Source organism: Lemur catta, chromosome 15 (assembly GCF_020740605.2).
Source record: "Lemur catta isolate mLemCat1 chromosome 15, mLemCat1.pri, whole genome shotgun sequence".
Classification (NCBI taxonomy): Eukaryota; Metazoa; Chordata; class Mammalia; order Primates; family Lemuridae; genus Lemur; species Lemur catta.
In genome coordinates, this window is record NC_059142.1 from 39,626,095 (window position 1) to 39,681,235 (window position 55,141).

Sequence of the window (55,141 nt, forward strand, 5' to 3'; positions counted from 1 at the left end):
CCTCGAGGAGAAAAAGCTGTTAAATTAATTCTTTGGATAGGAAAATAAGCGGAGCAGGCAACCTTGGCCCGAGCATAGGGGGTAGGGAAAAGGGATCCAGAGGGGCTCAGAAACTGAAGGCCTCAAGCACCTGCACCGCCAGCCCCACCCACTCAGCACCCCCGCCCCCCCCGCCAGCCCCACCCTCGGCCCCCCGCCCCCCTCCGCCCTTCTCCGCCCCCCTCCGCCCCCCTCCGCCCCCCTCCGCGCCGGCCTGGGGCCTTAGCCTAGGGACCAAGATGGCGTCAGCACACTGGGTCTCGCGCGCGCGCGCCCCCGTGACTCCGCACTGCGGCAGCCCAGGCGAGACCGCTCCCCATTGGCCTACTGTGATGAGGTCATTTTTGGGGGCGGTGGTGCCGGCAGCGCAGGGGCGGGGCTTCGCGGGCAGACGCACGCGCGTCGGGGCGCTGCTGCCCGGAGCCGTGGAGGCTGCGGGCTTGGCTGCGGCGGCGGCGGCGGCGGCGGCGGCGGCGGCGGGAGGTGAGCTGGGGCTGTGGTTACAGCGCGACGGGCAGCGGCCTGCGAGGGACGCAGGAAACCCTTTTGATAGCCCCCTCGATTTTCAAAGGAATTAGCAGGGATCTTAAGTCTCCGAGAGAAAATGGGGGTCCACCCCCCTTTGGGCACCCCTCCTCCAGACAGGGGAACCGGAGGCTCACTGCCCCTTGGAGGCCCTGAATTCCTCTCCCCATTTAAGGGTAGGCAGAAGAACTGAAGGTTATTGGGTAGACAGAATTTGGGGACTTCTTGTAGGGTCTCCCAATTTGAGGATTCCCCCTCCCTTTTTTCCCCACCCGCGGAGGTAGATATGGCTGGGGACAGAAAATTCCTGCTTTCTCACTGGTTAGACAGGAAATGAACCTGGTGAATACCTTGTTAGGAGGCGAGGACTGGATGACAGTAGTGTGATTCCTTGAGGCTGGAAGCAGGGGACGCTGTATTTGGACTCATATTTTGCAGTCGTTGTTTCTTCGTATTTTGTTTTGTGACCCCTTGAACGACTTTGGCCTCATTAATTTTGTTTGACTCCAGTGCTATAGAGATATTCTAGGGAGACCTGTAATCATTATAGGACAGGAGGAGGGAGGCAGCTCGTTGGAGGCTATCATTATTGGCAGTCCCTGAACTGTGCTGATCAGGCATAATTATATGTGTTTAGAGGTTGTGGAATCTATCTTTGTTGAAGGGTGGTGTTGGTAACAGCTAAATTGGTTGATTTATATACACAGTCTTAAAGTCAACCTACGTAATCTTGAGAAATCCTTACTTATTTCTGAGCTCGTTGTTTTGCTGCCTTGAATGTGAGATGCACAAAGGTTTGTCCGTTCCAATTTCTCAAAATGTCTCCCAGCCTTCCAGAAGAGTAAATGTTCCTTTGATGGCAGACTCACCTACTAATACTGAATATGGATGCCCTTCTAACACTAAAAATACTGTACATTTTGCTGAATTTAGAAATTGTACAGTCTGTGTCTTGCATTAGCTGATTGAGAATAAATAATTGCAGTTTCAGGACCACTGATAGCGCCAATTGTCTCTTACACCCGGCAGCAGTAAGACAGCCCTAAAACGAAACCTTTATTGGCTCATGCTTGAGAAGATTTGACAGATGGAAGAATGTAATTAATCTTGAAGGTGGTGGGGGTGAGAAACAGAAAGCTGCAGAGGTGGAAAGCTTATTCTCTGCTGCTTGATAAAACTGCTTTGTCATTATCAATGTGTTCCTGTCATGCCTGATTTGAAATTGAGCTTAATATGCAAGCTGGTTACTTTTTTCAGATAATGGTTGTTTGTTTGGATTCCTTAGGGGAGCAATGGTGTTCTCTGAAGAGTTTGGAAGGTTAAACCTTTTAATGTAGCCATAGCTTTAGGATAATGTGAGCACTCAGGGCTGTTAGAAATGGGCATTGTCAGTAGAGGGGAGAAAACTAGTCACAAGGCAGACATCTTTTATGAGAGGGTAATTAAGGTCTCTTCTCTTCTGTTTGTTTTATGCACTAGCAAAAAAAGATTGGGCAGTGTGAATGTCATGGTGTTGTGTCCAGGGTATTTAAAGAGCTGTTTGGGGTTCCCAGTTCCTGTCTTTAATCTGCATACAGTCTTATGTATTGAGTTGCCCAAAATATTGTCATTTGATCCTGATGTTGACTGCAAAGGAAATGACTTTTCATCCGGCACTCTGTGGGACAGGATTCAGTTACTGCTTTTGCAGTTTCTCCTTTCCATCTTTCTAAGCAAAATGTCAAAACAATTGTTAAAGACCTGTCATCATGGGGTGGAAGAAATGAAATTGCAAAATGAAAGAGCCTTACTGGGATGTTATTTACTCTTAGCCCTCTTGGTAATTTCCAAAGTTATGTCATTTTCTCTTTTGCCTCAGGTTGGAGAGAAATCCAGGTACTCAGTTGACTGGTACCTTCTGCCACCATGGGAGAGCTTTTCCGGAGTGAGGAGATGACGCTGGCCCAGCTTTTTCTACAGTCAGAAGCTGCTTATTGTTGCGTTAGTGAATTAGGAGAACTCGGAAAGGTCCAGTTTCGTGATGTAAGTAGTCGTGGGGCTGCTTCTTGATTACTTCTGAACTGTTTTTCTTGTCGTGGCCAATTGCCTTATGATGAATGTTTTGGTTTTTATTTGTAAAAATAACATTATAGCACTGGCTTACTGTTGGTAGAGTGTACACTTCAAGTTGGCTTTCTAGAGGTAAGACTATTTTATGTCAATCCTTCCATGCTTTTGCTAACTCCACTTTTGAGAACCATCCTAAGCATTCTCAAGGTAATTGCTTGGGATATAGGAAGAGGATGCCAAACTAACCTGTTCAAGGCTTTAACTTTGCTTTTGGTCTCCTTAATAGCCATAGCAGGATTTTTTAAAACAATTATTGTAATTCTTTGATACAATAGGACATTTTTTAAAAAACAAAATCTGAGCTATCAAGCTATAGATAGGTAGTATATAAGTAAGCATGTGCTGAATATGCATTAGTTTGGAACATTATGCTGGATACTTGGAGAAGATCTTAAAAGAAAATGGACAGTTTAAGAGTGAAAAAATATGCCCTTTGGGTCTTATAATCTGGTCAGGAAGGCACAGTGTACACTGCTGAAAAGAGGGGGCAGTTAACAGTTCGGTGGTTCCTGACTTGGTCAGATCCTCCTGTTATGCAATCCTAGCGCTCCATATACCTCTCTTTCATAGCATTCATTGTGGTCATGATTTTACCTTTATCAGTGTGTATAGTTGATTAAAGATCTCTCTCCTTCACTATGATCAAAGCACCATGAAGAGAAGGACATTCTCTAGTTTTGCTTCTTACTGTATCCTTAGTGCCCACTCAATCAGTATTTGTTGGAATGAATGGATGAATGAAAGAGGAGGGAGGGGTGGGAATGATCAATACAGGCTTCCTGGAATTGGCAGGCTTTCAGGAAATTCTCAGTCTGAGCTGAAAGTGCACAAACGTAAACCGGTGACATGGTCTTATTCCTTATTCTCTTTGAACCATTTGGTACTGTCTCTCTCCAGTTGTCCTCCCTGACTGATTGATTGCTTTTCTTACCTTCCCACTGGCCTCTCTTTGATCTTCCCCACCCCCACTCTAGGTGTCAGTGTTCCCCCAGCTCTCTTCTTTGCTCTCTCTGAGTGAGCTTCTCCATACCCATGTCTTCTTTTATCCTCTATTTTGGTCATCTCATCTAGTCTCAAATCCTCCGTCTTTATTCAGTGAGTCCCCAAATCTTTATCTCTGGTCCTGACCTCCCAAACACCATTGCTGCATTTACATGTACAACTCTCTGAGATTATTGTCACCTGGAAATTTTCTGTTTTTCAAGCTCAGTATGTCTAAAGCCCAACACCTTACCGTTTAACAGACTACTGCTTTATCATGTCTTCCTAAACATGAGCTAATACATTGATATTCTTCCAGTTTTCTGGGCTTGGAGCCCAAGTTAAGCCTATCACCCTTAATTTGCAATTCTTCATTGGTCCTCTGGTGTCTCCCTTCTTAGTATCTATTGTCTCTATCCAGCCTTCTTTCCTTTTACTTATGCTATATTTCAGTAATGCCAAAAAAAGTATAGGGAATCATATAATGAACACCTATGTTTCCACTATTTAAGAGATAAACATTCCAAATGTAATCGAAACCTCCTGTGTATCCTTCCTCCATACCATTCCTCTCCCTTCCTCCCCAGAGGTTACCTGTACAGTGATTTTTGCTTTTATGATTCCCATGAGTTATTTTTTATTTTTGCTATGTATATATGTATCACTAAATAATATTTAGTACAATTTTGTATGTTTTAAAACTACATACATGGTATCATCCTATATGTACCCTTCAAGTGCTTTTTAAATTCAGCATTGTTTCTGAGATTTGATCATGTTGATATAGGTAGTTGTATCAACTTTAAATTGCTATGTAGTTATTATAAACATATACATAGTTTATCAGTTCTTCCTGCTCATGAATCTGTAATGCAGATTCTTGGATATGTCTCCTGGTAGACCTGTGTCATAGTTTCTAGGACAGTGGTTCTCAAACTTTTTGGTCTCAGGACCTCTTTACACTCCTAAAAATTAAGGACCCCAATGAAGTTTTGTTTCTGTGAGTTGTAGCTATCAATATTTACCATATTGGGAATTAAAACTGAGAAATGTTTAAAATACTTATTTATCAAATTATTTTAAAATTGTAATAGTAAACCCACTACATGTTATCGTAAATAACATTTTTAGGAAAAATAACCACATTTATCAGAACAAAACAAAAAAAATAGTGAGAAGAGTAGCATTAATTTTACATTTTTGAATACTTCTTTAATGTCTGAATTAATAGAAGACAGCGGGATTCTCACATCTGCTTCTGCCTTCAGTCTGTTGTGATATCCTGCATCATAAGCCTCTGGAAAATGTCACTGAGCACTCATGAGAGAATGGGAATGAGAAAGGCAAATGGTGTCTTTGTGTTATGAAAATAGTATTGATTCCACAGAACTGCTGCTGCTCTAGAGATTATAACTAGGAAAGGGAATTGCTTAGTATTGTGTATATCTATAACGTTGTTAGATGTCACAGTGTATTTCACAGTGAATGTACCTGCCTGTTCATGCTGCTGTCAGTGTTGAAAGCTCTAGAGGATCACTTGAGCCCAGGAGTTTGAGACCAACCTGGGCAATAGTGAGACCCCATCTCTACAAAAAATAAAAAAGTTAGCTGGGCATTGTGGCGAACCTGTAGTCCCAGCTACTCAGGAGGCTGAGGCAGGAGGATCAGTTGAGCCTAGGAGTTGGAGACTGCATTGAGCTGTGATGAGGTCGCTGCACTCTGCCTGGGCAACAGAGCAAGACTGTCTCAAAAAAAAAAAAAGATTCCAGTCATTCCACAATTGGGTCACCACTTCCGTGCTCAGACTCAGACATTTGCCAATCTGATGGATGTGAAATGGTATCTTATTGTTTTTTTAATTTGCATTTTCTCAATTAGTACAGTTGGTATCTTTTTATCTGCTTATTGGACATATGAATTTCCTCTTTGTGAAATGTCTGTCCATATCATCTGCCTATTTTTCTGTTGGGTTGCTTGTCTTTTGCTTTTGGCTTGTGGGATTTGTAAATTCTTCATGTATTCTGGACACTGAACTTTCTCTAATCCTTTACTGGTAACTTCTTCTAGGTTGTGGCTTGTTTTTTCTCTTTGTTTATGGTATATTTTGTCCCAAATAAATTTTCTTTTTATTTTTTACTTATCAATATTTTTTTCCTAAGTTTTTATTTTGAAAAATATCAGGCCTGAACACCCTTATGCGTTAATCTTTAGAGGCCAGGTGAGGTGGCTCATGCCTGTAATCCTAGCACTCTGGGAGGCTGAGGCGGGATGATTGCTTGAGCTCAGGAGTTTGAGACCAGCCTGACCAACAACAAGACCCCAGCTTTGTGTATGTGTGTGTGTACATGTATATTTTAGGTTAGTCAAGTGAAGTAGTGGGAGTGGAGCAGGAACAAAGGAATCTGTAACTGGTTGTGATCAATTAGTTGTAAACACCACTACACTCGGATCAGCCAAGACCCAGGCTGTACAGAAAAAACAGAAAAATTAGCCAGGCATGGTGGCATGTACCTGTAGTCCCAACTACTCAGGAGGCTGAGGCAGGAGGATTGTTTGAGCCTAGGAGTTTGAGGTTGCAGTGAGCTATGGTGATGCCATTGCATTCTGACCAGGGAGACAGAGCAAGACTCTGTCCCCCTCCCACAAAAAAATCTTTTGCCTGATTTGATATAATCTTTTTTACTGCACTATTAGAAAGTAAGCTGTGGCCATTGTGACGTTTTTATCTCTAAATATTTCACACTTCAGCATGTATCAACTAAGCACAGATATTTGCCTTTGTAGCCACAATCTAATGATCGCATTGAAGGAATTTCACATTGATACAATTATCTAATATACAGTCATATTCTGATTTCCCCAATTGTTCCATTAATACCCTTTACAGCTGAATTTGGGTTTTGTTGTTGTCCTTGTTTTCTACCTATATCAGTGGGATGGGAGAGGAGTGAGAAACACAGGGTGGATTAGCAACAAAGAACCTCTGAATGGGGTGGTCATCAGTAGCCAAGGAGAAATCCAGCCCATTCTCATGTTCTGTAGAAATGTACCTTGTTTGTTTGGTCTTTTATGACATTGATATTTTTGAGGAGTCCAGCCCATTTGTTTTGCAGAAGGTCCCTCAATTTGGAGTTGTCTAATTGTTTCCTCATAATTTGATTCAAGTAAACATTTTTTGGCAAGAAAACTATGCATATGATACTGTGTCTTCAATATATCATATCAGAAGGCACATGATGTCATTAGTTCTGTCATTGGTAAAGATAAATTTGATGACTTGATTAAGGCATATTTACTAGTGTACTCCATTATAAAGGTACTTTTTTTCCCTTTGTGATTAATAAGTAACCTGGAGTGATACTTTGAGACTGTGTGAATATCCTGTTCCCCAGTAGCTGTTTACCTAATAGTTTTCTTATCCCTTGACTGAACCTTTTCCTCCATCAATTATTATGTGGTACTTACAAAAATGATGATTTTGTAATTCTGTTATTCCTTCTACATTTATTAGTTACCATTCTTGTTTAATAAAGAGCTTTTCCCTCCTCCACCCTACTTTTTTCCTCTAAGAATTACTAGGAACTCATGATTTTTTTCCTTGTTGTTTGTTAAGTGTATTGTAATCCTCTACTGTCACTTTTTTTTTTGATGTTCACATTGTTCCAAACTTGGCCAGTGGGCATATGTAAATTTTAATGTAATGAAATATATCTATCTTTTCCTTTATGATTTGTACTTTTTTTTTTTTTTTTACAAGATAGGGTCTCATTGTGTCACCCAGGCTAGAGTGCAGGAGTGTGGTAATAGCTCACTGTAACCTCCAACTCCTGGGCTCAAATGGTCCTCCTGACTCAGCCTCCCCAGGAGCTAGAATACAGGTATGCACCACAAGGCCTGGGCTAGTTTTTAAAAATTTTTTGTAGAAACAGGGTCTCTCTATGTTGCCCAGGCTGGTCTTGAGCTCCTGGCCTCAAGCGATCCTCCTGCCTAGGCCTCTCAGAGTGCTGGGATTATAGGTGTGAGCTACTGTGCCTGGCTAGCTTGTGCTTTTTATGTCCTAACTAAGAAATCCTTCCCTAGCCCAAGATTATAAATATATTTTTCTACATTTTCTTATAAAATTAAAAAAATATATTTGTTACATTTAAGTTTTGATCTGATTGGGCTTTATTTTTGTATTAAGTGAAGTAAAGGTCAACTTTATTTTTTTCCCATATGAATAAGCAGTTGTCTCAGAACAACTTTTTTTTTTTTTTTTTTTGAGACAGAGTCTCGCTCTGTTGCTCGGGCTAGAGTGCCGTGGCATCAGCCCAGCTCACAGCAACCTCAAACTCCTGGGCTCAAGCAATCCTCCTACCTCAGCCTCCCAAGTAGCTGGGACTACAGGCATGTGCCACCATGCCAGGCTAATTTTTTTCTATATATATTTTTAGCTGTCCAGATCATTTCTTGCTATTTTTAGTAGAGACGGGGTCTCGCTCTTGCTCAGGCTGGTCTCGAACTCCTGACCTCAAGCGATCCTCTCGCCTCGGCCTCCCAGAGTGCTAGGATTACAGGCGTGAGCCACTGTGCTGGCCTAGAACAACTTTTTGAATAATATATTCTTATTTCATGATTTGTGATCTCATGTGTAACCTATCAAGCTTTCATGCATATGCAAGTCTGTTTCTGGATTCTCTCGTGGTCCATTGGCCTATTTGTTTACCCTTGTGCTTATAGAACAGTTAATTGCCATAACTGAATACTAAGTCTTGATGTCTTATGGGGTATGGGTTCCCCCCCTTTGTTTATCAAAACTGTCTTGGCTATTCTGGCCCCCATGCTCTTTCATATTAATTTTAGAATTTAGAATCAGCTTGTTAAATTCCATGAAATTCCCTGTTGATAGTTTTATTTCCTCCATAAGATTCTTGCACATCTTTATTTAGACTTATTCTGTATTGTTTTTTTATTGTTGTGATTGGGCATCATTTTAAAATTTTAGCTCTTCTGTTTGTGGCTGTTGTAAAAGAACACAATTGATTTTTACATATTGTTTTATATCCAGCAACCTCGATGAATACCTTTTTGTGAAATTCTAATAGTTTGCTGGTAGAAGTCTTTGGTTTTCCATATAATCAATTTATTATCCGTAATTTCGTTTCTTCTTTTTAAACCCTTACCCTTTTCTTTCTTTTACTTATTTTACCATATGCTTTAGAACCTTTAATAAATAGCATGTTAAGGAGAGTAACAGCAAGCTAATCTCAGTTAGGATTGTGATTGGCTGAACCTAACAGAAAACTCCAGTTACTTTACTTTTTTCATGTAACATGAAGCCTGGCTTCACACTGTCCTCAGTGTCCTAAGATCATTCTTTATTTCTGGTTGGCCATCCTTGAGCTTTTGGCTTTTGTCCTTAGAGACGATGCTGCAGCTCTTGGCCTTTCATCCATATTCTAAGCAGGAAGAAAGGAATGCAAGGAGGAAGGGAAAGTGTCTATACTGGGAAGGAAAACTTTCCTAGGAATCCTCAGCAGAACTTTTCTTAATTTATCATTGGCTAGAATTATGGCCTACTTTAGCTACAAGGGAGTCTGGGAAATGTGGGCTTTTTAGCTGAGCAGTTGTTGCCCTAAACAATATTGGGATTTTTTTTAAAAATAAGGAAATAGAGCAAAATACCATGTATCTGTCACATGGTATTCTTGTCTTGCTCGTGACTTTAAGGGGAACTTAAAACAATTTTTTTCTTTTAGAGATGAAGTCTTGCTTTGTTGCCCAGGCTGGAGTGCAGTGGCACGATCACAGCTTTCTGCAACCTCCAACTCCCAGGCTCAAACAATCCTCCTGGCTCAGCCTCCCAAGTAGCTTGGCTAATTTTTTTATTTTTGGAGAGATAGAGTCTTGCTGTGTTGCTCAGGCTGGTCTTGAACTCCTGGCCTCAAACAGTAATCCCACCTCAGCTTCCCAAAGTGCTGGGATTACAGGTGTGAGCCATTGCGCCCATCCAGATTGCTAGCTTCTTAATGAATAGGACCTTGTTTTATTTTTGTTTGTATATCTCAGAATGTCTGTTACATTGCTTTAAAAATTACTTGTAGTGTATGAATGAGTAAACCAGCCTATCACCCAGAAGGTGAAGACCCTGGGACAGAAGAACAAGAGAAATTTGCCTTCGATTTTTTCTGCTTGGGAAGAAAGAGAGAAGGCAAACCAGACAGAGCTCCTGGTTTGGAAATTTTAGGTGGTGGAAAGGCCCCTCACTGAGAATTTTGGCCGAGGAAAACATTTTGTACCCCTGTGCTTTGCCTCACTCGCCTCTATTCCAGTAATGTGTTGCAGCAGCAAGGGAGGAGGTTTTTATCCTTTGCTGGTGTGACTGGCTGCAGAGTAGTTTATATGGATCAGTAGACAATTTTGATTAGTGGCGTATCATACATAGACACCAATTTAAGTTTTCACTTTGTGAGATGTGTTGCTTGTGAAACAGATGAAAGAAAAATAGATGCAGTATTTGAATGTTTGGTATTGTGTTCTTCTTTTTCAGTTAAATCCAGATGTAAATGTTTTCCAGCGGAAATTTGTGAATGAAGTTAGAAGATGTGAAGAAATGGATCGAAAACTTCGTATGTGTATTTTGGTCTTGTATAATGTTCCTTTAATGAATCATTTGTCTTAGATTAGAAACACTAATTAATCCTCTTAATAAAGAAAGAAAATACTATAGGAGGAAAAGAAAAGAGGAAAAATCCTACAATGACGATGTTAAGATTAATTTCTTGTATACAAATAGATTTTATGGTATTTGGGCTGGATTGTGCTTAATGGAAACAATAGGTTGCAAGCTAAAAACACAGTAGTTACTTTTTTTTTTTTGGTGAGATTTTAATAGCAGAGCTACATTATAGAATTCTGAGAGAAAGGACCCAGCGCACCATCAGTTTTAGATGTCAGCAGAGCCACCTTTTAGTTTGATCTATTTATGAGAGAGGAAGCTGACATTTATTAAGGTCCTGTTGAGGGTTAGCTTACTCACGGACCTTATTTCATTCATTCCCCACAACATTCCTTCAGGATGAGTGTTACCTCCTTTCATGATTGAGGAAGCTAAAGACCAGAGAGGTTTAGTGACTTGCCCTAGAGTATAAGCAGCTGTGATGGAATCAGTATTTGAAGCTAGGTTGTTCTGTCTGGCTCCAAACCCATGACCTTGCCACCCTACTTAGCCAGCTTATGGTTAACTGATAGGTGAATTTGGTCCCCACTCTAAAAAGAAAGTTAGTATTGTCACTTGAAACACTTTTTTCTTCTGGTGTTTTGGGTCGTTATTACATGTTCACCTTTTTTATTTTTATTTTTTATATTTAAAATTGGCCTGATTGTGTCAAATTTAGTGAACCCTTTTCAACCTGGGATTGTCTCACTAGTGTGTTAAGTGTCAAGTATTCAACTGAGTTACACTCTTCATGTGTAGCTCTGCTTTGCCAACAGTATCTGCAACCAGAAACATCATACTGTGTGTGGGGTGGCAGTGGCAGAGGGTGGAGAGTTGAAGCAGATGAAGGCTAGTGTTATGGCCAGAGAGGGAAGGAAGGCACTGTGGGATGACCACCCTTTTTGGAGTAGCTTTAGAGAGTGTGAGGTTGGAGAAAGAGGGATGTGGAGAAAAAGGATGCTTCTTTTATATAAAAGTATCTTAGAGTGAAACTCTGTGCAGCCAGGTTTTGGATCTTATTTTTTGCCTCAAATAATGGCAATTCCAGGCATGTGCAGCTAGACATCAATGTTTTGACTCTATCATTTTAGGATTTGTTGAAAAAGAGATAAGAAAAGCTAACATTCCAATTATGGACACTGGCGAAAACCCAGAGGTGCCCTTCCCCCGGGACATGATTGATTTAGAGGTAAACAGTTCTTCTGAGAAAGCCAGATAAGTTTCTTTCTACTTAAATGCAGAAATTACTTTCCATGGTGGTTGGAGAGTAGGGTAATTCTTGTTAACTTTGTCAGCATCATCTATTGATTTTAAATTTCTTGTAGGTGTGATTGAAATGAATCCTCTTTCTTTTTTTTCTTTTATTTTCTTTTTTTATCTTTTTTTTTTTTATTTCTACTGTCCAATGAAGGTCTAAATCCTCTTTCTTAGGACATCAAATAGTAGTCAAACCGGTATCATATGTCCCTCAACAAATGTTTATTGGCTTATTGAAACTTTATTGGAGTAATGTTAATTTATCTAGCAGTTTATTAATCTTGTATACTGAGTGAACAGCTAGTGGACTTTTTGATAATTATTTTATCAACTAAAATCCTCTAAGAGATTTACCGAGTGTACAGTAAAATCTATAGACAAAGACTATTTTAAGCAAAAAATTCTCATAAAATTTCGGCTGAACGTGGTGACTCATGCCTATAATCCTAACACTCTGGGAGGCCGAGGCGGGAGGATCACTTGAGCCCAGGAGTTTGAGGTTGCAGTGAGCTATGATGATACCAATGCACTGTACCTGGGCGACTGAGTGAGACTGTCTCAAAAAAAAAGAAAACAGAAAAGGAAAGAAAATTGCTCTGGTAAAACTACAGTATTTGCTGAAGAGGGGTAAGATATTTTTGAACTGCCAATGTGGCAACAGTTCTGTGGGATGAATTCTTTTAATGTCCTTCAGAGCAAGCATATTGAGTTTAGCTTGAGTTTTCTTTTGTTCCTCTAGGCCAATTTTGAGAAGATTGAAAATGAACTGAAGGAAATCAACACAAACCAGGAAGCTCTGAAGAGAAACTTCCTGGAGCTGACTGAATTAAAATTTATACTGCGCAAAACTCAGCAGTTTTTTGACGAGGTCAGACTATTGTTTCTTTTAGTATTTGAGCAGCTGATATTACACTCGTATGAGTGGGCCATATTTTTATTCCAGTAATTATTTTAATTTGCTATTTTGGAAGCAATACCATTTTTGCACCCTTCTTTAGTTGAAGAAATGTCAGATTATGTTCCATTTTTCATGCAGTACACAGCCAGCCATGGTTTTGTATTTTTTTCACATTTTCTGCAATTTTTCATCTCAAGATGGGGAAAGGAACCCTGAAGTAGTTGTATAAACATAGTTGGTAGAAATTTTTACATTATATTTATACTGACATATTACCAGGTAAGTATATGCTTAAGGTTAAAGTTGAAGAAACAAACATTTGGTCATACACAAAATTATAAACAGGTTTAAACACCAAGCCTTTTGTCAGCAAACTTTTTATTTTATTGTCTGTTTTCTCATCAGCCTTTGAGCACAGTTTTTAGTACTTCAGATAGCACATGTTATACTAATTTTTCAAGAGTTTTTCATTGTGTTGTGTGGAAATATTGTAGGATGCTTGTTTAAAACTCCTGGATTTTCGCAGAAACTTAACTGCATTACCTTATGGGGAAAAATCTTATTAAGTTCCTGGGGTTAAAAATGTAGGTGACTAAGTTGACAACTTGCTGAGATGACCCCATGGAAAGGATTTGGAGCAAGGCTTATAGACGGCTTCCTTCTCCAAATTGAAGCTTTCAACCTGAATGTGGTTTTTCTAATGACTTAATGTATGAGTAAGTGTCTTTTTGACAGATGTCTTTGCCACCAGATTAATAATATTAGGCACTTCAGAGACCATTCTAGTGACTGTTTAGTGTGCCTTCCCATAAAGTTTTTTATTTCCTTTGCTCAACAAAAAAATTTGGCAAAGCTTTTAAATATAGAGGGCCTGTTTTAGTTAGGATCTGATATGTTCTCAGTTTTACTTTTAACTTTTGCCTTTTGAGGAGAGATCATTTCTCCATAATTCTCTGGGTTGGAGCAGGGGTTCTCCCACCAGCAGCGCCAGTAGCCTCACCTGAGATGTTCTTAGAAATATAAATTCTCAGTCCCCACCCCAGACCTGCTGAATCAGAAACTCTGGGGGTGAGGCCCAGCAGTCTCTTTTAACAAGGTGATTCTGAGGCATGCTAGTTTAAAAACTGCCAGGCTAGAGAAAGCCTGCTGAGGATGTGATACATTCCTCAATAACTAAGGATTTGAGTCAGAGAAGCCATGCTAATTAAAAGTATCTGCTGGGGCTGGGTAAAGGGAGAAAGCTCATATGAATTTAATTGCCTCGTCCTCCCAAGAATCAGAATCTGCTTATATATCAGTAGAGTTTTGTTGTGAATAGTCAGCTTGCTCACTGAGTTGAGAATTTTGAGACTGGTGGTGACTTCTTTCGCCAGTCCCTGATATCATATCATTGGAGGGTGTGGGGCACTGTGATTAATTCTTTCCAAGTGTTTAAGGTCTTTTGCAACAGGCATGGACACTTATGCCATATGGTTTTAATGAGTAAGTAATCTGGAACTCCAGCATGCTCACTGCCTCATTGTATTTCGATTCATTAATTCACCAAGCATATAATGAGCACCTACTCTTTGTGAGACATGGGATGAGTAAGACATGGTCCCTGTGTTCAGGGAATGTATCATTTAGTCACATCAGGAAACATCCCTGAACACAGCACCTCCATATGCTCGCAGATGTGTGCTTTTCCAAGTGCTGCCCGCAGATCCAGTGTAGACCTGGTCTCATGGTCAAAACTCAGATATTTTAGCATAATTTGAAGCTTAATTCTTTTATCCCCCATTTTTCTACCCTTTTCATATATAGCTTTAGTTTACTACAGGGATATTGCTGTGATACATGAAAATGTTTTTCAGGAACTCCTAAGTTTAAAGATTGTCATGAGCTCCCAACATTCTGGTTCATTTTAGGAGAAATTCTGAATAAAGACTGACAAATGGACTCTCTTAAAGGAAACAGTTATTTAAACTATTAATTTTCCAATTTAAAAAGATAGTACAAATAAAATAAAACACTTGGAAAGATGATAAAAGATTTTAAAATCATAAGTTCTGGATTTAGGAATTTTATCTTGTGATGAATAAGTCTAAACACTAAATGTCCATCCCGAGAAGGCAGACTGTAAGTCTTCATGACCTTCATGCCCTATGTGGATTGTGTTCCCCAATTATACAAAACATTCGTTTTTTTTTTTTTTTAAATCTCTGGAAGTACTTAGAGCATGAGGCCTTGGCTAGGAGAGGTTCTCATGCTGTGTTTGTCATCAGTTCCCCTTTCATTCCTAGAACCCTTAGCAGAGTCTTCTGGCAAGAACCCCTCTGCCTTGTGTGTTTTTGCCACTATTGAGTAGCTTTGGCCAGGTCCCTTCCCATAGACCTTGCCCAGCAGCAGTCTCAGGTGTCACTGCCATGACTGGAGTGACCACGTCTGTGCATGCGAGTGTGCACTTTAAATAATGCAAAAGATAAGGAAACTTGGGACCCTCAATTGTCAGAAACTCAGGGTTTTTCATGAGATTTTCTTCCATGCCTGAAATTGTAATGTTCGCAAATGGCCTAAAACACTACCAATTTTAAACTCTTCGTTTTTATGATTTGGTGAATACAATCAATAATTCACAGTTAGCAGAAAATGGCTAAATCAGAAAATGATTCTTTCCATATTTAGGCATAGGGGTTATGATTGGCAGGGTATATAGAAGGGGAAAAGTAAACATATATTGAATATTCTTAGGATTGAAGATGATTACAAGTTTGACTTAGCCATTTCTTACCCAGAGCGTTTAAAATGACTTGTTAATGATTATCCTTTTCTCAGTCTTCTTGCTTATGAAGAACTTTAAGAGCTGGAGAGATTTCTCTGCATCTTTTACCATAAACAGCATAACATATGAGAGCATAAAGAAGACTGGAAAAGTAATGGTTAATGGCATGCAGATCCTGCTTTCCTTTCCTTCTGAGTTTTCCATCCATCTGCTTTCTTTTTCTTTCCCATCTGCCATCTCCTTTGGGGCTTGGGTAAATGCCTTCAGTGATTAAATGAAATTTCTTTCTCAATGTAGATGGAAATAACAGTATTTGTTTTGGTAATTGACGTAGCTTGAATTGGATGTGCTTCTTGTGCTTAAATGCTATAGAAACAGAACTGAAGTGCTGCTGCTGCTTTTTCATAAGGCATGGTTTTCAGTATTCTGGATGGGTAAAGGGGTTAAACCAGAGGGCATAGTAAGTAACGTAGGGGAGCATTGGCTGTGTTGTTATTGTATTAGAGAAAAAGGATACTCTAAAATTGAGATACTCAGCAACATGGTTTTCGATATTGTTTTAAAGGCCCTCAGTAGTTCTGGTTAATCCTACTGTCCCATCAGGCACGATTGTATTTAAAATTTGTTAACTCTCCTCTCTAAGACTTAGGATTCTTATGCATTAAGTAGTGAAATGAGTAATTAGAATATTATTGCAAGTTTCTGTTTAATTTTAATTCTGCTGGTTTTTTATTCTCAAAGAGTCCCAGAATAGTCTTTGGAGTAGTCTAGTTGCTAAGTGCTGGTTGCTGTTCCCTCAGTTGTCTGCTTTAGAGCACACGTGTTTGTGCTGATGCTTAGGATTTACTTAAACCAAGTCTTGTGAACCACGCAGGCAAGCAGGAGGGGTCTTGTGAGTAGCAGTCAGTTCTACTGGTCGTTGCCAAGGGATAATCCAAGAACAAATTGCAATGTGTAGTCATTTGGATCCTGAAAACAAGTTGCTTGCAGTTAGCTGATTTGATTTCAAGTAGAAACAAAAGAACCCCCTCACTTCCATGTGACAGCAAGTGGTAACTGGTGTCCCAGTTATCTTATCTTAAACTTTTCCAACCTCATGACATTATTTCTCTGCCCTTCTAGTGTACATAGTGCCTGGCTTTCCTTTTTTTGTTTTTGTTTTGTTTTTTTTTTTTTGAGACAGAGTGTCGCTTGGTTGCCCTGGCTAGAGTGAGTGCCGTGGCATCAGCCTAGCTCACAGCCTAGCTCACAGCAACGTCACACTCCTGGGCTTAAGCAATCCTACTGCCTCAGCCTCCCGAGTAGCTGGGACTACAGGCATCCGCCACCATGCCCGGCTAATTTATTTTTTTCCATATATATTTTAGTTGGCCAGATAATTTCTTTCTATTTTTAGTAGAGACGGGGTCTTGCTCTTGCTCAGGCTGGTCTGGAACTCCTGACCTCGAGCGACCTCGAGCGATCCACCCGCCTCGGCCTCCCAGATTGCTAGGATTACAGGCATGAGCCACCGCGCCCAGCCTCATTTTTTGTTTTTGATTAGCGTTGATCCTCACTTTCCAAGACAATTGCTTTCACTCTTTTAGGCCTTTAGACTTATCATCTGGTTTATACTCAATTTTTTTCCCTTTTTTTGGTTACATTTATGGTCCTATGATTTTTATAAGGGAGGTTCCCTTGTGGCATTTTTTGATAGCGTGGTTGACAGGAGTAGAATCAAATTGAAATTTGCAATGAGAATGATAGAGAAAATTTCTCCTTTTTGTTTTTTTTGCTTTTGAGAAGGAAGATTGTTCTGGCATACTTCTAGTCTTTGGTCAAACAAATAGTCCATGGATTTTAAAGTTGGGGAGATGAGGCAGTGGAGCAGCTGATTGGACTTTATTTTTTAGGGCAGCTTCTCCTTTTGGATGGGGGTAAAGAGTGCTGGGATGAGTTGGTTAGAGAGAGGCTAAGAACTACAGACCTAGGTGTGGGAAGATCTTTCTCCTCTTTCATTTCATTGTATAAACTGCCCTGGTGGAAATCATTTTAAATCTAATCAATTAAGCCAGCCCAAGAGCTCTAGATTGGTTTACTGTCTGTTGCTTTTTCTTCACTTTACATGGTTCTTGAGCTGTGTTCTCGAGAATCCTTCAACTGTAAAGCCTATGTGAACTTTTTAATATTTCTAGATTCCTAGTCAGCAAATAGGACATTCAGAGATGTTTTCACTTTTACTTCCCTTTATGGATGAAATGGAGGCCTGGGCCTGCCCAGCTATTATACCTCTTATCCTTTTGAAGAAAGAAATACTTTTTAAATCTGATGGTTTGGAGCATTTTATACATGACCGTGCTGAAAGTTCTCATGTTCTGAATTCTTTTTTTTTTTTTTTTTTATAATTTGTTTTTTCCTGAAATTTTCCATTTAATATTTTTGGGGTTCTGAATTCTTAAGGGCCTGGAAAACCTAGATATCTGGAGATGCCCCTTCTGTTTTTCTATAGATCACACAATGTTCAAGACACTGACAGTGCCTTGCTTCTTCCTTAGGAAGAATCTCCATCTTTCGCATTCTCACACAGGGGAAATTCTAGTTTGTAGCTGCCTAGAATTAAATGTTGAGAGTATGTGCAGAGCTGCTTCATTTTTGCCTGAAAGGGAGAGACATTTCAGCTTCCTATCCATATGCAAAGATATTTCCTGGGACTTTCATGGTTCATTCAGGGAAATGTAGGAGAGAAAATGGCTTCCACCAAGTAACAGATTTATACATGTCACCATCATGTAATTATTTTTCTTTTATTCCTTATTTCTAAAACCATTTCCCCAGGTGCTTTACTGGGGCAATTATGCTTTCTTTACCTTGGATTATTTTCTTTGTTTTCTTCCCTTGTTCTTCCTGTCTTCTTTTTGTGGGTGTGTCTTATCTTTATTGGTGGTTTTTTTTCTTTTTCATCCTTATTTTCTGAACCTGTCTCCTGGTTCCTCGTTCCCTGCATGCCACTAACTATTTTCATTAGATATTAATTGATTTGTGAATTCAGGCTGAATTGCATCATCAGCAGATGGCGGATCCAGACCTGTTGGAAGAGTCCTCATCCCTCTTGGAGCCAAGTGAGATGGGAAGAGGCACGCCTTTAAGACTTGGGTAAGTCCCACTTTAGCCTTTCTGTACTCAGTGGGTCATGTTCATGTTTGCTGTTGAGAAGAGCAGTAAGGCTGGGGACTCACTTGCTACTGGGATGCGTCCTCTTCTGAGCCTGTTGAGAGGTGGTCCTAAGTCCCTGTGGGTTCAGTTCCTGACTTACTCTACTCTCTGCTTGGTGCAGAAGTGAGACCAGGAATAAGATTCTGGCAGCCCTTGTGACATAACAACACGGTCTCATGTGTGTAGTCTTTGCCCCTCTCCTCTCACCTCCCTTCTTTGTCTTAAAACAAAGACACATCCCATGATGTGGAATACAGTTCAGTCTGCCTTTTCTTCCCACAGCTTCGTGGCTGGTGTGATTAACCGGGAGCGCATCCCTACTTTTGAGCGCATGCTTTGGCGGGTGTGCCGGGGAAATGTGTTCCTGCGACAGGCTGAAATCGAGAACCCCCTGGAGGATCCTGTGACTGTAAGACAAGGAGATTGTGTCCTGGGGAGTAGGTCTTATAAAGGGATCCCAGAGCAGTAATGTAGCACGGGGCCACCTGAGTCCGCGCCTTCCACAGGGGAGCCCTGGTGTTTATCTCTGCTTTGATATGGGAGTTCGCAGGACTGCTCCATTCCTCTGACTTTACTCCCGTCGTATGTACACATATGATGTACAATGGCATATATGTATGAATATTTTCAAGCTTTACCATGTAGGTTTTATTTTGATTGGTAATTTTTTTCCACTTATTTTAAACTTTAGCTTTATGTATTTTCTGTTATTGATATGAGACTGAAAGAAAATTTGCCTTTTATGAAAATCGACTTAAAGCAAGACATCTGGTTCCAAATTTAGTAATATCCATGTATAAAAAGAGGAGGAGAGATTTCCTAAACTGTGATCTTTGTAAGTTGATGAAATTTTACTTGGTAAGGTTTTTTTTGTCTGCTTGTTTGTTGGGAGAATCAGAAACTTGTTTAAGAATATATATTGTGCAAGATAGGATGATCTTCCCCACTCAGTGCTTTGGAAAGTAGGAGCAGCCTAACATCTTGGCATTTGACATAATGGGACAGAATTTATGACCTAAGCCTGCATGGGCATGGTAAGTCCTGATTTCAGGGATTACAAGCAAAGATTAAATGTACTGCAGAAATTTTACTTTGCTTTTGTACTAGTATTATTTAGAAGCCTGGAGTTGGTTTTCTATTCTAAATTATCTTGTGAATTTCTTTTTTTTTTTTTTTTTGAGACAGAGTCTCACTCTGTTGCCCGGGCTAGAGTGCCGTGGCGTCAGCCTAGCTCACAGAAACCTCAAATTCCTGAGCTCAAGAGATCCTTCTGCCTCAGCCTCCCGAGTAGCTGGGACTACAGGCATACGCCACTGTGCCCGGCTGATTTTTTTTTTCTATATATATTTTTAGCTGTCCAGATAATTTCTTTCTATTTTTAATAGAGATGGGGTCTCGCTCTTGCTCAGGCTGGTCTCGAACTCCTGAGCTCAAACGATCCACCCACCTCGGCCTCCCAGAGTGCTAGGATTACAGGCGTGAGCCACTGCGCACGGCCGTGAATTTCTTCTTCTTTTTTTTTTTGTGAGACAGCGTCTCGCTCTGTTGCCCAGGCTAGAGTGAGTGCCGTGGCATCAGCCTAGCTCACAGCAACCTCAAACTCCTGGGCTTAAGCGATCCTACTGCCTTAGCCTCCCGAGTAGCTGGGACTACAGGCATGCGCCACCATGCCTGGCTAATTTTTTGTATATATATATTTTAGTTGGCCAGATAGTTTCTTTCTATTTTTAATAGAGACAGGGTCTCACTCTTGCTCAGGCTAGTCTCGAACTCCTGACCTCGAGCGATCCACCCGCCTTGGCCTCCCAGAATGCTAGGATTACAGGCGTGAGCCACCGCACCCGGCCTGTGAATTTCTTAAATTAGTGTTCTTTGCTCTGCCTAAGAAGAGAGATTGAATTGTGAGATTTCTCGGATTGGGTGGGTCATGTAGCCATATGCCTTTTATCCTCCATACTGAGTAGAAATGTGGTGACACTTATGGTAAATCCTTTTGCCTACGGAGGTAGTTTTACAATCTTACTGAAGGCTGTCTTGGGTTGTAAAAACATTGTAATCTGCAGTCACACCCAATATGGAGCTGTTCTCAGGAATATTCGGTCAAGTTTCCTCTTGGCAACAGAAAGATTATTTTATCAGCAAATCCAGGAAAAGGGGCCCTGGATGTCTATAACAGAGCAGCTGCCCAAAAAATGGGCCCTAGTTCAGCCTGGAGAATTTAGGGATTTAAGAGGCTGGAGCCTCATTTTCTTTAATTCTCATTCTCTTTTATCCTTCTAAAGTTTTGTTTGTTTTCTTATTATAAAAGCAGCACATGCTCTGTACATATATGAGAAAATACAGCCAACCAGAGATGATCCTGGTTAACATTCTGTATACCTTATTTATCAGGTCTTCCTTCTAGTTCCTTGCATTATACTCCAGGTGTAAACTTGGTATTAGGAATGGATTGCCTTCCTCCCTGCCTCATGCAGTCTACATTAGCGTGAATCACGAGATTCTACGTCAGCCTTCTTCCCAGCAACTCAGTTCCTTGTAGTTATTCAGCCCATTTTATCTATGAATTTCTAAGCCCTGAACAGAGAGAAATGGCTTCCTTCTCTTTTCTCTCCTCTATACTTATGTCATTCAAGCAATGTAAGATTTAAAGTTGAATTGGTAAATAAGGCTAAGTAGTGCTAGGAGGAACACCATCTTAGCTTCTCTGTCAAGCTCCTGGTTGAGTCATAAGACAAATAGAGAAAGATTTTTGTGGGTGGGGCAGATGTTCTCGTAGTGAAGTTTAAGAAATGGAGCGAGGGCCGGGCGCGGTGGCTCACGCCTGTAATCCTAGCACTCTGGGAGGCCGAGGCGGGCGGATCGTTTGAGCTCAGGAGTTCGAGACCAGCCTGAGCAAGAGTGAGATCCCGTCTCTACTAAAAATAGAAAGAAATTATATGGACAGCTAAAAATATATATAGAAAAAATTAGCTGGGCATGGTGGCGCATGCCCGTAGTCCCAGCTACTCGGGAGGCTGAGGCAGAAGGATTACTTGAGCCCAGGAGTTTGAGGTTGCTGTGAGCTAGGCTGATGCCACGGCACTCATTCTAGCCTGGGCAACAGAGGGAGACTCTGTCTCAAAAAAACAAACAAACAAACAAACAAAAAGAAATGGAGTGAGGGCGGTGGTTAAAGTACAGGACTGCCAGCTCCTTAAAAGATGCCTTTCGTTCCTGTATCACCACAAAAGTTAGTTATTGAAGAAGTTTTCATCCAGGTTTAGAAGCCTGAACTCTCGGTGTTTGATTCTGGGGCCTAGGGCGACCACGTGCACAAGTCTGTGTTTATCATTTTCTTCCAAGGCGATCAGCTGAAAAACAGAGTCAAGAAGATCTGCGAAGGGTAAGAGAAGAGATATGCCTCCACCAGGAGGGCAGGGCCGTGCTGCTTAACTGTTGAGCTTTAGAATTCAGAATAGTGAAACCCAAATCCTTTTTTTTTTTTAAAGTTACTCAACTAGCAACCTTTATTCTCTCTCTCTCTCTCTCTCTCTCTCTTATTTTTTTAAAGAGACGGGGTCTCACTCTATTGCCCAGGCTGGAGTGCAGTAGCACAATCATAGCTCACTGCAGCCTCGAATTCCTGGGCTCACAAATCTTCCTTAATTTACCTTGACATGGTGAATATGTCTTTTAATAATGTTAGAACTAACAATAAACAATTAGAAATAGCCTAAGTTCATTTTTAAAAGTACCGTCAAAACTATGATTTCCTTTCCTTGGGAACAAATAATTTTAAGGACTCTTGGTTTATAAATGCCAAGTTATTATGGAACAGTAGGTCTACATACCCAGCGTAGTGCCATAGGCATTGTGTCCCTAAATCTTTTGAAATTCTGCCTTAGTGACAGAATTTTTTTCCATGCCATTTTTCTCTAATAATTTATAATATAATTTGCTTTACTTTTTTTTTGTTTTGTTTTTTTCTTAAAATATGACATTTGAAGAATGTTTTGTTTTCAATCTCAAGAGAATTGCATAGCTACAGAGAATGTCAAGATAGTTCAAATGTTGTTGATCTATCTGCAGGTAACTTCACATAAATAATTAGCGTTGCTTTAACACATCCGTCTGACCTAATCCTGTTTTGGTTCTAGTAAATTAGGATTACTTTCAGAGATTATTTAAATTGGACAGGTTAAGAAATTGTAATGTTCCTAAAGCCATGTCTGTGCATTCCAGGTTCCGAGCCTCACTCTATCCCTGTCCTGAGACACCACAGGAAAGGAAGGAAATGGCTTCCGGGGTTAATACCAGGATTGATGACCTCCAAATGGTACACAGAGGGCTGGCGGGTATTTGTTTTTGTGAAATACTACAATAGAAGACCATTCTTCTTCCTTGAAACACTGATAGATTATTAGGTACCTGTGGCAAACCAGGATACCATAAAAAGAAATGTCCACGGGTAATATGTTTCTCTGGGAGCGGGGGAAAGTCTCAGGGAATGACTGTTAAAAATAGCGTTAGTAGGCCGGGCGCGGTGGCTCACGCCTGTAATCCTAGCCCTCTGGGAGGCCGAGGCCGGTGGATCGCTCAAGGTCAGGAGTTTGAGACCAGTCTGAGTGAGACCCCGTCTCTACTAAAAATAGAAATAAAAATTATCTGGACAACTAAAAATATATATAGAAAAAATTAGCCGGGCATGGTGGCACATGCCTGTAGTCCCAGCTACTCGGGAGGCTGAGGCAGGAGGATTGCTTGAGCCCGGGAGTTTGAGGTTGCTGTGAGCTAGGCTGACGCCACGGCACTCACTCTAGGCCAGGGCAACAAAGTGAGACTCTGTCTCAAAAAAAAAAAAAAAAAAATAGCATTAGTCCTCAAACGAGGCAGGAATGCTAAGCATCTGGAATCGTTGTTGCTTAGAGTATTCCATTCCCCTCTACCTCATGAATCTGAGATATTTTTGATAATAAAAAAAAAAGTATGCTTAGTTAAGGAAAAAAAAACCCAAATAATCTGGAAGTACATGTAAAGTCAGTTCACACACATGCTGTGCCTGCTGAGGCAGCCACTCTTAATAGCTTGGCACGTTCCCTTCTAGTCAGCTTTGATCTTAACCACACAGTCCAGCCAAAGAGCCCTGGTGTGACTTTTGTACCCAAGAAGAGATTGCATCAGGTTTTACCAAATTGCAGCTGTGTGTGGTTTACACACACCATGGTCATCACAGGGTGCTAGGGAGGAGTCGTGATTTATGCGTATGTGGAAGGAAAGGGTGGCCAGTGGAGCTTTGTTCCCTTTTGAAGGGATGAATGTGACAATTGCCTCCTTGAAACATTAATAAACATACTTAATCTCAAAGGCAGTTCTTTCTGGCCCTGGCAAAATTGTCAGAGGTATGTTGTAACTCCCTTTCTCATCTTTCCCACCAACCTCCATTGTATATGGCCCACTAACTTGACCTGTAGTCACTCCTTTGAGATACACTGATCTGTTTAACCAGAGAGAGAGAGAGAGTTTTTTAGAACTACTGGTGAATGATAGGCTGTATTGTACATTCTGGGTTCTAGGGCTGTCTTATCTCCTTCTAGGCTTAGATTTAAAGGGTGTGTGCAGTACTCATTGTAAATGACCAGAATTTGGTTTTTTAAAAATCCAGCTGTAGGAACTGAAACTTTAAAAAGGAATTGAATACCAAGAAGTGGGATGGGGAAAGAGAAAAGTAAATTCAACATTGCTTGCAAGTTTATTTAGCATCCTTCCGGAAGTTTTATTAATAATAATAATTGTGAAATAGTCAACAAGCAGAAGGAGAGAAGGTAGCTGTCCTCAAGTGACGTAAGTGTTGCCCTGGCATGCCATGGCTTTTTAAAAAATTTTTTAAAGAAACCCTGTTATAGAAGTCACCTTTCTCTGCCCAAGACAGTTTTCCAGGGAGTAGTTACTGCTTTGTTCTGAGCTAACTCAAAGAACCATCTATAGTGGAGACTTGTGCTTAACATGGCTAGTGTGTAGCTTTTTCCTTTTCAGAGAGATGTGGAGATTTAAGACAGATTCTTGGCCGGGCGCAGTGGCTCACGCCTGTAATCCTAGCCCTCTGGGAGGCCGAGGCGGGTGGATCGCTCGAGGTCAGGAGTTCGAGACCAGCCTGAGTGAGACCCCATCTCTACTGAAAATAGAAATAAATTATCTGGACAACTGAAAATATATATAGAAAAAATTAGCTGGGCATGGTGGCACATGCCTGTAGTCCCAGCTACTCGGGAGGCTGAGGCAGTAGGATCGCTTAAGCCCAGGAGTTTGAGGTTGCTGTGAGCTAGGCTGACGCCACGGCACTCACTCTAGCCTGGGCAACAAAGTGAGACTCTGTCTCAAAAAAAAAAAAAAAAAAGATAGATTCTCATGTAGAAGTGTGAGTGGTGGGTTGCTTGCCCAGTTTCTTCCAGTTTGAAGCAATAAGCTTAGCCAGCCTCTCTTCTGCTATTGAACACCTTAAATATTTGGGAATAAGGCAATGGAATGTAAAATGTCCCTGCACCTTGTTCCAACCCTAGTCTTGTCAGTGTGATTCCTCTGAGGGAGATCTGAACTAGTTTGCAGAGGATCAACGCTGAAATGTTTTTTTCCTTTAAGAAGGCTGACAGAAAGGTAAAGCCTTGTCAGCCCCCGTGGTGGCAATGTCATGTGGTGGTCCAAACCCCCTCTACAGACCACGTGTGCTCCTAATCCCGTGGCATCTCCCAACCCATGTCCCCAGTGTAGGCGGGCGACGGTGGTCAGCACTGCCTCTTTCTACCCTTTGCTGGTGCTGGCTCACGTGCACGGAGAGGACTCTGCAGCTTGCTGTTCTTTAGTGTGGGTTTGTTCATTTGTCTGCTTCTGGGCCTCTCATGCCCACTTCCTTGAGTCTGAGTTCCAGTCTCCATGTAGAAAGTCACTGCTCTTTAATGAGCCAAGTAAAAGCCAGTGACCTACATTTGTTGTGTCTTCGATTGGTAGTAAGATTGACTCGAGAGAGAAAAGCTAAAAACCATTTTCTCGGGTTTCTGTTCAGCTTGAAGCTAAATAAAAGTGGATGTTAGTAACTAGAACTTCTAGCCAGAGGAAGAAAAAGATAATTCCCTGGCAGCCTTTTTCAGAAAGCTATGCCTCTTTGCCATTCGTATCCTGAGATCTAATAGTGGTGTTGCAGGGATCTCTCTCTTGTTCCTTTCTCTTCCAAAAGGTTCTGAATCAAACGGAGGATCACCGCCAGAGGGTTCTGCAGGCAGCCGCTAAGAACATCCGTGTCTGGTTCATCAAGGTGCGGAAGATGAAGGCCATCTACCACACCCTGAACCTGTGCAACATAGATGTGACCCAGAAGTGCCTGATTGCAGAGGTCTGGTGCCCCGTCACTGACCTGGACTCCATCCAGTTTGCACTGAGAAGAGGCACGGTGAGTCCCCAAAGCTAGCAGTGCAGCTTGTGGCCTGGAAGAGATGTTCCTAACAATAGTAACATTAATTTCATTTTTATGTCATTTTTACTTTCAGAGTTCTTTAATATATCTGTCTTATATCCTGACAGTACATTTCGTATACCTAGAATAGCCTAGAGTACTATCCTTATTTTACAGATGTGGAAAGTGCAGTTCAGAGAGGTGAAATGATTTTGGTCATATGCCATGATTCTTCAGGGTAGCTCATGACCAGAATGTCAATTTCCTGACCCACTCTCTCTATTCAACTACTTCTGTTTGATGGTTAATTAGATCAACTGCTCTATCCAAGGCACTACTGTAAGGGCCTGGAGGACAGAGATGTACGGAACATGCTCTCAGGTATCTTAGTTTATTAAGAGAGGATAACATGCAAACATACAAGACAGTCTGTGCCAAGAGTGGCATATGTGGAGGGGGCGAAATGTGGAGCTTTTCCAACTGTGGTGATTTGGAAAAAGCTTCAAGAAGCAAGGTTACATTTGATCAGGGCATTGAAGAAAGGAGAAGATGTTGATCAGCAATGAAGAGAAGAAAACAATATGGACAAAGGCAGGAAGTATAGTGCAACCATGCATGTTTAGGCAAGAACAGGATTATAATCGGTTAGTTGAAAGAGTGGGAGTACCTGTCTGCATCAGGTAGATGGAACATAATTGTGAAAGGTTTTAAAGCTACAGGTTAGAAGGTTTAAATTTTATTCCAGATGTAATTGAGAGGCATTGGAATTTATTTAGTGGTGAAGGAACATGATCAAAACAGTTTTAAAAGAGTAATCTGCTGATAGTATCTAGTTTGGATTGAGGAGTCAAGAGATTCTGCAGGCAGGGGTCAGTTAGGAGGTTATTGCAGACATAGAGTGGGAAATGCCGAGGACCCCTCGATAGGGCTTGACAATGGGAAGAGAAAATAATGATGCATTTGTGAGATGTTCTAAAGGAAAAGTCAGTGGGTATACTTTGGTCCTAGCAAGGCGCCGGAGAAATACAAGGAGAAAGAATTAAACATGTTTTTGTTGGGGGTAAGGTGATTTCTCATTGTAGGTTTAATTTGCATTTCCCTGATAATTAATGATGTTGAACATTTTTTCATGTTTTTAGGCCATTTCTCTATCTTCTTTTAAAAAACTATGTTCATGCCTTTTGACCACTTTTTGATGGGGTTGTTAATTTTTTTCTTGCTGATTTGTTAGAGGTCTTTGTAGATTCTGGATATTAGTTCTTTGTTGGATGTAAAGTTTGCGAATATTTTCTTGCATTCTGTGGGTTGTTTATTCACTTTGTTGATTATTTCCTTTGTTGCACAGAAGGTTTTTCATTTAATTAAGTCTCATTTATTTATTTTTGTTGTTGCTGTGCTTGCCTTTGGAGCTTTAGTCATAAATTATTTGCCTAGGCCAATTATTAAAAAGTGAGAAAACAATAGATACTGACATGGATGCAGAGAAATAGGAACACTTATATACTTTTGGTGGGACTGCAAATTAGTACAACCTCTATGGAAAACAATATGGAGATTCCTCAAAGAAATAAATATAGACCTACCATTTGATCCAGCAATTCCACTGCTGGGTATCTACCCAAAGGAGAAGTCATTATATCAAAAAGACACCTGTACCCAAATGTTTATTGCAGCACAATTCACAATTGCAAAGACATGGAACCAACCTAAGTGTCCATCAATTCGTGAGTAGACAAAGAAAATGTGGGCCGGGCACGGTGGCTCACGCCTGTAATCCTAGCACTCTGGAAGGCCAAGGTGGGGGGATCGCTCAAGGTTAGGAGTTCGAGACCAGCCTGAGCAAGAGTGAGACCCCATCTCTACTAAAAATAGAGAATGAAATTAGCCAGACCACTAAAAATATATAGAAAAATTTAGCCGGGCATGGTGGTGTGTGCCTATAGTCCCAGCTACTCGGGAGGCTGAGGCAGTAGGATCGCTTAAGCCCAGGAGTTTGAGGTTGCTGTGAGCTAGGCTGATCCCACAGCATTCTAGCCTGGACAACAGACTGAGAATCTGTCTCAAAAAAAAAAAAAAAAAAAAAAGGGCCGGGCGCGGTGGCTCACGCCTGTAATCCTAGCCCTTTGGGAGGCCGAGGCAGGTGGATCGCTTGAGGTCAGGAGTTCGAGACTAGCCTGAGTGAGACCCCGTCTCTACTAAAAATGGAAAGAAATTAGCTGGACAACTAAAAATCTATATAGAAAAAATTAGCCGGGCATGGTGGTGCATGCCTGTAGTCCCAGCTACTCGGGAGGCTGAGGCAGAAGGATCGCTTGAGCCCAGGAGTTTGAGGTTGCTGTGAGCTAGGCTGACGCACGGCACTCACTCTAGCCCGGGCAACAAAGTGAGAGTCTGTCTCAAAAAAAAAAAAAGAAAAGAAGGAAAATGTGGTGTGTACACACACACCATGGAGTACTACTCAGCCATAAAAAGGAATGCAATAATGTCGTTTGCAGCGACTTGGATGGAACTGGAGACCATTATCCTAGGTGAAGTATCTCAGGAATGGAAAACCAAACACCACATCTTCTCACTAATAAATGGGAGCTAGATGGGTACACATGGGCACAAAGAGATGTAAAGGACACTGGAAACCAAGAAGGGGGAAGGCTGGGGGGAAGTGTGGGATAAAAATTTACCTGTTGGGTACAATGAACACTATTCTGGTGACACACCAAAAGCCCTGATTTAAGCATTATACAAGGTACCTAAAAGAAAAAAAAAAGCTTTTGAGGCATCAAAGCTGAGTGGCCAGGAGAATTAGGGTTGCATTGATGGAAGTAAACGTTCAGCAAGAGAAGGTTACTGATGGAGAAAGATGGTCAGTTGAGTTTGCAGCCACATTAAGGTGCTGGACAGAAATCTGTGTGGAAAAGCCAAGCAGACAAGGGGACAGAACTAAGGAAATGGGACTCACGAGAGTGGAAGGGAATGAGGCCTCCAGGAGGGAGATCATAGAAAATAGGGAAGCCGTTTGTGGACCTGCAATCTTACTGGACAGGCAGAGGAGAAAGAGCCAGCAAAGAGAGAGAGGAGTGGTTGGTGAGCAGAAGGAGAACTCCTAAGGAATAAAGGTTTTTGATAAAGAAAAGTTCTCCAGTGTTAGAGGCTTGCAGTGGGGGAGAAGCCCTTTGGGTAGGGTGGTGAGCTGCTGACTTTGAGCGTGCTCAGCAGGACTGCAAGGGATTAGGGAGTTAAGAGGAGTCAGTAAAGGAGCGGCAGAGAACATGCTTTGCTTTATCCAGGAAAGGAGAGAACAACGCTATTCATACAAAGGCATATATGGAGGAAGTTCCACATTGTCTTTGGTGTTACACATTTTAGAGTTAAATTTTTTTCACAGTAATGATGTACTTCCCAAGACCTAATTGAAGTCTTCCATTTAAAATTTTATACACAGTCCTAGTTTCCCCAAAGACTGGGAAAGCTAACCTACAGTTTTATTTTTTCATTAGTTTTACTGAAATACAATTTACACAAAAGAAAATACATATATTTTATATATACAGTTTGGTGAGTTTTGATAAACATATATACTTGTGTAGCCTCCAACACAATTAGGAGGAGAACCTAATTTTGTTATCCGTGTTAATATTTCCCAGGAACACAGTGGCTCCACTGTACCCTCCATTTTGAACAGGATGCAAACAAACCAGACTCCTCCAACCTATAACAAAACCAACAAGTTTACCTATGGCTTTCAGAACATAGTAGATGCTTACGGAATTGGAACTTACCGAGAGATCAATCCAGGTAATAAAAGCTTGTATCTTCTTCCTCTAGAGGTTTTTGTTTGTGGTTCTTTTAATGCCTCACTTTAAATGCTGTTTAACAACTGGCTTCAGGCCGGGTGCAGTGGCTCATGCCTGTAATCCTAGCACTATGGGAGGCCAAGGTGGGCGGATCGTTTGAGCTCAGGAGTTCGAGACCAGCCTGAGCAAGAGTGAGACCCTGTCTCTACTAAAAGCAGAAAGAAATTATATGGACAACTAAAAATATACATAGAAAAAATTAGCCAGGCATGGTGGCACATGCCTGTAGTCCCAGCTACTCGGCAGGCTGAGGCAGGAGGATTGCTTGAGCCCAAGAGTTTGAGCTTGCTGTGAGCCAGGCTGATGCCATGGCACTCTAGCCGGGGCAAAAGAGTGAGACTCTGTCTCAAAAAAAAAAAAAACAAAAAAAAAACTGGTTTGAAACGGAAGATGTTGTCAAGACCCCAGCTCTTTGTAGTTCCTATGAAGAGGTGCCCGTTTGACATAAGGAGCAGGTTTATGGCCAGGTAGCACTCCTTTAAGATCTCATTCGATTGGATTCTTCCAGGTGCCTCGCAGCGGTAAAGCACCTGGACTTCTCTAGCAAACCATCTGCAGGAGCTGTTTTAAGTAAAATGCTTCTTCCAAGATGTCTGATATTTTAAAATGGCTTTTTCCTGGCTTCCCTGTTCAAAGTTATACAGAGAAAATATAGCAATAATTAAACCATTTTAGGCACAACGCACATTTCTCCTCTGTTTGGAGAGTTAATTATTAAATCAAGAGTGTGAACGTTTGTTTTCAGCTGGAGCTTGATAAAGGCCTTGCTTTGCTCCGGTTCTGGGCTTACCCGGACTGCCTGGGAGCTTTATTCAGCTGGGAAATGGTTGCAGCACAAAGAGAAGACAGCTGGCCTGCCCGAGGGGCAGTGTCCCAGGGGTTAGAAGGAGGGAATCAAAGAACAAACCGTAGTGTTGCCAGGGCTACACCTTCATTTCTGGTGTTCTTCTTTGTTTAAAATGTTATCAGTAGCTCAGATTCCATTAGAGGCTTTGTGAGGGTGTGTAGATCCTGCCATGACAGATTTTCCCTGTCTGGCAGCTGGGGAATAAGTCACTTTGTAGTGATCTTAAGAGTATGGAAAAGAATGTGAGATTTGGGGAATTGTGGTTTTATGCACTTCATGTTTTTCTTTTTTTTTTTGGTTTCTTTGTAGCTCCATATACCATCATCACTTTCCCTTTTCTGTTTGCTGTGATGTTTGGGGACTTTGGCCATGGCATTTTGATGACCCTTTTTGCTGTGTGGATGGTGTTAAGGGAGAGCCGGATCCTTTCCCAGAAGAATGAAAATGAGGTAATGTTTAAGTTATATCTGGATTGGACTGAAATTTTATTTTAATTTCTCAAGCATTCATTATGAAAATTTTGATCTGGAAATCTTTTATCCATGAATTTATCAAAAGAGAATAGAGGCCAGGTGTGGTGGCTCATGCCTACAATCCTAGCACTCTGGGAGGCTGAGGCGGGAGGATTACTTGAGGTCAGGACCAGCCTGAGCAAAAGCGAGACCCTATTTCTACTAAAAATAGAAAAATTAACTAGGCATTGTGGTGCATGCCTGTAGTTCCAGCTACTTGGGAGGCTGAGGCAAGAGGATCACTTGAGCCCAGAAGTTTGACATTGCAGTGAGCTGTGCTGACGCCACTGCACTCTATCTGGGGCGATAGAGTGAGACTCTGTCTTTCAAAAAAAAAGGAGGTGTAATCCTAGCCCTCTGGGAGGCCAAGGTGGGTGGATCGCTCGAGGTCAGGAGTTCAAGACCAGCCTGAGCAAGAGTGAGACCCCCATCTCTACTAAAAATAGAAATAAATTATCTGGACAACTAAAACTATATATAGAAAAAATTAGCCGGGCATGGTGGCGCATGCTTGTAGTCCCAGCTACTCGGGAGGCTGAGGCAGTAGGATCGCTTAAGCCCAGGAGTTTGAGGTTGCTGTGAGCTAGGCTGACGCCACGGCACTCACTCTAGCCAGGGCAACAGAGCGAGACTCTGTCTCAAAAAAAAAAAAAAAAAGGGGTGGAGAATAGAGAAGTTATGTTCATTTTAACACTAAAGAGGCCATGTGTTACCTGGGTGTGGTGGTACACGCCTGCCATCCCAGCTACTCAGGAGCCTGAGGCAGGAGGATGGCTTGAGCCCAGCAGTTCAAGACCAGCTTGGGCAGCATGGTAAGACCCCATCTCAAATAAATAAATAGATAGATAGATAGATGCCATGTGCTGTGAAAGTGAATTTCTCATTAGCATTGTATTTGGGTCTTTACTTCAAGCTCTCTATATCAGGATGGGTAAAATAGTACCAGAGGAAGGGGCTAGTATATTCTAAATCACATTGTCACAACATGAGCTGCAGTGAGTATATTCTCATTACTTCTTTCTTCTGGTTCCCAGATGTTTAGCACTGTGTTCAGTGGTCGATACATTATTCTATTGATGGGTGTGTTCTCCATGTACACTGGCCTCATCTACAATGATTGCTTTTCCAAGTCTCTTAATATCTTTGGGTCATCCTGGAGTGTACGGCCGATGTTTACTTATAACAATTGGACGTAAGTTGCAGAAAAAGCTAAAATTCAAAACTTATTCCTTTCATATTTAGCCCTGATTTTTAAGACAAGTGGTAAATTAACACTTCTTTAGGAAGTGGTTGGCAGGGTCTGTGTTTCAGAGGAATGCAGTGTCTCCTCTTACTTATGCTCCAGCCTGTGAAGTGCTTTGTGATTTGCTCAGCAAATATCAAGGGACTGAGACTATAAATTAAGTGCTTTCTTTTTTGTTAATTAAAAGCAAATTCCCCAAATTCCCTACTTGGTTGTGTATATGTGTTTAATTTTTCTTTTTGTCATCTCTGATCCCTCCTTCTCAGTTACTAGTGCCTACTCTTTTTTTCCCCTCCTCTTTTACTGAAGAGACAGATAGCTGTAGTAGTCTCTTTTGGGGTCAGTATGTGGACCCCCGTTGTTTTCCTCTCTCCATGAAAATAAATGTGACTTTTCTCCTAACATGGTAGGGACGAGACACTTCAGGGGAACCCTGTTCTGCAGCTCAACCCGGCGCTCCCTGGAGTTTTTGGTGGACCATACCCCTTTGGCATCGATCCGGTACGAGCACTTCTTTCCTGTATGCTTACTTCACGTGTTTTACCTCTAACCCGGAAGTGACAGAATTAACGTGAACATAGTTAATTTGGTTTTTTGTTGATATATTTTTGGAAAACCTTGATATATCTGCTCAGAGTACTTCAAAGCCATAGAGACCCGGGTGCCTTGGGGAGCCACATATTTTTTTTCCTGCACTGCTTATTTCTGAAGTGGCTAATAATGTTGACTCTGGGAAGATTGATTTTCAAGACTGCTTCCCAGTTCTTAATTTATTTCTGCTTAACTTAATTTGATTTTTTATTTTTAGCACATGTTTCAACAAAGCAGAAATCTCTCTTTCCTATGGATTTTAGACTTCCATTCTTGCCTTTATATACTTAATAAAAACTTATCCCAGGATATATGATCAAATCTTTTTTATTGTATGCTAAAAAAAAAAAAGGAGTGGGGGCAAGAATCTAAGAATAAGCATGAGACAGTAGGGATTACAAAATTCCAGATCACTGTGGGCTAGAAAGATTAAGGTTTCTTATAGAAAGTGGGAATTAATCTAGCCTTTAAAAAAATTTTCACAATGTTATAGGTAAGAAGTGTATACAAAAGCATAGAGATGAGAGGTACAAATAATTATTAATATAATTAATTATTTTAATTATAATAGAAGCTAGTGTTACTAAAATGTTTACTATGAGTCGGGAGCTCTGCTAATACCCAACATATCTGATTTAATACTCAAAACAGCAGTACTGCTGCCCTTATTATACATGTAGTGAAACTGAGGGGTGAAGAGGTTTAATAATGTTTTATGTATTCATTTAACAAATGTTTATTGAATCCTGGGGGTGAGGTGGCACACACCCATAGTCCCAGCTACTCAGGAGATTGAGGTGGGAGGATCACTTGAGCCCAGGAGTTCAAGACCAGCCTGGGCAACATAGAGAGACCCTGTCTCAAAAAAAAAAAAAGAGAAATTTATTGAATCCCTATTTTCTGTAAGACATAGTACCTGCTGGGTGAAATAATTTTACGATGTAGCTCCTTCCCTTAAGTAGCTTGGAATCTAATAACAATATTACCTTATACTTATGTAGTGTTCTATGGTTGTGAAGTTTTTTTGAAGATCTTTCATTTGAGGCTTACAGGGTAGATGTTGACTTTGAAGTACCTGTGGGACCCCCAGGTACAAATGCCCATCAGGCGGTTGGAGTTGCAGAACTGAATTTCAGGGGAACTAGGGCTGGAGAAAGAGCGAGTCACAAGTTTTCATGTTAAAGGTCACTGAGGATGAGTTCTTGATGTGAAGGTGAGACCAGCCTGAGCGAGAGCTTCCGTCTCTAGTAAAAATAGAAAAACTAGCCAGGCGTTGTAGCACACACCTGCAGTCCCAGCTACTTGGGAGGCTGAGGCAAGAGGATCGCTTGAGTCCAGGTGTTTGAGGCTGCAGTGAGCTATGATGATGCCACTGCACTCTACCCAGGGTGACAGAGTGAGACTGTTGTCTCAGAAAACAAAAAAAGGATTGGAAGCAATCAGAGAAATTTGCTGACTATATATTTTATGATATTAAAGAATCATTGTTGGCCAGGCACGGTGGCTCATGCCTGTAATCCTAGCACTCTGGGAGGCCGAGGCGGGTGGATTGTTTGAGCTCAGGAGTTCGAGACCAGCCTGAGCAAAAACGAGACCCTGTCTCTACTAAAGAAATAGAAAGAAATTATATGGACGACTAAAAATATATATAGAAAAAATTAGCCAGGCATGGTGGCACATGCCTGTAAGTCCCAGCTACTTGGGAGGCTGAGGCAGTAGGATCGCTTGAGCCCAGGAGTTTGAGGTTGCTGTGAGCTAGGCTGACGCCATGGCACTCTAGCCTGGGCAACAGAGTGAGATATTCTATCTCAAAAAAAAAAAAAGAATCATTGTTAGTGCTTTTGGGTATGCTGACAATATTGTGGTCATGTTTTAAAAATGAGTCCTTACCTTTTAGAGATCCATACTGAAATATTTACAGGTAAAATGACATGATACCTGGACTTGGCTTCAGAATAAAATGGAGGTGGGGAATGGGTAGAAATATGATGAAACAAAATTAGCACGAGTCCATAAACTGATAGTAATGTTGAAGCTATATGATAGGTACATGGGAGTTTGTTATACCATTCTCTCTACTTAAGTAAATGTTTAGAATTTTCCATAGTTAAAAAAAACTTTTTTAAACAGATGAATAATATTTTTTCCATTTGAGAATTCTTTGTAATGCCTTTTTTGTTTTTTGGGTTGTAACAGATATGGAACATTGCTACCAATAAACTAACCTTCCTCAACTCCTTTAAGATGAAGATGTCTGTTATCCTTGGCATCATCCATATGTTGTTTGGAGTCAGCTTGAGCCTTTTCAACCATATGTGAGTTTCTCTGTTTGTGTCATAAGAATGTGCATAGTTTAGATAATGTTTTTGCCTGAAGAAATCATGACATCTTTGGGGAAGGACTGATAATTCAGAACCCCATTCTACATTATAGATGTGCTTTTACTAAAAGTCTCATAATCTCAAATGAGGCTTAATATTACTCCCTTAACAATTTACAGTTGTAGTAAATATCTTTGAACAAAACCTGAGCACCTTTCATCAAAATGAGTCGGTCCTTTTTCTTCCTTGATGTGTAGCTCACATAAGATTATGAACTGTGGCCTCAGACTGTACTAGATTTTTCCAGTCTCTTTCTCTTGGAGAGAATGGTAGGGATGGCACTGGAGCCATTCAAGGTCCAGAACTTTGAAAGTGATAGGAAGTCTTACATTGTCTCTGTTGCCCCAGCTTCTCCATGCTGCTTCTAAAAGTGATAAAGGCAGAATTGAAGGGTGACTCACGCCTGTAATCCTAGCTCTCTGGGAGGCCGAGACGGGCAGATCGTTTGAGCTCGGGAGTTCGAGACCAGCCTGAGCCAAGAGCAAGACCCCGTCTCTACTAAAAAATAGAAAGAAATTAACTGGACAACTAAAAAAAAATACATACATATATATATGTATATATATGTATATATATACATATATATATATAAAATTAGCCTGGCATGGTGGCACATGCCTATAGTCCCAGCTACTGGGGAGGCTGAGGCAGCAGGATCACTTGAGCCCAGGAGTTTGAGGTTGCTCTGAGCTAGGCTGACGCCACGGCACTCTAGCCCGGGCAACAGAGTGAGACTCTGTCTCAAAAAAAAAAAAAAAAAGCAAGGACAGAATTGAAGGAGTGTTAGGTAAAACTATCTCCACTCAATGTAGGAGTGGCCCTGGGTCTGTTCAGCCTTAACATTTTTTTCCTCTCTCCTTTTTAGCTATTTCAAGAAGCCCCTGAATATATACTTTGGATTTATTCCTGAAGTAATCTTCATGACCTCTTTGTTTGGCTACTTGGTTATCCTTATTTTTTACAAGTGGACAGCCTATGATGCTCATACATCTGAGAATGCACCAAGCCTTCTGATCCACTTCATAAACATGTTCCTCTTCTCCTACCCAGAGTCTGATAAGTCAATGCTCTATTCTGGACAGGTACGTCAACCCAGCGGTAGGCTGCTTGGGGTGGTTACTGTAGGTCAGGAAGCCAGATGTTTCTCTGACTCTAACAAAGCCTAAGAAAGAAAACCTTTCTGTAGTATGTGGATTTTAGCCCATATATAAAGATCTAAATTCAGACCATCTTCTTTAGCTTGGAAGGATCCACTGTAATTTCTGTATCCAGAAAGGGTAGAATTTATAACTGCCATCCTATGGGACAATTCTTGGGCTTTGCTGCGATATCTGCTAATTATTTTGAGAAACTGAATAGTGTTATTCATATTATCAGTAAGAAAGTACTGTTTTGGGGGAAATTTGTACTGGAGTTGATCAGTAATGTGTATTTGATTAATGGACTTTTATGTGATGTGCCTTGTCCTCCTTCTTACTTTTCAGAAAGGAATTCAGTGTTTCCTGGTAGTGGTTGCACTACTGTGTGTACCTTGGATGCTGCTGTTTAAACCACTGGTCCTTCGCCATCAGTACTTGAGGAGGAAGCATTTGGTGGGTGTATTTCTATTGCTGAAAATTACTAGATTTTTTTTCCCCCTCGAGATTAAGGCAATTCCCCAGTGGATATAATGAATTGTCCACAAATCTATGTGCTCTTAAAATGCATTTGTGTTATATCTCAGCATGAGCACTGAGCCTGCCGAAGTCAGAGAAACATGTATTTACTGCTCAGACATCTGGAGTCAGCTTTGAGTAGCTGAGGTAGAGAGAACAAGTCACAAGGTTTTACCTTTCCTGGTCACGCTTTGTTCGCGCTGTGCTCAGCAGGATCCAGGCCTGGGCCTGTGGAGATGCAGCATCAGCCAAAGCGAGGCTGCAAGAGCTGCAGACGGTGAACCCACTAGTGTGGTTTGCCTGGGCGACCACAGCACTGACGCTGAGACATTGCCTTTTAAAATGTGACACTGTGATACTTTCACTGACTAAAACATCCAGAAGAAAGGTTTGGTATAAAGCACATGTATTTTTTTTTTCTTTTTAAAAAGCAGGCATACATGTATGTGTTTACTTACTGCATGTGTGCATATGAATTCTACAGACACAAATTTAAATTTGCCAAATGTCCAGTACTGTACATAATTTCTAGCTATCAAAAAATGCTTACTTATTACCCTGCCTGAAAACACCCAACAGATCATGTTGCATGACTCTCATACGGCTGTTAGATTATTACTCCTGGTGGAGAGCAGCTGAGTTACAAGACCCTCCTTCTCCCTTTTCTGACCATCTTCATCCTTCCATGTGCCCTCCATTCGTCTCCCCCTTCACTCCCTCCCTCTTTTGTTTTCTTCTCCCTTCCTCTTTTCTTCCATTTACTATCAGGAAGGGCAACCTGTGGAGGCCCCAGTCAGCCCAACCCCGAGCCAACAGGGAGTAGAGGCAGCAGCGGCTGCAACAGTGAGTGAATGAAAACCAACAAACCATCACATTTTGTTTAAAGAGGTGGCAAACAGTGCAGCAGAATTCTTTTTAACTATATTGAGAGCGTGGGACATGTGTGCTCTTGGGAAGTTTGTCCTTGTTACTCATTGAGATGATGACAGAAAAAGATTTCCACCTCTTGAGAATAGATTCTGGTATCATCTTTACCATTGGTCTGCTAAGTTTCTATTCAAATATGTAAGTACAGTCATGTCCGTGGGAACAAAGTGGCTATTGTACCCTCTCCGAGTCCCATCACCTTAATCGAGGATGGCAGCTCTTGAGCTCATCCACTTTCATGTCTGTATTTTGTGACCACATTATTGGATGACTTTTCAGCATGGAGGCAAAAATATCTCTGTGATTCTTGAATTCATTTCCCTGCACTTGAGAGTCCTATTTTAGAGTGATGCTTGCACAACTGGTCCTTTTTAGCAGTGACTTACCCTCTTTAAAGTGAAAGTCTCTATGTTTACTTTTTTCTGAGAGACTCGGGGGCCCTCCTGTCCTCACCTGTTCCTGTGAGATCTCCACTCTCCCATGTGTCCTGTGTGTGCTATACATCTGGTGTAACAACCAAAGTCATCTTCTGTCTTGATCCTTCCCTCTTCCGATACTAACTCGTGATTCAGTAACAACACTTGAATGTTAAGCATGTGAATATTTGTCCTTAAAAACATCTTTTAATCAAAATCTTATAGTGCACTAATATCATATTAGCCTGATATATTCTAGGTTATGAGTCTATAAGATTTTTAAAATCTTACCAGTAGTGATTACTCACATACTATGTTCTCATAGCATATGCTCCTTTAAAGAAAATGCAAGACTTAGGTCTGTAATCATTTCCTTCATTAGGTGTTTCTGATCATTTTAAACTTAGAAAATTGTTTACAGTCCTCCTTCTAGAACTAGTCTAAAAAGGCTAATATTTTGAGTGAGAAGAAATTTTAATCTTACTGCTTAAAATTATTTTCAATTAGGGCCTTCCCTATGAGAAATCTTAAAAACTCTTAGAATATATACTACCTATTATTGATGTTCTCTCCACACCAACTCTTCTGTTAGTCTTAGTGCATATAGTGTGCTTCTGAGAAGCTCTTGATGCTTTTAAATCTAGCAACCTCTTCTGTGATAAATTACAAGTTAAAAGTCCCCAGTCTAGAAACCTGCACATTCATAGGGTCTTCTTACCCAGCTTGGTTCTTTAGCCAAACATTTGTTTCTGGAGAGCAGCCTGAAGGCATCAGGATGGTCATTCTATAAGAAGGGCCCTGGATTCTTGACCCCAGAGGGCTGAGGATGTGAACACTGATCTGTTTTTATTCTGTTCTTTGTCCTTTTGCTTGTCTGTAAGCAGAATTTCACAGTTTAATTTTTCTTTTCTTTCTTCTACTGATGTGTGTCTCTCATCTCCCTTCCTGTAACTCTCATTCCCTGTGTTCTGAAGGGATACTTGGTAGTATCTGGCTGGGAGACTTAAAATTTTGTATATCTTGGAGATTGTTTTGTAATAATAATTGCTCTTTTTTTATGGTAGCCTAGCATTCCATAGAATATGCCATTGGATATGCCAAAATTATGTATCACTCTCTCCTTGATGGATATGTTGGTTCTTAGTTCTTTGCTGTTATAAACAGCAATGCAGGGAACATCCTTATCCATATATCTTAATGTCCCAGCATTGAGATTGCTAAATCTCAAAGGGAATATGCATTTTAAATTTTGATAGACCTTTCAAAATGATTATACAATTTGTACTTGGGAAGTTTTTTTTTTTTTTTGAGACAGAGTCTCACTCTGTCGCCTGGACTAGAGTGCTGTGGCGTCAGCCTAGCTCACAGCAACCTCAAACTCCTGGGCTCAAGTGATCCTCCTGCCTCAGCCTCCCGAGTAGCTGGGACTGTAGGCGTGCCACCAGCACTCTCGGCTAATCTTTTGTTTTTAGTAGAGACGGGATCTTGCTCTTGCTCAGGCTGGTCTCAAACTCCTGAGCTCAAGGATCCTCCCGCCTTGGTCTCCCAGAGTGCTAGGATTACAGGCGTGAGCCACCACTCCCAGCTGGGAAAATATTTTTTAAATACAAATTTCCTGGGCCGCACCCCAGACCTACTAAATTTATAATTTCTGGGAGTAGTATTTGAGAATCTCTATTTAAAATGCAGCTTTTTTTTTTCTTTTTTTTTTGAGACAGAGTCTCACTTTGTTGCCCGGGCTAGAGTGAGTGCCGTGGCGTCAGCCTAGCTCACAGCAACCTCAAACTCCTGGGCTTAAGCGATCCTACTGCCTCAGCCTCCCGAGTAGCTGGGACTACAGGCATGTGCCACCATGCCCGGCTAATTTTTTCTATATATATTTTTAGTTGTCCAGATAATTTTTATTTCTATTTTTAGTAGAGACGTGGTCTTACTCAGGCTGGTCTCAAACTCCTGACCTCGAGCAATCTACCCGCCTCGGCCTCCCAGAGAGCTAGGAGTACAGGCGTAAGCCACTGAGCCCGGCCTAAAATGCAGATTTTAAGGTGATTCTAATGCAGCTGGTTCCCTGACCAGGGTGTGAGAACCATTGCTAGAGGAAGAGGCAGAATTTATGCAAATGCTGAGGTCTGAGCTGGTCGGTAAGCCGAGGCGAGAGCTGTGGTGAAAGGAACACACCAAAAGCCGAAGCTGTGCACAGGGACCACGAGGCATTGACCAGACCTGCTTGCGCACTGTTTGTGCTGCTGCCCCGAAGGCCGCTGGCAGGAGAGCCGTCCTGGAACTCTTGCCTTATTTGGCTCCCTGGACAGAAAGCACATGAAGTGGTTCTAGGGGCTGTTTGTTAAGTACCTTTTCACGCTGTGGCAGGTTAGCACTAAGGGGTATCTATCAGACTTAACCTAGTTCTGCCTGGTTTTTGTTCTTTTGCCCCAGTAAACCCAAGTTTTTTCAAATCAAGTGGACTTTAAAATTCTGTTCATGGGGACCCTGCTGAAGACTGTACTGTGAAGTCAGAAGAAGCAAATGCCCAGTTGGTATCTGCCCACATGCCTGTAGAAGAATTGTTTGAACACTCTAGAATCCTTTACTGAAGGACAGCAGCCCCCTCCCTTTTTTTTTAAACTCAGTCTTCTCTAGCCACAAGTGAACGTACATTAAGCTTTTTTTTTTTCCTTCTCTGATCTAGGAAGTCCTTTGTTCCTCGGCAGAGACCCAGTGCATTTCTGGGGGAGGTTGCTGGAACTCCTGGGCTCCTGTTGAAAGCTTATCAGGCCAGGGTACAATCACAGTGTCATTTGGCTCCCCTCCCCCTTAGAAAATCTAGTCTTTAGTTCCAGAAAAGCTTAGACCTTTGCAGGCTGTGCAGGTGTTAGCACTCGTTATGAGAGTCCATGCATATTAAGGTTTTCATTCAAGCAGCATTCTCACTTGGCATTGACCAAGGCGAGGCCTGTGCCTCTCAGTGCAGCAGGCAAAACTGCATATTTCCTCTGAAGCAGGGTGAGGTGGTCGTTGTAGGTTGGGGCTGGGGCAGGGGAGGTGGCGGTAGGGGTGGGAACAGTTGCTTTTACTTAGCTGCTCGATCAGTGGGTTTTGTTTTTGCTGTTGGAACATATGCTTTGCTGAGCTTTGTATGTACTAACCGTCACCCTTCCCACCTCACAGAATGCCACATTAAAGCCCAGGCAAATTCTACTCTTTCTGTTCATCTGTGTAGGGAACTCTCAACTTTGGTGGGATCAGGGTGGGCAACGGACCGACAGAGGAGGATGCTGAGATTATTCAGCATGACCAGCTCTCCACCCACTCAGAGGACGCAGAAGAGGTAAGATCCAGCAGTGGGGCTTCCTCTCCTTCCACCTCGGGTCAGCCCTAGCCTCACGGACCTGAGAGGCCTCGCTCAGTCTGCTCCTTGAAAAATAAAAATACTAATTACCAATCAGCTTGCCTTCTGGACTTGTTAGGGCAGCACAGCTTTTTGTAGTGGGCCCCTGCCCAGACCCCGGGCGCTGCGCACAGAGCCCGCAGCAGTTGTGTCCGGTTGATGGATTCTGAGTGGCCTGCAGTACTCTGCACGCAGATCTCATGTCCAGCTGCTCCTCAGCCCCAGGCAGAGACGCCCCCGCATCCCAGCTCTTCCGACCTGAAACACACCACTCAGGGTAGCATCTTCATCCCTTTGTCCTTCCAAGAATTGTTCCAGCTACGTTACTGACCAGCTGTAATCACTGGTACTTTTGAAGTCCTATTCCCATGGATGTGTTCTTGTCGCAGATATTTTGTTTGAACCTTTTTTATGTTATCTGCCTACTTTTTACAGGGAGAATGAAAAGCAGTCAGGCCAGGCTAGACTTTCCTTTAAGCTACCACCTCCTAGCCCAGTTTTTTAAAATCCGCTCTCCTTGAAGATTAAAAAAAAAAAAAATCCGCTCTCATTGCCTAACTGCTTATAGCACATAGCCTCTGAATGGAACTACTGAATCTCACCTATTCGTGTTGTTCTTTTTAAAGCAAATAGAATAGGAGTTGAGGACCCAAGTTGGACTTTTCAGTCTTCATGACCACTTTCACTATGTGTATGGTTTTTTAAAAAAGGAAATCTCGAGGGTTCGGGTATCTTTTAAAAATATGTATCTTAATGCTCTGAATTCCTACTGATTTTGCTTTGAGTGTGTGCTGAGGCCATGTGACATTAACAGTCCTCCCCAAGAAGCATTCAGTAGCCTCATGCTCATAACTTGTGACCTTGTGTGTGGCGTGGCTTCCGACTAAGTGTAAATTTGTGTTTTCAAGCCTTCCGAGGACGCGGTGGTAAGACGAAAGCTGGCTTTGCCTTCATGTTTATCTGGGCTTCTCTGTTCCCATCCTTGTGATTACTCTGCTGACCCTGCCGCACCCCGGGGCCACACACATGCCACCCCCGCATCATGCATTTCACTGGCCATTTCTAACCAGTTCGCGAGACTGTGTTCTGACAAAGCTCCTCTCCATTAACTGCATCTCATGTCAGTCACCTCTGTCTTTGTTTCATTGACTCTGCTGATCTAATACGTCTGAGAATGGCTTTGAAAGGACCTGCAAGTAATGTCTGCATTGGCATTCTTGAAGTGTGACCCCCCGTTGGGGGTTAAATCCCATTGGCCTCTGCCTTCCTCTCCTGCGGTGTTGTGGTTGCTCCACTCCCAGCCTCTGGGGGTAGCTGTTTTCCTCCCTGCTCCTCTGAGTGCTCAGGAGCAAAGCTTACCCTTCCTCCCTGTCTGACATGCAGCCAGCCTCTTCCTGCTGCCCTCGGCAGCTTGTTGGTGCTTCCAGTTAGAATCGCTGGACCCTTGCTCTGGGTCAGCTCTGCCTCTGTCTGACCCCAGTGGGAGGTGGAAGCTCCGCCTCTGGGATGCATCCCAGAAAAAAATAATCCATCTGTGTGAGAGAAGTTAATATCATATTAGCCACACAAACGGAATAACAGAATGGAAAGAAAGTTGGCTAAATATTCAGGCTAAATCTAGAGTAGAAGGCCTTCTAGCTCAGCGGTAATTCATTTAGCAACACACATGTTTTGAATTGGGTTTTTAAAAGGCCTTGCTGCACTGTTTGCATCTTCCCCCAAAACTTCTCTCTAAGGTACCTAGACCCATGAACTATACCGTGCCCTTTCCTGATTCTCCCTGTCCTCTCTAAGGGGGCAGTGGGATGGGAATGGGTAAACCTTTGCTGTTCTGTGTAAGAAAAGGCAGTGCCTGGTCTTCCCTGACGTCTGGAGAGGCTCCTTGGCTGGCATCGGGGAGTGACTGCGTTCCTGGACCGCTCGTCTGTGCATAGTCACTGGCTGAGCTGCCTGGCTGGGCTGGGAGGTGGCGTGTTCCATGCTGGTGACGAGCCCAGCCCTCTCCTGGGATCACCTCCAACAGTATTGCTTTCTAAATGTCTTCTGAGTCGAGCACCCAATGCCATGGTCATTGTCAGAACAGTCTGACCAGCCATTTTGTCCCAGCGTCCTCATTTATAGCCATGTCCCAGGGGCTTGGACATCCAAACAAGACGGACCCCAAATATCCTCCCCAGTCTCTGGCTGCCCGGCTTCCTCAATAGTCACAGCATTTTCCCTTTATCAGGCACATATGCGGTCTGGTTCTCTACGGCCAAATTTAGGTAACTGTGACAATTATGATTTAGTGATTTCAAACAAAACAGGTTCTTTAAAAAAAGTTCAGCCTCCTTCTTTTAGAACTTTTTACTTGGCTGGGAAAACTTGTTTATCCCCTGCAGGCCATTGCACCAGCCCAGTGAAAGCTTTATTTGCTCTCCCTGGGGGCACTCAGGCCAGTTGGTTGTCTGGGAAATGGTTGACGGCTGGAACCGCTCATCCTCCCCAGGTGCATTCACCCCACCATCCACGGGCTCCTCACCCTCTGCGTGCCGAGCACTGTGTTTAGTCCCGCAGAAACCGAGAGGAAAAACATAGTTCTTGCCTTCAGGGATCTCCCACACTAAGTGGGCAGCAGCCTGGGTGGCAGGTGCGGTGATGGGAGTGTGCCCAGGATGCTGCAGGAGCCCAAAAGGAGGGCAGAGCTGAAAAACGCCGGGCAGGGAGAGGAGACCAGGGAAGGATCCCCAAGGAAGTCATTCCCGAGCTTAGTCTGGTCAAGCAGGAGGCCCTGTTGGGGGAGGGGGACGCAGCCCCACCACTGCGTACAGCTGTGTAGAGGCAGGCCTGTAGGCCTGTCACATGCTGGGGACTAGCAGGTGTTCAGCGTGGCTGGGCACAGGCAGGAGCTGGGGGACTGGAGAGAGGTGAGACTAGAGGTTGGCAGAGACTGGCCTTAGTAGCCGTTGCCTCATTTGGGCAATAAGGAGCCATCAGAGGGCAGTGAAGCTGGTGGTGACACAGCCCTGTGCACGTTGTGAAAATACCCCCAGTGGCAGTACAGTGGGGTGTATTGGGTCAGGGAGGGGCAGAGTCTGGAGGCATGGACTCTGCCTAGTCTGATGTGATTTAGGACAGAATGGGGCAGCCTGAAGGGAAATGAAGCATTTGCAGGAGGAATTGGAAAGGAAGGGACCAGGATGAGACATTAAGGCAGTGAGAGCTACAGGTCCCAGTGCCTTACTAAAGTAGGAGGTAAGAGTGAAGATTCCAGATCGACTCCCAGGCTTGGGTGCCCGGGGCATGAATAGTGCCACTGTGTTGGACGTGGAGTAGAAGTAGGTCTCGGTGGGAGGAGAGGGGAGCAGTTGCTACATTGTGTTTGAAGTGCCTGAGTGCTCCGGGAGGAGAGGGCACCCAGATGGCAGGAAAGAGGCAATGTGGGGATGGAGAGGTCCATTTGGAGGTCAGGGTAGCAGGTAGCCTGGACAGGGTGCTTCCCTCCCCCTCTCCTTAGTTTTTTTAATGGAAGAAACTTGACCTGTTCTCCTGACCTGAGGGCGGGGCAGGGGAGGCCTGCTGTGCGCTGTCTGGCAGCCCAGGGCGTTCTGGTCTGGGCTCTGTGGGGAGGAGTCCCAGCCAGGGGACTCCTCGGAGCACTGCCCCAGAAGGACCAGGGAGCTGTCTGGGGAAAGCCCCTGGGGCTTCTAGTTTGCATTCACCCCTGGCTATGTTGGAGCAGCCCTAAAAGTGCACTCCCAGAGCTTGTCCCGGCCCTCTCCTTTATTCTGGAGATCATTCTTGGTGTTGAAAGGAAAACTGGGAGAAAGGGACCTTGAGGAAAATAGAAACAAACAAAAAGCAGGAGAGCTGTTTGGCCTTAATCAGCTGTCCATGGGGGAATTTGTAAACTTTTGTCAAAATTTCCCTGTGTAATCTTTTCAGAAGTCAAGGAAGAACAAGGAGGTTATCTTACTCCCCAAAGCCTGTAAAAAGAACAAGTAAAGTGGCTGTAGAGGTTTAGTCTTCTCCGGGCAGTTTCCGGCCCAAAAGCCTGTCTCCTGAGTACAGTCTGGGGAAAATCCTTCCTGCCCGCAGGCGCTGATCCCGAGCAGGGATGCTTTTCTCAAAGGCCCGGACAGTGGGAATCGGCTCGGCTGGCCCACTGGCAGGTCCTCACATCCTGGATCCAGACAGTCGCTTCCTCAGCTAGTGCCCCTGACTTAGCGCACACTCCCCTCTGGAGCTCAGAGCCCAGCAGGGAGGAAAACAAGTGTTGAGAAGAATCTCACTGAAGTGTAGTTTATTAAGATGTAGTGTATTGGGGAGCATGGGGGTGTCCCAGTTGGGGGCTAAGCCAGGCAGGATTTCGGGGGAAGGCATCGCTGAAATCACTGCCTGCGCTCAACACTGGGTGCTCCCGGCCCCCCAAAGGTAAGGCGCCAGCCGTGAGGAGTGCAGGTTCTGCCCTGGCCCAGGCTCCAAGTGCCACGTGACCACAACTCGGACTCCTGCACCTTCCCCTCCTAGACTTAATCTCTTCTCTGGTTTCCTCCCACAACAGTTTGACTTTGGGGACACCATGGTCCACCAGGCCATCCACACCATCGAGTACTGCCTGGGCTGCATCTCCAACACCGCCTCCTACCTGCGGCTCTGGGCCCTCAGCCTCGCTCACGCACGTGAGTGTTTCTCTCCTCCAGAGCTATGGTTCTCCCCTTCTGTGGGCAGTCCCTCAGGTGGGGGCTTCAGTAGAGTGGAAATTACGTAAAAGTTCTGGAATTACCGAGCCTCCTGAATCCAGGGAGAATGAGTACAGACAGGAGGCTTAGCACTTGGGCCAAGTTAGCTCTGCACGGTGTTCCCGCTAAGGCCACGGGAAGCCAGGGTGCAAGGAGCCCTACAGGTGAGGGGTGGCAGAGCAAAATCCACGGCCCACAGCCACCTCTTGCCAAACTAAACCGGATCTTGTCTCCCGTCCCCCAGAGCTGTCTGAGGTGCTTTGGACCATGGTGATCCACATCGGCCTGAGCGTGAAGAGCTTGGCAGGAGGTCTGGCACTTTTCTTCATCTTCGCCGCCTTTGCCACCCTGACCGTGGCCATCCTCCTGATCATGGAGGGCCTCTCAGCCTTCCTCCACGCGCTGCGGTTACACTGGTGAGGGGCAGTGGGGCGGGGGGGATGGTGGTGGGCGTCTGGCAGGGGACGTGTCCTTAGCTGCAGTGAGAGGGCCCCGCGCTAGCTTCACCTCAGGACACCTGAGCCCCAGCCTTGGTAGTGAGCAAAGAAACCGGCCACCGAAGAGCACAGCTCACCGTTTCCTAGGTTCCAGGGAGCAGTCCCTGGGGAGTGGTCCCCGCCTTCAGCAGTCTCTGGAGCTCTCGATTATGGCTTACAAGAGCTGCTGAGGTCTCGTGGGTTTTGTTTGTTGGAGGTTTTTGTTTTTGTTCTTTGCTTTGGCAAGTAACTCTCCTGTGTTCAGAACAATGAAAGCAGTTCTGGAATAGACTTTTTTTAAGTCCAAGAAAGAGCTAGAGCACACTGCATCCCAGCCTTGTCCCCTTCGTTCTGTCATTACGCCAAGGGTCTTTGGGTAGGTCCCTGGCAGCTCCACTGAGGGGTGAGGGGATTCCTAGTTCCATGGCATGGGGCTTGGTACACCAAAGGCAGCTTCTTCAGAAGGGCAGGTTTGGGGCTTTTGTTTGTTTTCTTTAACGTAGCGTAGGACTCTTAGTGGCTCTGCGTGGACAGAGGGAGCTCAGTCTCAGGGAGTGGGAGAGCTGGGTTTGGGTCTGGGCTATGACCGTGACCTCGAACTAGGGTTGCCAGATTTAGCAAATAAAAACATAGGACACTCAGAATTTCAGATAAACAATGAATAATTTTTTCAGTATAAGTATTTCCTAAATGTGCATGGGACGTACTTATGCTAACAGCTGGACAGCCTGCATTTGGTCTGGCTGCTCTGCCTCAAACCCCACCTCTTTGGATCTCCATTTCCTCCTTTATGTTGCGATTCTCCCTTTTCTGGGGATCTCAAACTCCAGTGTCTCTGGAAGCTCTGGACCCTGTCCCCAGAGGAGCACTCACACCCGCGTTTCACAAGTGTCAGGGCCATAAACTCACTGCCCTCCCTCAGCAACCCCTGGCTGAGAAGTTTTGCGGTGCTAACGATCTCAAGGCCAGAAGAGGGCTTTAAACCTGAGGAAAATCCAGCACCTGAACCTGAGCGACCTCTTCCCTCTCATCTCTACCTTTGCTTTTTCTCCTGGCTGGGTTACACCTGGGCCTCCTTGAAGATTCCACTGTTGGTTATTCTTAATTATGGGGGTGAGAGGCGAGGCACGGAAGGGCAAGACGCGGCTGGGACGTACTCTTCCCTCAAAAGCTCCTGTGGGATTCGCCCTGCTGCGTCAGTAGACGTCGCTTTCCCTGGCCTGGCCACCTCCCTCCTGGCTGCCCTCCTGCCCGGCCAGCTCGAGTGTTTACTGCAGAGCCAGCAGGGTTGGGTGCTGTGTGCTCCAGACTGCTGGCCCCAGCCCTGCTCTCGGCTGACCAGCCAGCTCTCGCCAGCGCACTTCCTCAGCCCTCGCCCGGTGCGAGGGAATGTCTGAGTAACCAGCCTGCGGTGACTCACTTTTTCTTGTCCTCTTAGCCGCCTTCCTTTTCTGTTCACTTCTCTGTCACTTGAGCCCTGGGCTTGAGGGAACAGTGACCATCCCACCTTAATTCCAGCCCACATGGGTAGCCGGTTGCCTCCTCCCTGGGCAGGGTGGGGAGTGGCCAAGGCCCTGGAGCAGAGGAAGGTCCCCTGGGCTGGGGCCTCATCGCCGCAGTGAGCCGAGGCAGGTTCGCACGTCGTGTTCTGTTGCCAGATGCCTGCTTCCTCGTCAGGCTCACCTGTGGCCTTCTGGTGACATGTAGTCCCACGTCCTCCTGAAGGGGCCCGAGGAGGTGCTGAGTGACAGGAGAGCAGGCTTCCGAATCGGGCAACCTGGGTGTCAATCCCAGCTCTGCCACGCCGGGCAGGTGACCCCAAGCAGAGCACTCACCTCTCTGAGCCTCCCTTTCTCTCCTAGGGAGAGGGGACAATACCCGTGTGAGTTACCGTGAGTACGTGGGAAGTGATGCACACCCACGTGCCGCCACCCTCCCTGCACATCATAAACAGGTGTTTGCGTACAGGTCATGTCTGCTCTGCTTCAAAGGGCTGCCCTGTAGAGTGGGCATCTCGCTGGGGTCCCCCTTATATAAACTGTTTTTTAGCCTGTTTAGAGAGAGGGGAGACCCCCAAAAGGAGGTACCTGATAGCATCTGAATGCCCCTCAGGTGTAGCTTGCAAGGAACAGGCTCACCATACATGTCGCACTTGTTAAAATGTATTTTAGTAATAGAAGCTTGGGTAGGAGAGGGAAAACTGCAGTTTCCAGAGTCCCGTCGTTGGAGGGGTGGTCCCTGTGGCATGTTTGGGGCGTCTCCCCCTCCACTAAAACAGGAGTGAATGAAATTGGTGCTTGTGCGCCCCCTCCTGGCCGAATGTGGGTGTGTGCCACGGATGCATGGTTCTCCCAGGCCAGCCAGGACTGCAGTTCTGAGTCGTGGCCATCTTACGAGGCGTGGGAACAGCTGGGCCATCTGTAAATGGCCCCGGCGATGTTGCTGCTGTTTTTCCTGGCGTGTGGCCTTGGCATCTTCATGCTTCTCGCTTTATCCGTGGTGTTTCCTGATTCAAGGACTGTCCCCTTACACAAGTTCTGGGTCTCTTCAGCAGGGACAAGAAGAAAAACATTTGATTTGGTAGAGTATAAACCACTAGTCTGAGGTTTCACGTAGGGTCATTAGAAAGTGGGTGACATATTTGAAAACGTAGTGAGCAGGTTAATGTACTAATCCGCTAATTCTGTCTCCTGAGTTATGTCCTGCCTCCCACCACATAAAGTGTGCTTGGCTTTCTTGCCTACCATAATTAGACATCTTCTCTTCCTCAGAGAAGGCAGAAGGCAAGGATATGATTGTAGTTACAACTGTAGACAGCAAACTTTTTATGTAGAAAGATGATTGCCCCCCTGGGCCTACGTTCCAGAGAACCTGGTCCCTTATCTAGCAAGTCCACAAACGTGTAGATGTGCATTCTTGTACACTCACAGATTGAATGATGGTTCACACATTGACTGCCACACTAGAAAAAAAGTTTTTTTTCCCCTGGGGCCACAATGTTTTATTAAAAGGATCCTTCCTAATTTGTTATTTTTTATTGTTTTCTGTGCATGAGTTATATGCAACACAATCCACATATTTAGAATTCAGTTGTCAATATTAAGTGTTAACAATAAGAACATCAACAAGTAAGATTTTCATGAACCAACCTGCAGGGTTTTGCTTCACGCAGCCCCAGGGTCAAAACTAGCCTGAGTTAAATACAACTCACATGGCAATCTGTGTTAAAGGAACAGAACTGGGACCAGGCACGGTGGCTCACGCCTATAATCCTAGCACTTTAGGAGGCCAAGGTGGCAGGATTGCTTGGGGCCAGGAGTTTGAGACCAGCCTGAGCAAGAACAAGACCTAGTCTCTACAAAAAGTAAAATTAGCAGGGCGTGTGGCACACACTTGTAGTCCCAGCTGGTCAGGAGGCTGAAGCAGGAGGATTGCTTGAGCCCAGGAATTTGACGGTGCACTGAGATCTGATGGTGCCCCTGCACTCTAGCCTGGGCAACAGAGTAAGATCCCACCTCAAATAGAAAAAGAGAGACCAATTTGTTGTTAGGAATGCAGTGTTGCCACAGCATGGCAGCATGGAGTAGTTGAGGGAGTGGCTGCCCCAGAAGTAAGAACCCTGAAATGTACCTCCAGGCTGACATCATTGTTCTGACATCAGACAGATGTGTGTCCCAGGCCCTGAATTGCTCAGAGTGGCAGAGAGGGCCAGAGCAGCAGGTCAGCCCAGAGCCGTCCTTCCAAAACTGCCTTCCCGCAGTCACTCCCCCACAGGAAAGGGAAGAGGCCATTCGAGGAAACAAGGGTTCCTGTTACGTGGCAGGAGTGATTTCGTTTGGTCCCAGTGAGTCCCTCTGAGTCAGCCAGTGGCCTTTGCCAAGTGCTGGAGCTGGAAGGGGTGACAGAGAAACCCATCTGACTTCCTGAGGTTCCCCTCACAACTGCTGGATTCTAGAGGTGCACTTCAGTGGCCTGGGGTGTGACATGACCCTGCCAGCTCCCCAAGCGGAGCAGTGGAGTGGCCCATAAAGAAGGAGGAATTTGCAGAGTGGCCAGTGGGTCCCTCCTCGCCCCAGCACACAGACCTTCACGTTTGTACTTTCTCAGGAAGCCCGTTTCCCTGGCTGAGTGGGGGGAGGGGGGGTTGGCAGGGAAGTTGCTTTCGACGGGGTCGGCACAGCCAGGGAGGGAGGTGAAGCCAGGCTGACCCCAAGATAGACCCAAGATGTCCCAGTTGTGGCCACCGTAAGTCTGAACTCGAGCAGCAGTTGGTGGGAGCAGCAGTATCGCTTGTTGTGGCAGAGGGACCCCCGTCTGCTCACACAGCAGAATTGCCGTGCCCCCTCCCAGGCGCGTGTCCCTCTTGCTCCCCGCTGGGCCCAGCAGGTAGGTCAGCAGAGCAGAGGGTGCCACAAGAAGGGCGGTGGCCCCACAGGTATCTGAAAACAAAGCTTTACTCCATTTGCCAGTTTGGAAATGAGAAGTATTTGTGTGATTAGCCAGCCAGAGGGGCAGAGTCCTGGGTACAGTGCTGGGATGGTGGGGGGGCGCATACCCCCCCCCAAGGCTGACATTCGTTCCTAGGTCATGCGCTGGGACTTTAAAGTGACTTGTCTAGTACCTGGCTATATATTGTTGAATGAAAAGGGGACACGTAAATCTGTCTTCAGTTCTGAAATACCCTTGCTGTGTGGGAACACAGCCTGCTGGCAGGAAGAATTCACACCTAACGGAAGTCAGCGAGAAGCAGCAACCTGCTCCCATGCCCCACATTCCCCCAGAGGCGGCCTCAGTAGCTGGAACTTGTAGAAGGACTTTTTGGGCGGTGTTGGGACACAAATCTAGGTCCTGGTTTGGAACTGCTCCTGCAGGAGCCCTGGACTAACTTCACTTTGAAGCTCTGTCGCAGACCTCCTCCTGGCTGTGTTTTCCCTGGCGGACGTTGGCCCAGCCCCTGCAGCTTGTGGGGCGGGGAGAGAGCAGGCTGCTCTCACTGCGGGCAGGCGTGTCCATTCTGCTCTTCGCCCAGAGCTGGAGCTGGCAGCTCTGCCACTCAGGGTCCTCAGCCCACACCCCAGGGCTGAAGGGGCTTCTGAGGACCTCTGTGTGCCACCGGCAGACAGTCCTCCCAACCTTCAGGGCCCTGGCCACCTCCCACCACCTGTTCTCTAATCCTGCCTCCTTAGCTTGGAGGGTAACGCTCTGGCTGAAGGCTGCCTGAGGAACTAGAAGCTTCTTGAAGCCTTAAAGCTTCTTGAAGCTCTTGCCCCACACGTGACCTGTCACCTGGAGCCTGCCACAGCCCCCATCCCTGCCTGTTCTTGCCTCGGGGGGTTATGGGGCCCCCAGGGTCACACAGCACCACATGGAAACTATTCCTCAGGTCAGCCCTCCTTGGCTGTTTTATCCTCTGAATCATGCATTTTTCTGCCCATATTTGGTGGTGATTCGGTTGCTGGGCAGCCATCCAGGGTGAGTTTGCTGGGAGGAAACACAGTCTCACTCTGCTCACGGGGACAAAGTCTTCTGCCCCCTCCGAGTCCGAAGGGGCCCCAGAGGAGGCCGTCAGGGAGGATGCTGAGTTGCTGGGACGGGAATCCAAGCTCTGTTTTTCCTTTTAGTCCCAAGAGAAGAATTCTTTCTCAGATGTTTTTGTGGTTGCAGAATATTTTTGCCATTGCTTTGAGAAGACTTTCCCTCCTGACTTCCCCCCTTTCCTGGGAATTTCCTCTGCTAAATGGAAAGCCTTGAGCATTCGCTATAAACCGCCTCTCCCACCTTCCCCCCAGGAAAAGAAACTAGCAAACAGTGGTATTGGCCCAGGGTCCCTCGAGGGGCTTCCCTTAGGGGTGGGCTGTGTGAGCCCCACCAGGAGGGGGCGATGGGGGACACTTCTTCATTAAGAACACTGTTACTGGACTAAGGCTAACTGACCTTTTAAAAGTGGGAGCTCTGCCCGTGGGGAGCTGGCGGAGAACTGCGCCTGCTCCAGCTCCCCCGGGACAGCGGGGTTTGGGGCAAGGTGGGTGAGGAGCATCTTTCCAACCCAACTGTGAAGTCCCAAAAAGCATCAGAAAGTTTCTATGGAATGACAGCTTTCCTTTCCCCTTTCTCCAGGGTTGAGTTCCAGAATAAATTCTACAGTGGGACCGGTTTCAAGTTCCTGCCCTTCTCCTTCGAGCACATTCGGGAAGGGAAGTTTGAGGAGTGAGCCCCTGCTAGGACTGTGCGTCCCTGGATGCCCTCCCTGCCTCCCTCCACAGTGGTTGTGCTCCTTTGCCTGTTGGTTGTGATCCCTGGGCACCAGGGCAAGTGTCACCCCCGTCTGTGAGTCATTTAGCTAGAACGGGTCCTCCATAGGCCTCCCGCCACCCCCAGCTGTGTGTGTAGTGTAGTGGTGTCCTGGGGAGAAGCTGGGCTCTGGCTGTCACTCATACTCCCTGGGCACCAGCTGTGCCCTCCTGGCCTCCTGCCAGCCAAAGACAGCCCTTCTGCGTCCCCTGGTGGTGAACCGGTCTGTGTGTTCACACACGGCCCACAGCCCTCTGGGCTCCCCACGCCCGTCGTGGATGGAAGGAGCACCAGTGCCACCCACATCTAGACTTTGGGTCCCCTACACCTGTCACTGGTGGCTGTGGGGGGGTTGGGCACTACAGGTTCTCCCTCAGAAAGGGGACACTCTTCGACATGTCCCACCTTGCGGTTAGCAGGGGTAGGTCCAGGAAGACGGTATTTTTGTCCTTTGCTCACCCCCTTTGGGGCTTGTTAATCAGGAATTCAGTTGAATCCAACTGGGCCATCATGAGTGGCTTCTCCCTGTCACCCCCCAACCCTGCACTTCCACCCTCTCCACCTCTCTCCCCATTTGCACCCAGCACGATGTCGCACGGCCGGGAGTGCCCCAGAACAGAGGTCTGGCCGGCCCGGCAGCACACAGGGCTTCCCTGCCTTGAGTTGGCTACTTCCCAGGCGTTGCGTGGGCGCTGCCCGCAGGCTCGCGCTCGGAGCAGAGCGTCCGGATGGGTGCTCCTTCCTGGCGGAGACTCTGAGACCTTCCCCCACCCCCCAATCATGATGTCTTGAGCATGGGGCTGCGGTCACCATGGCTGGTTCTGCCTGCAGCCTGCCTTGCTCTGCCCACCCGCACCCCCTCCCCACTTCCACACTGGCCCCCGGTCTCGGGAGGGATGGCCTGGGCAGGGAAGGGCAGTGTCACAGAGGATTTAGACAGCCAGGCTGCCAGTGCATGTGGGTGTGAGGGCTGCACAGCCCTGCCAAGGGGCCACGTGCCCTGTCACCCCCGCACCGCGCTGTGGATCTTAGAGCCTTCTAATCATGTGTTGGTGCAGCAGCCCTGGCTGCCCGAGCCAAATTCGTGCCCACTGGCCTCGGTGGTGGAGGTAATCCCCCGGGTCAGCCAGGCCTGTGCCCTCCTCCCACCCTGGCTTTTCTCAGTGAGCTGCTTAGAGCTGCCCACGTGCCTCTCCCAGCTGGCCTGGCCCTGGGCATGGGCCACCCTGCCCCAGCTTCACTATGTGCTGGCCCGTCGTGACCTGACCCAACCCTGTGCAGAGCCCCCTCCCCTTTTGCCCTGGGTTTACGTGATGATTTTGCTCTGTTTACAGTGGGGCTTGAAGCAGAGTTCTTAGTCAAGGAACACTGTCCAAGGCCCTTCTGTTCAGACATTCCTGTGCTGAATAAAGTGTTTGACTCTACCAGGGAGGCTGCCTGTCTGTGTCTGCAGCACCTGTGTCGCTCTGGGCTCAGCTCTCCCGAGCCCGGCTGGGCCCCGCTCCCCGCCACCTCCTCCCCCAGCACTGCTGCTTTTCCTCCTGGTCAAAGGCCTGGGCTGCAGTTAGTTTGTGCGATTCTCACCTTATCTCAAGTTTCCCAGGCGCCTTCCCACTCCCACGAGCCAAGACAGCTTTGTGGACACCGCCCGTGGAGGAGCAGCGGGGCCTGTCTCCATCTCCCCTGCCCTCCCTGCACTTGCACTCAGCCTGGGGAAGACGGTCCTGGGCCTTGCCACCCTCCCTATCCCCGAGCTGCTCTCCAGAGCCCAGCAGCCTGGCTATTTTGAGCCCGGAGCCCTCGGCCTTGGTGTAAGTGGAGGCTCAGCGTGGGTTCCTCAGGGCAGCTGGAGAATGTGAGGTGCTGAGGTCTGCAGGCCAAAGAGCCAGCAGGGAGCCCTTCTCCCCTCCGCTGCCCTGGGAGGTGCCACATTCCTTCTCTGTGCCCTGGTGCCCTCCAC

General features: G+C 44.7%; 1 protein-coding gene across 6 annotated transcripts; it reads left to right on the top strand.

Annotated features, from left to right (window-relative positions):
- The first annotated feature begins 399 nt into the window (after positions 1–399).
- On the top strand, positions 400–54,605 carry ATP6V0A1 (ATPase H+ transporting V0 subunit a1). 6 transcript variants are annotated; one of them, XM_045526587.1, is made up of 22 exons: positions 430–522; positions 2,423–2,586; positions 10,184–10,262; positions 11,443–11,540; positions 12,348–12,476; positions 18,296–18,399; positions 18,742–18,868; positions 21,759–21,841; positions 22,681–22,774; positions 25,667–25,879; positions 29,524–29,674; positions 30,890–31,029; positions 32,127–32,284; positions 32,746–32,836; positions 35,123–35,241; positions 36,173–36,389; positions 36,792–36,899; positions 37,731–37,805; positions 41,526–41,633; positions 46,237–46,354; positions 46,659–46,830; positions 53,008–54,605. In XM_045526587.1, exons 2-22 carry the CDS (start codon positions 2,470–2,472, stop codon positions 53,099–53,101), a joined length of 2,595 nt encoding a protein of 864 aa, XP_045382543.1. In that variant the 5' UTR covers positions 430–522; positions 2,423–2,469; the 3' UTR covers positions 53,102–54,605. The 6 variants fall into 6 exon arrangements, with proteins under 6 accessions (XP_045382538.1, XP_045382539.1, XP_045382543.1 ...); XM_045526582.1 differs by lacking the exon at positions 37,731–37,805 and having other exon boundaries at positions 400–522; XM_045526583.1 differs by lacking the exon at positions 37,731–37,805 and having other exon boundaries at positions 400–522; positions 18,317–18,399.
- Positions 54,606–55,141: the final 536 nt, after the last annotated feature.

Coding starts and splice junctions, on each gene's coding strand:
- ATP6V0A1 (XM_045526587.1), top strand. CDS start 2,470: ATGGGAGAGCTTTTCCGGAGTGAGGAGATGACGCTGGCCCAGCTTTTT. Junction 18,400..18,741: donor GGCACGCCTTTAAGACTTGG/GTAAGTCCCACT, acceptor TTCTTCCCACAG/CTTCGTGGCTGGTGTGATTA. Junction 31,030..32,126: donor CCCAGAAGAATGAAAATGAG/GTAATGTTTAAG, acceptor TCTGGTTCCCAG/ATGTTTAGCACTGTGTTCAG.